The 70,344-nt window shown below is 51.5% G+C and overlaps 2 protein-coding genes across 2 annotated transcripts; one reads left to right on the top strand and one right to left on the bottom strand.

Moving 5' to 3' along the window:
• Positions 1 to 39,889: 39,889 nt before the first annotated feature.
• COX4I1 (cytochrome c oxidase subunit 4I1) lies at positions 39,890 to 46,859 on the bottom strand. The gene is made up of 5 exons (XM_068992439.1): positions 46,742 to 46,859; positions 45,462 to 45,535; positions 41,574 to 41,741; positions 40,872 to 41,003; positions 39,890 to 40,143 (listed from the first exon to the last, which is right to left on the bottom strand). Exons 2-5 carry the CDS (start codon positions 45,532 to 45,534, stop codon positions 40,007 to 40,009), a joined length of 510 nt encoding a protein of 169 aa, XP_068848540.1. The 5' UTR covers position 45,535; positions 46,742 to 46,859; the 3' UTR covers positions 39,890 to 40,006.
• Positions 46,860 to 47,153: 294 nt separating this feature from the next.
• On the top strand, positions 47,154 to 58,290 carry EMC8 (ER membrane protein complex subunit 8). Its single transcript, XM_068992790.1, has 5 exons — positions 47,154 to 47,453; positions 54,149 to 54,225; positions 56,436 to 56,505; positions 57,232 to 57,326; positions 57,828 to 58,290. The coding sequence occupies exons 1-5, from the start codon at positions 47,223 to 47,225 to the stop codon at positions 57,985 to 57,987; spliced, it is 633 nt and encodes a 210-aa protein (XP_068848891.1). The 5' UTR covers positions 47,154 to 47,222; the 3' UTR covers positions 57,988 to 58,290.
• The last annotated feature ends 12,054 nt before the right edge of the window (positions 58,291 to 70,344 follow it).

Genomic DNA, 70,344 nt, shown 5'->3' with positions numbered 1-70,344 from the left:
GAAGACCCCAGTTTGATCCTTGGGTCAGGAAGATCTGCTGGAGAAGGGATAAGCTACCCACTCCAGTATTCTTGGGCTTCCCTGGTGACTCAGCTGGTAGAGAATCCGCCTGTAATGTGGGAGACCTGGGTTCGCTCCCTGGGTTGGGAAGGGAACGGTACCCACTCCATCACTCTGGCCTGGAAAATTCCATGGACTGTATAGTCCATGGGGTCGCAAGGAGTCGGATGTGACCAAGCAACTTTCACTTTCACAGTGAGAGAGCAGGGAGAGGAAGGAGGAGACTGGCTACAGGAGACGAGGGAACTCCGGGGACGATGGGAACGTTTTACCTCGTCACTGCAGGGGTTACACGACTGTGCACATTTGTCAAAACCCATCAAATTGTACACTTAACACTGGTGAGTTGTACTGTACATAAATTACACACTAGCAGAGCTGAACCCCCAAAGCGTCCTGAGTCCATGACCAAGAACAAGTCCAGTACTGCAGTCACCGCAGTGGGGAAGTAAGACTTCAGTTTCGTTCTGCCAGAGGATTCCTCTAAATCTAGGTGAGTGAAAGCAAAACACTGCAGACTTTCAGGCTTTCCCTGACGCCTCCCCCGCACCGGCCCCTCGCCCAGCTGCGTGGCTTCCTGGGCACATGGCCCAAGACTCTTGGTTTCTCTTCTTTTTCGACGGCTTTGACCCCGTGCCCAGAGGGGTTTTGGTTCTCAGCTGCCCTGTCAGCGTGGACTTTCCATGTTGCGTTCCCCGGTCGATGTCCCAGATCGGGAGTCCGGGCCATCTGAAGGTGCTCACCGTCACCCTTGCCCTTCATTTTCTGGGACACTTGGGGACCATTTGTACCAAGGGCAATCCTGAAGAGAAGGTTCTGCAGGAGAGGATAGGTGGTCCTGGGATCCACCTGGAAAGGCATGAGTCAGACAAGGCAGAGAGGTCCGCTAGCCCTCTGGGCCCACCTCCAAGACAGCCTGTACAGGGCTGAGCCTTCAAAGGGAAAGTCCTGGCCATCCTATGTGGCAAGAGTCCCAAGGAGAGGACGCTGGCTTCTAGGATGACCAAGCATGGTCCCTCGAGCAGTGCCGGCCCCGCAGGGAGCAGCCTTGACCTGTCTGGTAGGCCAGCACCCAGATTTCCTTACCCTGGGCGGGGGGGCGTTCCGGCTTGAGGACACCCACCCCTGCCCGTCAGTGAATTCCTAGGAAGGGCTTTCCCTAACCCATCTTCAAGTATCAGAGTAACAGGATTCAAGAGAAACTGATGTGAAAGGAAACTGACTGGTCGGGCACCACTTCCCATCAGCGGGACGACCACAGCAGGAAGTGGGGGAGTCCCTGGGGCCGCCTGAGGCACAGACGTGGCCTCTAAAAGGCGCCCAGAATACACCTGTCAGGAGCCGCCCACCGCACAGGCAGAAACCTGGCCTTCAGCCCTCCTGGCCCCCGGGCTTTCCTCCCACTGCCTGGCTCAGGGGCAAATTCAAGCCAGGCTGGGTTGTAATTCCCAGGCGTGAATGAGAAATAACTTGTGAGCTGGTTAAATGTCATCTATAACTGTGTTCTGGTGTCAGCTGATCTCTCACAACCAGCATGTGAGTTTCCTGAGGATTTACACTTCTGTGCCTCCCACCTGTTGGGCATGGTGGCCGCTCAAGTTTGAAAATGATGGGGATGGTTGAAGTCGGCCCTCAGGGTGACCTTTCCGTGATAAGCTCTCTGTTCAGACAACAGTCCCTAGTAGGGGCATCAGGGCCCGGGGCTCCCCTCTTGCCACGTGTTCATTAGATCAAAGTTAAGAGCTGGGATTTCCCTGATGGTCCAGTGGCTCAGACTCCAAGCTCCCAATGCAGGGGGCCCGGGTTCAATCCCTGGTCAGAGAACTAGATTCCCCATCTCAAAACTAAGATCAAAGATTCCACTTTGCCACAACTAAGACCTGGCAGAGACAAATAAATAAAAATAAAATTTGTTTTTAAAATCACAGAATTAAGGGCGTCCTTGGAGGAAAGTCTACCAGGTCCACCCGGTTCTGAGGTGTGCGTCCTGGCTGTTCCAGGTGTCCGTGAGCGCCACTCCCACCTCCAGACCTGCCCTCTGTCCCAGTGGGAGGTCCTACCTGCTCTGCACACACAGAGTGTCACCCACTTGGCCAACACCAAGCCTGGCTAAACGCCTCCCTTTCTCCACACCTGCGCCCCGCGGCGGGGCACAGCTGGAGGAGAGCGCGCACCCGCCGCCTGCCTCCCTCTGGTCCCGACTTTTGTCCTCAGTGCGCCTTTCTGCTGCTGGACCCATCTCTCTCTCCTGCTCCCCCCAGAAACCATCGCATACTTTCTCCTCAGTCTCCAGCACCCCCTTGATCTGGTTCCTATTTCACTGAGAAAAAAAAATGTAAGCAACCAGAAGAGAAAGAGACAGGAGCCAAGGTCTTCCTTTAATCAGGGTCTTCGTGGAGGGTTTACTTCCCAGAACCCAGTTTCCCAAGTCTGGCACTGCCCACAGCCCCAGGCCACTTAAGGAAGCCGTGGTGCTTAAGGAGGCACCTGTGTGTGCCCTGACACTGGCTGGAAGCCCTGCGGTTACAGTACCGGTTTGGGGTTCATCCTCCCTTATCGCACAAACACATAGCTTGCGAGTGGACAGGAGTGGACCAAAGGAGGAAATTTCAATTCAAAGATCATTCAACCAGCATATTCCTTTCTCAGTCCTGGGAACAAAACTGTGCACAAGACAGAGTTTCTAGAACAGCGGGAGAGACAGCGCTGAAACATACACACACAGAATCACGATGTGTGCAGATCCTGTGAAGGGGAGGGAGTGGGGATGGTGGGGTGCAGCGACGGGACAGAGAAGAGACGTGGTTAAGGGTCTTGAAATGGGGGTGGGGTACCCTGCCTCATCCAAGTGTGTCTAGAGTCAGCACCGGAGATCTTACAAGAAGACCGAGAGTCAGAGTCAGGGAAAGAGATGTGAGGACAGAAACGGAGACAGAAAGGAAGAGAAATTTGAAGCTGTTATGCTGCCGATGTTAAAGAGGAGGACAGGGTCCCCAAGCCAAGGAATGTGGGAGACTCTGGAAGGTGGCAAGGGCAAGCACATGGCCCTCCTCTGGAGCCCTCGGGAGGAGCACAGCCCTGCGACACCGGACTGCTGACTCCAGGACTGTGGGGAAACAAGCCTGCATGCATTTTAAAACTGAGGCAGAAGAGACGTACCACAGTGCAAGGATTCAATATCTGCATATACTGTGGAATGATCACCACAGTAGGTCTAACATCTGTCACCAGATGGAATTACAGAGTTTTCTTCTTGTGATGAGAACCTTTAAGGTCTACTCTCTTAGCAAATTTCAAACATGTGCAGTTTTGTTAACTAGAGTCGCCGTGCCATACGTCATATCCCCAGCACTTAAAGCTGTCTTGTTTTAGGCCACTGAGTTGGTGGTGATTTGTTTTAGCAGTGAGAGGAAACTACATGATCTTAAATGTCACCTGCTAATATCTATTCCTTAAATAATGAAAAAACAAAAAAAAAGCAATTCAGGTAACATGACAAGGCAGCAAGCATCAACGACAGCCAGGTTACTTCAGTCGTGTCTGATTCTGTGGGACAGTACTGACTGCAGCCCTCCAGGTTTCTCCATGGAATTCTCCAAGAAAGAACACTGGAGTGGGTTGCCATGCCCTCTTCCAGGGGGTCTTCCTGACCCAGGGATCAAACCCACGTGTCTTACGTCTCCTGTACTGGCTGGCAGGTTCTTTACCACTAGCACCACCTGGGAAGCCCCAAGGCAACGTGTCAGTCCAATTCAGTCACTTGGTTATGCCTGACTCTTTGCAACCCCATGGACTGCAGCACACCAAGCCTCCCTGTCCATCACCAACTCCCAGAGTTTACCCAAACTCATGTCCATTGAGTTGGTGATGCCATCCAACCATCTAATCCTCTGTCATCTGCTTCTCCTCCCACCCTCAATCTTTCCCAGCATCAGGGTCTTTTCCAATGAGTCAGCTCTTCACATCAGGTGGCCAAAGTATTGGAGTTTCAGCTTCAGCATCAGTCCTTCCATTGAATATTCAGGACTGATTTCCTCTAGGATAGACTGGTTGGATCTCCTTGCAGTCCAAGGGACTCTCAAGAGTCTTCTCCAACACCACAGTTCAGAAGCATCAATTCTTCAGCACTCAGCTTTCTTTATAGTCCAACACTCACATCCATACGTGACCACTGGAAAAATCATAGCCTTGACTAGATGGACCTTTGTTGGCAAAGTAATGTCTCTGCTTTTGAATATGCTGTCTAGGTTGGTCATAACTTTCCTTTCAAGGAGGAAGTGTCTTTTAATTTCATGGCTGCAGTCACCATCTGCACTGATTTTGGAGTCCAAAAAAATAAAGTCTGCCACTGTTTCCACTGTTTCCCCATTTATTTGCCATGAAGTGATGGGATCAGATGCCACGATCTTCGTTTTCTGAATGCTGAGCTTTAAGCCAACTTTTCAGTCTCCTCTTTCACTTTCATTAAGAGGCTCTTTAGTTCTTTGCTTTCTGCCATATCTGTGGTGCCATCTGCATATCTGAGGTTATTAATATTTCTCCTGGCAATCTTGATTCCAGCTTTTGCTTCATCCAGCCCAGCATTTCTCATGATGTACTCTGCATATAAGTTAAATAAGCAGGGTGACAATATACAGCCTTGACGTACTCCTTTTCCTATTTGGAACCAGTCTGTTGTCCCATGTCCAGTTCTAACTGTTGCTTTCTGACCTGCATACAGATTTCTCAAGAGGCAGGTCAGGTGATCTGGTATTCCCATCTCTTTCAGAATTTTCCAGAGTTTATTGTGATCCACACAGTCAAAAGCTTTGGCATAGTCAATAAAGCAGAAACAGATGTTTTCTTGGAACTCTCTTGCTTTTTTGATGATCCAGCAAATGTTGGCAATTTGATCTCTGGTTCCTCTGCCTTTTCTAAAACCAGCTTGAACATCAGGGAGTTCACGGGTCACATATTGCTGAAGTCTGGCTTGGAGAATTTTGAGCATTACTTTACTAACATGTGAGATGAGTGCAATTGTGTGGTAGTTCAAGCTCTCTTTGGCATTGCCTTTCTTTGGGGTTGGAATGAAAACTGACCTTTTCCAGTCCTATGGTCACTGCTGAGTTTTCCAAATTTGCTGGCATATTGAGTGCAGCACTTTCACAGCATCATCTTTTAGGATTTGAAACAGCTCAACTGGAATTCCATCACCTCCACTAGCTTTGTTGGTAGTGATGCTTCCTAAGACCCACTCGACTTCACATTCCAGGATGTCTGGCTCTAGGTGAGTGATCACACCAAGGCAACGAGTACTAGTCATCAAATCAAATATACACCTAGTAAGCACATCGACAGCTGAGAGGCTTTCTAACTCCTGGAAAGAACTCGCAAGAATCATCTTGGGCTGCTGAGAACAGCTTCTCGAACAAAGACTCTCCTGCCCCCAAAGTGAGACACCTTGTGATCATTATGTTCAACAGCCCCTCACAGAAAGATGGGCCTGGGGAACAGTCAGGTGCTCGAGTGTAACAGCTCTGGTTTAGCAGGCATCACCCTTGATGCCTCCTGGAATTGTTACTTCATCACCGATTCTCCCGGCCGCTCACCCTGAGGAGTGCTATGCACTAGGAAGCAAGTCAACTTAACCACGAAAGAGTTTGAGGTCCTATGACCTTCTAACCAGGCCCTGCACAGATCCGAGTCTGTCACACAGCACACTGAGCACATGGCCTGCCTGCAGCACACCAGCTGTGTGCTCCTGCCCCAAAATCCCTTTGAACTGCCCTGAGCCTGTGTCCTCCTTTGCAAATGGCAGAGAGAAGTTTCCACCTCAAAGAGCTGTTGTGGGAGGTTTCCTTGGGGATTCAGTGATTAAGAATCCGCCTTGCAATGCAGGGGACGTCGGTTCTATCCCTGGTCAGGGAACTAAGATCCCACATGCAACAACTAAGCCTCCGCATCACGACTACAAAGTCCATGCACCTCAACTCCAGAGTCTGCACCCTGGAGCCCATGGGCCACAGCTAGAGAGACCATGCGCTGCAACAAAGATCCTCTGTGCTACAAATAGGACCTGACACAGCAAAATAAATAAGTAAATTAAAGAGAGAGAGAGAGAGAGCTGCGTGAAGATGAAATGAGACACGAGAAGCAGCTGACCCCCAGTAGGCAGTGAGGACAGCAGTTGTCATCTGCATCCATACTTTGACACAGAAGAAGCGGAGGAGAGAGAAGGGTGGTCGGAAGTGAAGGACAGAAAGTCAAAGGATTTCAATCATGCCTATAACTTAAATGATTAGGACTTTTTCGTGGGGGTGGGGGGCACACCGCGTGGCTTGTGAGATCTTAGTTCCCCAACCAGAGACTGAACCAGGGCCCTCGGCAGTTAGAGTGGGGCGTCCTAACCACTGGACTGCCAGGGAATTCGGATTAGTCCTTTGAAGCGCAGCCAGGCTGGACGCAAACTCCACGAAGCTCAGAGGTCTGACTGATGGGAAACTGGAGGAAGCCCTCACTTGATTTATAAGGAAAAGGGCGAACACTGAAATGAGTGGCTAACACAAGATGTCAGCGGTGGCTGCACATTCCTCAGGCATAACCTAGGGACCCCAGGCTCCTCATTGTGTGAAAGGGTGGTTTTAAGAGCTGCAGTCCTCTCAGAACCGCTCCCCCAGGTGATTCTGAGATGCACTCGGGTTTGAGAACCACTGCTCCAGGTAAAGTATTTTATTGCTTCCATGAGAGCAGTGCCCCTCAAGATAGGATCCAAGATCTTTCAATTGCTAGTTTCATAAACATGCGTCTGAACTTGTACAATTAACACTGATGAATTACAGGAGGTTGAATGAATTATAGGAGCTCAAATCAGTCAACCCTAAAGGAAATCAGTCCTGAATATTCATTGGAAGGACTGATGCTGAAGCTGAAACTCCAATACTTTGGCCACCTGATGTGAAGAACTGACTCATTGGAAAAGACCCTGATGCTGGGGAAGACTGAGGTCAGGAGGATTAGGGGTTGATAGAGGATAAGATGGTTGCATGGTATCACTGAGTCAATGGACATGAGTTTGAGCAAACTCCGGGTGATGGTGAAGGACAGAAAAGCGTGGAGTGCTGTGGTCCATAGGGTCGCAAAGAGTAGAACACATTTAGCAACTGAACAACAAAGGAGATAGATGTGAAAGAAACTGACATTTGACAGGATTTTCCAAAATAATTATGTGAACAAACAGAAATGGAGCAGCAGTCCGGGTCACTGGGACCTCCCAGTGGTTGGGTCATTCTATTTTTTCCTTGTCCTTCCCTAAACTCTTAACTTCCTCATTGCAGCCCTCATTGAGTTGACCTCTCACTCCAGGCTCATTTCCAGAAGTGTTTAGACTCTCTGCTCTGAAAGTCTCTTTCTCTAAAGGCAGTCTTTCATGATCCCTCAGATCCTTACTTTCCCTGACTGCACAAGGGGATCCACAGAAACCCTAAGCGTCTTCTGTTACCCTGTGACTACCAAATAGCAGCTGCCATTGACAGCGTGAAGCCCCCCTCACCCCACCTAAACTCATGCCTGTTGTGAAATCTAGGGTGTAGAGGGATGTTCAGAAAATAGCTTCTTCCTTCCTGTGGCCAATTTCATGTAGACATGTCAGAATTGCAGGGGGAAAATGAGAGGTTAAAAAAATACACTGGATTTGCTGAAAAAGTTATTTCTTGTAAAAGTTTCTCCCTTCCATTTAGGGATGACTTGAACAAGCAGATTACTCTGTTTCCTTAATCTGCGAAGGTAGAGAAAACCCTGTTTCAGCAAGGGCTCTGTGCCTAAGCCAGACACTGTCTCCAGCTGTACAGTGAAAATAACATTGAGGGTCCATCAAACCAAACCCCAGTGGGTTCTGTTTGAACAATTTTTTCAGTCAGTAAGTTCAGTCACTCAGTCATGTCTGACTCTTTGCGACCCCATGGACTACAGCATGGCAGGCCTCCCTGTCCATCACCAAACTCCCAGAGTTTACCCAAACTCATATCCATTGAGTCAGTGATGCCATTCAACCATCTCATCCTTTGTCATCCCCTTTTCCTCCTGCCCTCAATCCTTCCCAGCATCACGGTCTTTTCAAATGGGTCAGCTCTTCGTATCAGGTGGCCAAAGTATTGGAGTTTCAGCTTCAGCATCAGTCCTTCCAAGGAATATTCAGGGTTGATTTCCCTTAGGATGGACTGGTTGGATCTCCTTGCAGTCCAAGGGACTCTTAAGAGTCTTCTCCAACACCACAGTTCAAAAACATCAATTCTTCAGCGCTCAGCTTTCTTTATAGTCCAACTCTCACATCCATACATGACTACTGGAAAAACCTTGACTGGATGGACCTTTGTTGGCAACGTAATGTCTTGGAGAATTTTGAGCATTACTTTACTAGTGTGTGAGATGAGTGCAATTGTGCGGTAGTTTGAGCATGTTTTGGCATTTGAACATTTCTTATGACCTCAAAAATAAGTTATGGAATGGGGTCCCTGCAGAACCAGGCTGAGATGTGGGTAGATCTTGTATCCAGTCACTCCATTCCTGCCTACAGTCTTTAAAAGGTCCTTTATTTCAGGTCACTAGTGGTAACCCTCTCTCAGTCTTCACCTGAAATATCTTTGTGTCACAATCCCTCTTGAGTGATGGTTTAGATTCTAGCTTGACAGATACTCTTGCTCATCTCTTTGAAGATATTATTCTATTGTGTTCCACTTTATTTAAACATTCCAGGATAACTGGGCATCTATATGGGAAAAAAAGAAATTGGACCCTTACCTCACACCATACACAAAACTCAATTCTATGTGAATTATAGACCTGCATGTGAAGGCAATAATACACAGTCTTTAAAATTAATATTAAAAATCTCTCTGCATGAATCTGGAATAGGTAAGTTTTCCTTAAGACAAAAACAAGTCATTAACCTCAAGGGAAAGATTGATAAATACAACTCTATTGAAATTTAATATAAAAAATGTCATTAAAAATCCACAGATCAGAGAAGATATCTATAATACACGTACCAAACAACTGGTTCTTATCCAGAATATATAAAGCTCTCCTCAAAACCATAAGAAAATTAAACACCATAATTGAAAAACTGGAGGAAACTTTTTACAAGAAAGCAAGAAGGCCAATAAATACATGAAAGTATGCTCAACCTCATTAATAATAAGATAAATACAAACTAAAATAACAACAAGTTACAACTATATACCCTATGACACACAATTCCACATTTAGTATATGCCCAGTAAAAATGCAAACACCAGAATACATGTGAATATATATATACACACACACATATGTGTGTGTCTGTGTGTATGTGTATGTATATATATTAATTTCCAAAGCCTAGGGGGGAAAATGTCCATCAACTTTAGAATGGGAAAAAAACCACATTAGAATGGATAAATAAAGTGTGTATATTTGTGCCAGTGAATAATATACAGCAATGAAGATAAATGGCCTAGGGCTACACACAGCACGGATGAACCTTAACATGGTGTTGAGTAAAAGGAGCCAATCCCACCCCCCACAAAAAGATGCACATGATATGCTTCCATTGATATCAGTTTGGAAATAAACAAAAATGGAACACGTCAGGATGAATACATAAGCAATGGATGCAGAAGGCAAAGTAGGGGTCAGTGACCATGGGGACAGTGGGACCTCTGGGGAAAGAGGGCCTGCTGGGAGGCGCAGCTTCTCGGGAACGCGTCAGTGGCACATTGATATTTTATGCACTTTTCTGTGAAACATAACACAGCAAAAAGGAGACGTTAAGGGCTCCTAAAATAATAGGAACAAAATCCATATCTTCCAAACTAGTGAATTAGAAAACCTGGGAAGAGGGGTGCAGAGAGGAAAATGAAAAGCTCAACAAAACTTAAAGCACAATGTTGGAGACGAGAATAAAACCAAAAGGAGAGTGGACAGCACAACATGCCAGTGAGAGGAGGTTCAAACTTGTGCGTGCTCACTCATGGCCGACTCTTTGAGACCCCGTGTACTGTACCCTGCCAGGCTCCTCTGTCCACGGGGTTCTCCAGGCAAGAATACTGGAATGGGTTGCCATGCCCTTCTCCATGGGATCTTCTTAACCCAGGGATCGAACCCACGTCTCTGGCATTGCAGGCGGATTCTTTACCGCTGCGCCACCTGGGAAGCGAATTAGGGGCATCTGCTCGCTGGGTGACTCCCCCCTCAACGCCCACTGCACACCACTGAGAGGAAACAGAGGTTCCCACACAGAAGCACCGTTACACTCTGTTTTTGTTTAAAGTAAACACACCTTCCTACAGTTACACGTACGCATCTACAAGTTCTAAGGAACCGGTCAGCAAAATGTTCGTTATCTCTGTGTGATGGAACTGTGGGTCGTTTTTTATTTCTATTTCTAATATTTCTGTAATTAGGCTGTGTCCCTTAGATTTTTTTAAGACTTTATTTTTTTAGAGCAGTTGTAGGTTCACAGCAAAATTGAGAGGAAGGCAGAGAGAGTTCCAATATATGCCCATCCCTGTTCCTACACACACAGCCTCCCCCATATCAACATCCCCACCAGAGCGGTCCATTCATCATACCTTGTGGGTCTACACTGACAGGTCATCTCCCAAGTCTACTGCCTACGCTGGGGCTCACTCTTGGCACTGCACACTCTGGCTGGACAGATCTGTAAGGTCATGTAGCCCCCAAGACAGAGTCACACAGAGTATTTTCACTGCTCTAAAACTGTGTTCCGTTTACTCATCCCTCCCTCCCCCTAACTTCTAGCATCCTCAGATCTTTTCATTCTCTCCATCGTTTTGCCTTTTACAGAATGTCACAGAGCTGGAAGCATATAGTATGTAGCTTTTTCAGATGGACTTCCTTTACTTAGTATTAATAATATGCATTTAAGGTTCCACCTAGGGCTTCCCAGGTGGTGCCAGTGGTAAAGAACCCGCCTGCTAATGCAGGAGACATAGAGACAAGGGTTCGATCCCTGGGTCAGGAAGATCCCCTGGAGGAGGGAATGGCAACCCACTCCAGTATTCTTGCCTGGAGAATCCCACAGACACAGGAGCCTGGTGGGCTACAGTTCATAGGATTGCGCAGAGTCGGACACAACTGAAGCGACTTAGCGTGCACACAGGGTTCCTCCGTGTCTTTTCACGTTTTAACAGCTCCTTTCTTTTTAGTACTGATGCTCCTTGGAAGAAAAGCTGTGATAAACCTAGACAGTGTATTAAAAAGCAGAGACACCACTTTGCCAACAAAGGTCTGTATAGTGAGAGGTTTTTCCAGTAGTCATGTACAGATGTGAGAGTTGGACCATAAAGAAGGCTGAGCACCAAAGAATTGATGCTTTCAAACAGGGGTGCTGGAGAAGACTCTGGAGAGTTCCTTGGACTGCAAGAATATCGAATCAGTCAATCATAAAGGAAATCAACCCTGAATATTCATTGGAAGGACTGGTGCTGAAGCTGAAACTCCAATACTCTGGCCACCTGATGCGAAGAGCTGACTCACTGGAAAAGACCCTGATGCTGGGAAAGATTGAAGGCAGGAGGAGAAGGGGGCGACAGAGGATGAGATGGTTGGATGGCAACACCAACTCAATGGATATGAGTTTGAGCAAACTCTAGGAAGTGGAGAAGGACAAGGAAGCCTGGGCGTGCTGCAGTCCCCGGGGTCACAATTCGACACGACTTAGCAACTGAACAATAAGAAGCATTCCATTGTTTGGGCATACCATAGTTTAATCGCTCACCTACTTAAAAGATATCTCAGGGCTTCCAAAATTTGGCACAATTGCTTTTTAAGTAATGGGAGTGACATGGTAGCCGAGCTGAAGCCATGGTATGGAGATCCTCATGGACCAGGCTAAGTTTAGACATCATACATCATACAGGAGCGACTGAAGAATCTGGAGCAGACACTCAATGGGACAGGAGCCAGGCCTGGGGAGGATCCATTCACTGAAGAATTGTGGGGGGGGGGGGGGGGGCGGGGAGGCGGTCAGAGGAAGCGCTGAGCCAGAAGGCGCTGCAATTGGCCCAAAAGAAAGTGGGAGGGCAGGAATGATGCCCAAAGGCCGGGGAGGAGAAGGGGGAGTGAGGCTTTCAATTCTTTGAGGACATTTTGGAGGAAAGAAATAATAGAGCACGGTGAGTTTCAGGCGGCTGGGTGGGACCCCGGAAGAGGGAGTAGTCAGGAATATGACGCCCAGCCTTGGGAACCAGGAGGGGAGCCTTTATTTAAGTCTGTTGGGGTTAACCTCAAGTGCTCCCCGAATGTGTAAGATGACGCCCCAGGAAAGCCAGGTGCAGTTAGAGCATCTCCGAGGCACGGAGAGAGGCCGATGAGGAAGCGCACTGGCCAGAGGGCAACTCGCCCGACAGCTCTGGCGCCTCCCTCTGGCCCGACCGCAATCCTGCGAGGGGGGAAGTGTGAGCCTCCCTGTTCTGCAGATGAGGACAGCTCCTCCCAGAGAGATGAGCCCACATGTCCAAGGCCATGAGCAGCGGAGGATGTGACTACGGTGTGAACTTGCCTCTCCTGTGGGCAAATCCCACTCTGCTCTCCGATAAACCGCTCCCATAGAGACGGTCCTGTCTGTGGGGCTGAGGAGCAGAGAAGGGGGCAAAAGATCCCATAAGTGTGTGGCAGGTGCAGCCTGCACCGTCTGGGGACCTGGCCTCCAGGTATAGTGATGAGTGGACAAAGACGCACAGGTGGCCTCGTAGAAGAGACCTCTGTGTGTGTGAGTGACAGGGGCGTGGGCACCGCACCCCCAGTCCTGGGGGCGGGGGGGCGATTCACACACACTGCTCTTTCCCTCCTCGTTAGAGCTCGCGCTCAGGACTGCTGTCTTTCCTCCCTGTTACAACTGAGGAGTCAGAGGCCCCAAGGGGTTCACAAGTCCCAAGACGTACTACAGCACAGGCTTTGAGCACAGGCTTGGATCCAGGGCACAGGCTTTGGGTGTGGCTCTCTTGCTTCCCAGCCTCAGGCTCCCCATCTGTGAGATCGCAACCTCACAGACAGCTGTTACTCGCTAAAGCGTGTGAGCGAGTAAGATGACTGCGGCTAGGACTTCGTCATTAGCAGTTGCACTGAAGTGATGGCTTGTATTGATCAAGCATTTCCCACATTTCATAGCTCTGAGCTCAGTTGTTTTTTTTTTAAACTCTAGATCAAGCATGCTTTCTGCGATATTATGCCGTTTTGTTGGAAGAAACAGTGTGGAAAGAAAGAAAACGTAGATGCTCGAAAATAAGGTTCTGGCTGAGCAGGAAAGACAGGAAGTCTCCCCTCGTTAGGCCTTCCCGAGACCTTGGCTGGGGGATCGTGTCCTCCTTCTGCTGATACATCCAGAGATCAGTGAGGGTGTTGTTTACTTCCGGTTGTTTTGCGAGTTCTAGGAAATTGGGCCCAGCGTGTCTCACCCATAGAAGGGTTTTGATAAATATTTATGGGAGGAGGGAAGGCAAGGACAGGGAGAGCAAGAGAGCAGCCTGGATGCGAGACCTCTGAAGACCAAGACCTCCTGTGCAGAGTGATTGTCTTGCCAATGTATAAATATGGGAGTTCCGAGATTATACAATTATTTTTTTTCCCCTCAGAACTGACACACTGCCTATGGGAATGAGTTCAGTGTGGATGACCTGGGCAGACAGGCCTCCTTCACGTTGAAAAGCAGCGTCCTGTGCTAAAAATGACCCGAGACGTGGAGAACCTGGCCCGGCTGGGAGAACCAGTCGGTGCCTCCCCATCTGTCAGCAACACGGGCGTTCAAACAGCTGTTCTCGACCCTTGAAGGGTCCTACGGGGCTTTAGTGGGATTTAGCTCCAGGGGCTGCCTTTTTCAGTGAGGTGAGGCCCCTCCCCGTCCTTCCGTCACACTCCGAAATTAAGAAGTGGGAACTTCTGGAAGCCACAGCACAAGGTGAACGTTCACCCTGCTGGACGAGGTCAGGGGCTAAGCACGCGCCCGCTGCACATGCAGAGTCCAGCGCCCTGTGCAAGTGGACAGCTTACACTGCGCTTGACCTTCACACACCCACAGGCTCATAAACAGTGCGAGAGAAGACAGCCGGGAGGGATCCACTCTGCAGGGGGAAGTGGCCGTGTCACTGAAGTAGAGCACGTTAGTCACTAAGCTCGGCCTGGTTTCCTTCCAACAGCTGCCTTTTGCTATATTATTAGATCTGGAAACATTCAAGCAAAGAGAGCAATAAAGGGGGTCAAAACAATGTAACACTCGGGAACAGACAGGCAGAGACCCCGAGAGACAGCGCTTCTGGGACAGGCTTGCATGACACTCACAGGTGAGTCTTACCACACCACTGTCAGAGCCCGAAGGACCTAAAAACTGCAGAGGCTGAAATGCTACAGAGAAATCTACTGACTTCTAAAGGATCTGGAGTCAGGAGTTCTGTTTGTAAAAGCCCAAGTTGAAACGCTGACGTGGATGAAGAATCAATCCCACACTGGCGGGTCTGGGAGATGCAAAGCTGCAACGGTTTTGCCACGTAGGAGAAAACAGCGGTGAAAACTCAGACACGGAGGGCTTCCCTGGCTGCTCAGTGCCAAAAACTCATCTGCCCACGCAGGAGGCACAGTCTCGATCCCTGGTCTGGGAAGATCCCACATGCCGCAGAGCAACTAAGCCCCTATGCCGCAGCTACTGAGGCCCCCAGGCCCCGGAGCCTGGGCTCCACAACAAGAGAAGCCACCGCGATGAGACGCTTGCACACCGCGACTAGAGAGAAGACCCCCACGCACCACAACTAGAGGAAAGCCTGTGCAGCGGTGAAGACCCAGCCCAGCCAGAAACAAACAAACAAAGTTTAAAAAGAAAACACGGAGTCGCGGGGCGTGGGCGCTGGGGGGCGGGAGTGAGGCACAGGCATCTCCCCTCACAAGGACTTTGGGGCCAAAAGCAGAGTGTGGGGTGGGGGGGGAGGTGCTGGGATTCTGAGGAGGGGTCAGGGGGTTCATATATCTATACCCTGAGGGCTGTGTCGTGAGGCCAGGGAACAGCGGAGGGACTCGGGGCAATGTCAGTGTGTTAACACAGAGGCCTGAGACAGGGGTCTCCAGGAAGGACTGCTTCCAAGGTGGACCCTCGGCTGGCGTCTGGGAGCTAGGACCTGGGGAGGCCCTGGGGAGGGGTCCCCCCACCCCCGACCCCCAGGAGTGGCCAGCGGCTCCCTGTCCTAAACCGTGTGTACAGACAGCGGGGCCGGCACTGGGCGCCTGCTGTCCTCCTGCGAGTCCGAGGTGAGGGTGGGTGTCAGGCAGAGGGTGCTCATGGGACCGGCCCCCCAGTAAAAACCCTGGGCGCTGACTCTGACGCGTCCCTGCTGGACAGCACTGCGCACGTGCCGCCTGGGCTCGCTGCTGCGGGAGCTGAGCGCGTCCTGTGCACCTCCACTGGAGAGGACGCCGGAAGCTGGTCCCCGGGACTTCACCACCCACCTCCCGGCCCCTTCGCAGTGGCAAAACCAGTCCCAGAACCCAGCTGGGCATCCTCGGTGTGGATGGTAAAGAAGAGTACCGTGTTCTTAAGCGTCCAGTCACATGGAGGCTGACACGAGGCCGCACACAGACAAACGACACCTGAAGACCCGAAGCGGGACATGAATTATCATGGGAATGGTTAAAAACAATTAAAGAGATAAAATAAGCCATGCTCTGCTTTCAGATGGGACTTCCAAAATCACTGCGTTCTGAACGTAAGGCAGATTGATCATCAAACAAAATAAAACAAAACACTCAGGATGCAATTTTCCTTGTGGGTTGAATTGTCTCCCAAAATAAGACACACGGAACCCCTAACCTCTGGTACCTGTGAGTGCGGCCTCACGCGAAGGTAGGCAGGGTCTCTGCAGGTGTGATCCGGTTAAGATGGGAGTCAGACTGGGCTGGGGGCCCTGGCGCAGTGAGTGGTGCCCTACGAAGAAGAGACACAGCTGGGGGTGGGAGAGAGCGTGGGGGAGGGCCGTGTGAGAAAACCCAGGACATCAGGGGCCACCAGTCAAGAGACTGGCAAGGAAGGAGCCTTTCTGAGAGCCTTGAGGGGTTTGGTGGCAGGGCCCCACCCTCAATTTCAGGCTCTGGCCCCCACCACTGTGAGAGAGCACACCTCTGCTGCTTTAAGCCATCTGGAGATCAGTATTTGGTTATTGCCGCCCCAGAAGCTAACATACCCCCCTGGCTAACTAAGTAGGGTGAGCGAGCGGAAGGCACTTTGTATGGTCCAATGTCAGGGCTAGTTTGACCCGCCCCGGAGGCATTCTATACACACGTGACACGTTTTCGCCCTGTGTGACAGAGAACCCACCAACCTCAGTAACCTGAAAGGCCTGAGTGCCAGCTTTAAAATCAATCTATCGATCAGCCTCTTAGGCTCTGAAGAGGCGGCCTCTAACACTCAGCTTCCCAATCAAAGGCACGCGACTCACATCAGGTCCCAGTCGGCAGCGAAAGGACACCCTTCCCTCACAGAGGGCCTTGGCTCGCTCACCAGGGGCCGAGGGGAGCCCCTCAGGATGCAGGCTTGCTGTCACTGGGAGGATGAACCACATGCCGCCCTGCGCCTTGAAGGGGGCTGATCATGCCTGGGGAAAAATGCTTTCAAATTCTATGTGCGCGAATTGAAAGATAAAAGTCTTCACCTTCAAAGCATTTGTCAAGCTCAAATTAAAAGTTCAAAGTTCAAAGATACACTGGAAAAGGAAATGGCTACTCCAATATTCTTGCCTGGAGAATCCCATGGACAGAGGAGCCTGGCGGGCTACAGTTCATGGGGTCACACAGAGTCGGACACAATTGAGCAACTGAACAACAAATTTAAAGTTCAAAGACACACTTAGCAATCATGATACCACAAAGTAATTTGGTTTTTTTTTTTTTGGCTGCACTGGGTCTTGGTTCCTGCTCGCAGGCTTTCTCTATTTGGGGAGAGTGGGGGCTATCCTCTGTTGGGGTGCACGGGCTTCTCATTGCAGTGGCCTCTCTTGTTGCAGAGTACAGGCTCTAGGGAATGCGGCTCAGTAGTTGCGGTGCATATTCTTAAGCACTGGACAGCCAGGGAAGACCCCACAGAGCGGATTCTAAAATAAGTGGATTCTAAAGTAAGTGGATTTTAAAATAAATCACATCCGTCCCAGGAACACCAAAAGGCCACAACAGGGTCCCTGAGCTGGGGCCAGCTGGACGTGGACATGGACAAGTGGATGGAGGGCTCACACCCCAGCAAATAGTCAACACCGAAGAGGCTGTAAGAAATACTTTCTCTCTGCTCTGCTAAGTCGCTTCAGTCGTGTCCAACTCTGTGCGACCCCATAGACGGCAGCCCACCAGGCTCCCCCATCCCTGGGATTCTCCAGGCAAGAACACTGGAGTGGGTTGCCATTTCCTTCTCTGATGCATGAAAGTGAAAAGTGAAAGTGAAGTCGCTCAGTCGTGTCCGACTCTTCGCGACCCCATGGACTGCAGCCTTCCAGGCTCCTCCATCCATGGGATTTTCAGGCAGGAGTACTGGAGTGGGGTGCCATTGCCTTCTCACATGGCGTCAAAGCCTCTCACAACACACCTGAGAGTCAAAAGCACCTTCCAGAAGGGACCTTCCAGTTTAGAGTCTCTAATTCCCACATTGGAAGGGGTAGGAAATTCCATGCCCGGGGAAACAGCCACTCTCCCGATTATCCAGAGAAGGGGGACAGGCTGGGCCAGTTTGGGGGCTCTGACTTGTGCACTCCTGGCACAGCCCCACTCCCACCCCCACCCCACCCCCACTGATGGCAGGGGAGTGGTTGAGAAAAAGCTTTGTGAAAGGCTGTCCTTGAGCTCTGAGGGTGCAGCGTCTGTGTCTGGGCTGGGAGTGGAGGGTACCCCCTGAGCGGGAAGAGAGAAGGAAAGATAGGCAGGCCCAAGGCTGAGCCCTGTCCTGGCCCCTGTGGAGCAGAGCATGCAGGGGTGGGGGCACGTGTGGGGCCCCCAACAGTCATCCTGGGGGAGAATGAGAACCCTGAGGCTACAAGGGGGCACCCGTGTGAGGCATCAGCCTTCACCTGGGCCCCTGGGCCCCTGTCTCTAGGACCCCTGTGAGGATTCGGGGAGGCTCCTTGAACTCCAAATGCCCGAGTAGAGGCTGCCTGTCCCCGCCCCCTCCTGGGGACCCTGAGGGATCCTGACCAGCCTGTGCCTGTGGGAGGTCATCCCTGCCATGCCCCCTCTGCCCACGTGGGGATGGGCTCCGGGTCTCTGGACTCCACACTACCAGGTGCCGGGAGGTGCACATGCCAGTCTGCGCAGGGGGCTTCCGGAAGTGGATCTCAGGAGAACAGCAAGAGAGCCTTGTCCCTGGGACCCAGGACTGCTTCTTGCTCCCGGCTTGTGGGTAAAAGCAGTGGCCCAGAGTGCATGCTGCAAGGTGCTTTGGGCTTTGAATGCCATGAGTTTGAGCATCCCCTGGTCACCCCGAGTTTTGGAGGTGGGCTGTGTGGCTGTGACTGATCCTTTGCAGGTGGGGGTGGGAAGGTGCAGGAAGTCTCCACTAAAAGGTGTCCCCTCGCCCCAGGCCACCCCTCTCATGGGGACTCATCAGGGATCCCTTCATCCAGCAAATGTGGGGAGTGTGCCCTGTACCTGGGTCGAGGGCTCTGTGTCTGCAGAGAGGAGGGTGGGCCGGGCTAAGGGGACCTGCACCACTGACCCTGTAGGAAAAAGGAGGGGCCGTTCTGGACATGGGGAGAAAGGTGCGGTGTCCCACACAGGGAAAGAAGGAGCCAGGTTGGAGGCGCCAGAAGGTCCTGAGAGGGGCGTCCGGAGGGAAGGCGTCCACCTGCTACCTTCAATCCTGGGGCAATCCCTGTGCTGGTGATTTTATTGCCCGAGTTTATAGAGGGGCTCTGAGGGGTTGGTGCCTTGCCCAGTGACAACAGCACTGGGCTCAGGACAGGTAGCTGGGGACCCCGCTTTCCCCTGAAACCCTGCGGTCCTCTGAGAGCCACTCAGGACCAGACAGGCCACGCCCATGTCTCCATCCAGGCCGAGACGGGCGGTGGCACGCAGAGCCCCCCTCATAGCTGCCGCGCCAGCCGCAGGACAGGGACCACAGCCCCGCGGCCAGGCTTCCAGCTGCGCTGGGCGACACCGGCCCTGGGAACGAGGGCTGATGGGGAACCGAAAGAGCGCAGCCTAGCCCAGCTGGAGCACGGAGTCCAGTTCCCAGGGACCTGGCGAGAGCAAGGTCAAGACCACACTGGTATTTGTGCATTGCTCATTTCTGGAGCACCATCAGCCTTGCCGTGCTGGTGCCCCTACCTGCCCCGTCCTTGGGAACCACCCAGGGCCTGGTCACAGCTAACAGCAGGCCACCCTCATCCCCTGACCCTCCCTGTGGAGCTGGGGCGAGACGGCTCCGAGATGGAGATGGAGGTGCTGAAGGGGCCATCGCCTGAAGAGGGCAGGGCCATGCGGGGCCCATCCGGAGACCCCCACTCGGGGGCAGTCCAGTGACTCCCTCCTCCTTCCCTACCAAGTCTGCAGGCACACCCTGAGTGCCAGGAGCCTGGGCCGCCCAGGAGATCCTCAGCCTGCTCCCACCCAAGGCCCTGAGCACACACCCAGCCTCCCGAGCCCTGCGTCACCTGGGCCCCTGCACCTAAGGTGTGCACTGAATCACACCTTCCCCTCTGTCCTGGGACGCGCATCAGTGCCCACCCTCCACTTCATCAGTGAGGAACCCTCCACCCCCATCTCAGTGGCACACCTGGCTCCAGGCCACTGCTTTCCAAGGTCCCCAGCTCTGGCTGGGCCACCCCTGGCTGCATAGAATGGGGAGGGACAGCACTGGAGCCCCCGAGCAGCTGAAGGATCTCAGTCTGTCCCCACCTGACTCTGGGTTTCATCTGTCCTGGCCTCTCTCCTCTAGCGAGCCACGCAGCTCCCTGCCTGAGAATACAGTTCAGTGGGCTCCGAGTGTCCAGAGCCTGGAAAGGCGGCCACTAACCTCCAGGAGGGACCCCCAGGCCATGTTAAACACCTGCATCCAGCCCCTGGTTTGTTAGTGGTCACCTGGGAGTGGCTGAGCTGTGGGGCTGCAGCCTGAGGCCTCACCCTGGGGAGGGGAGGGGAGGGAAGGCCTGGGAGTCTCTGGTGCAGAGAGCAATGACGCTCACTCACACAAGCACGTGGCATTTCCTTTCCAAAACTGAGGGCTCCTAAGGCCCTGAGGCACTTCCACCTCCAGAAGTTAAGGGTGTCTGAGTTAGGTGGGGTGGACCCACACCAGCTCCAGGACGGCCCCCGGAAGCTGAGGCTCCTTCGGTCATTTCTAACACCTAACAGCATCAACATTTCTTTTAAATTTTGCCTCTTTCTCTGAAAGATGGAATTTTTAAAATTCCCTTATTCGATGCTTTACTTCATGTCGAATTCTCAGAACAGCGTTCACTCCCACTTCTCAAAGTGACCTAGACTCCACAGGCGGACACAGAAGCGCTATTGACTTTGTCACTATTTTACTCTGAGGTTTGGCAAGAAACTCAGCTGACCTCAAAAGGCAGAACCTGTTTTGCATGTGACTTCAAGGTGTAAGTCTCTGACTGTTACTGGGGCAGCTGTCTGCCTGATTGTAATAGCGACCTTTTAAATCATCTGAAATGCTCAGAGTTTCACCGCCATTTGATTCCATTTGATTCTCCCAACAGTTCCAAGCTGGGGGTTATGATCTTCATGACAACTGAGCTGGCTGAGACTCAGTGACCACGGCTTCCACACCCTCTGCAGTCTCCTAGGGGCTGAGCTCACATCATCACATCACGGGCTCTTCCAGCCCACCGTGCCCACTGATGTTTCTAAGGCCCAGGTTTTGACAGCAAAGTGCCATCTGTAGTGGCTTCAAAGCCCTCGATCCACAGAGCTGTGGTTCTCTACTCTTGGTGGCCCACTTCTTATATTGAAGTCTTGCCCTGCTCACAGAAAACCTGAGAAGACTCCAAATTGGTCAACGAAATTGCAACCATGTAAGGAGGCTCCCAGGGCACAGCAGGTCCCCAGAGCTGCCCTGCTGCCCCACGGCTCCCCCACGGCATGCACTGCCCTTACTGGGCTCCCCTGGGAGCCGTGTGTCCTCAGGCGAGGCGTCGTTGCCAGCTTCAAGAGACACCTTTGAAACTTTTCAGACGACTCTTGTTTATGGCTTCCCTGGAGCAGGGGGTAACTCTGGCATCCTCCTGTACACAGTCAAAGGGCAAGTGACCTTCACCCAAGCTGGTCAGGGTTCCGGGCCCACAAAGAGCATGGCTTTCCAACTCCATGCTTGGCGACTCCACGTGAGTCTCGAGCTCGGCCTCGGTGACAGCATTTCCACGGTGATGGGCTGGCACTAAGGAATCAGGGCTCTCCCCCAGGCCAGCTGGTTGCTAATCTACCAGCAGCCATGGAGGAAGGAACCAGACTAAGCCCGGAGCTGCCCCCAGGGCTTCTGTGAGAACCGCACCCCCCTCCTCTGCAGGCAGCACCAGTGCCCATGCGTGCGCAGGAGCGCTGGCTGCTTGGTGTCTGTGGGGCTGCGGCCAGGCCCCCGAGAGAGAGGGCTTCACCCCGCAGTGACTCCCTGGGCTGAGCACTACAATACTTCCCATTCATCTTCTCTGAATGAGAAGAATAACCATGTCCTGCTTCCAGAAGGGGCTTCCACCCCAGGACCCTATCCTGATACCTCTGCCACTGCGGAGGTGGATCTGGAATGCGGACCTCAGGGTGGCTGGGGAGGCCAGGTGGCATTCGTCCCCTTGTCCCATTAATCCTGCTGCTCCGGGGCCTGCCAGCCTCAGAGACGTGGAACAAGTGCAGACTCCAGCTCGCCAGACTCGCTTGGGAAACCAGGAGGCCGCTGTGTTGACCGTCACTGTGACCCCGGTGTGTCGGGGGCCGGAAGGCGCCTGTCAGCGTTACCTGCATAGCTTCTGCCTCTAGACACATCTGCACGGGAAGCCAGGCCGTAAACAGGCAGTGTCTCGGCAGGCTCGGGGCCAGACTGCAGGGGCTTCCTGGAGCAGATGAACTGCAGCCCCGGATAAAAGGTCTGGATCCTCCGTCCTGCGGAGGACAGGCACCTACAGCTAGCAGGCCCCGGGATGCTGCGGGGCAGAACTGATCCAGACTGCACTGGGCACCGCCTGGAAGGACAGTAGCCTCTGGGACCCTCCCTTCTCCAGACACTCACGGCGGTCTGAGTCCCTCTCTCCACTGAGGAAGCTGGTCTTCCTTCTGCTACACCCTCCACAGGGCCATTCGGTCTGCATGGGGTGGAGACCACGCCCGCCTGCCTCTCCGCTCAGTCTGGCCTGGCCCGGTGGATGTGCTGTCGTCTGTGGACATGGGGACAGTGGCAGGTCGCCACCCAGCTCCGTGTGCTGGGCTGCGGGCACAGAGGCGTGAGGCCTGGTCAAGCCCAGGGCTCCTGTGATGGCGCCCGGCACGCGTGGTCACACGGCACGAGGGTTCCAGCTCTGGCCTCACTCCCCTCCCTTGCCAGCTTTCCGCACGCAAATGTAATTCCGATGCTCAGGCCGACGGTTTCCATTTCACAAGCGGGAAATGGAAGCGGGAAAATAAACCGAGTGGAGCGGCTGCTCCACCTGCTCTGTCGGCGAGCACCGTCCATTGGAAGAGCAGCTCTTTCCGACAGGCCCTGAGCTGAGCAGCAGCAGAAGCCAGCCCCGCAGGGCAGACACACTGCAGAGGCGGCTCTGGAGGACGGGGGGCCTGGTGGCCCGGCTCAGCCAGGACCTCGGGCTCAGTGCCGGCCTCCCGGGACACTTGCTGAGCGCAGAGGGCCTCACTCGCTCACCGGCCCGGCTCACCGGCTGGCTCGTTGTGACAGGAGCGCAGCCCGCCAGGCACGGAGCTGGGCGCCTCCACGACACAGACAGCACGTGGTTGAGGGAGGGGGAGGAGAGGAGGGGCGAGCCGAGACCCCTGGTCTAGAGCCCACCTGCGAGCAGCCCCCTGGCTCCGTCTCGGACCTCAGGCCGCCCGCTAGACCTCTGTGCCAGAATCTTCCACCCTCTGTCCTGTCCTCTGCCTGTGCGGCTCGGGAATAGGGTGGAGGTCAGCTAGTGGGGAGCCCTCTGGGAGCCTGAAGGAGGGGGAAGGGCACTGTTGGGCATCTACCTGCTGGGCACACCCCCACTCCCACCACTGGCCGTGTCCCTTCACCACAGGCCCCTGCTCCTCTCACAGAGGCTGAGTCACAGCACTTTCTCCTTCTGGTTCCAGAAACTTCTCCCCCACCACCCCTTCTGGCCTGGGGTTGGGGCAGCTCCTCCTCTGCTACCCGCCTAGGGCCCCAAATCTCCCCTTAAGGGTCTGCTCACAGCCACCCAAATGGCCCCTGCACTCTAATCTGAGGAGGGCTCTGTGCGGGGGACTGGCTAACCCCCACCCCATAAACATGGATAGTCACGTCTGTTTCCAGGGCTGCAGGGAGAATTCAGTCGAGGGTGCCAATAAAAAGCTTGCGTCACCTCGCCCTACAGACCTGGCCACACTGATCCGGCTGGGTCAGCAGTAACTTGCAGCACCAAATGCAAGTGGCAGCAACTGGCAGTCAGACCTGAAGTCCGAAAGCAAGGAGGTCCAGGGCCCCGGTGGTCAGGCCACGGGGAGGCCTGTGCTCACTGCGGACTCACTCCTGCAGACGGGCTGTGCTGAGAGCGGTGGTGGCAAGGGCTCGGCAGCCGGGGCGGCAGGGGAGCTGGAAGGGACACAGCCGGCACCTGGAGACGGGAAGCTGTGGGGGACCCGGGAGCTTCCTCGCCAGTTTCTGTGACCCTTGAGGGGACAAGCACTTGGCTGTAGAGCCCATGGCTCCTGCCAGCAGGACTGGGTGGATGGAAGCTGCAGTGAGGTGGGTTTGGTTCAAAAGAAAGAAGAAATTTCTAGTAAGTGGTGCTTTCTAAAATAGAATGCTTCCCACAGGGAACAAGGTCTCTGCAGTGTAGTTGGGGGAAGTGGAGACAGATAAAGGGACCGTCGATGGAACTGTCATGTCACGGAACAACGAGGCCATGCTCAGACAGAAGGAGGCGGTCATAGGTCCTGCTGCAGGACAAGCCCTGTTGTAGACAGCTCAGTACAAAAGCGGCTTTCAGAAATGCGTCGGTTGGACGTCCCTGGGGGCACAGTGGGCAAGAATCTGGCTGCCAAAGCGGGGGTCACAGTGCTGATCTCAGGTATGGGAAGAGCCCACATGCCGAGGAGCAACTAAGCTCGAAGGCCACACTCCTGAGCCTGTGCGCCTGGAGCCTGTGCCCCATGAGACTAGGTCCCGCTTGTCTCAGCTAGAGAAAACCCACGCAGAGCAACAAAGACCCAGCACAGCCAGCGATAAATACAGAAGGAAAAGAGGTGCATGGGTAATGAGGATGAAAGCAAACATCAATTGTAACAGGGTCTGGCCTTGAATAAACAGGAATCCAGGAATGCACACTGACGTCAGTGGATAAACGCGGACAGCTTTCCATTGTGCACTGTCCCACCCCTAAACACAGAACCCCTGAGAAGAACTTAGCATTGTTTCTGTGATTTTCCAGACAAAATGCATAATTTGCATCTCACTGTGAGGAAACATCAGACAAACCCAAATCGAGAGGCATCTGAGAAAAGACTGGACTGTTCAAACATGTCCAAGCCGTGAACGCCAAGGAGACACTCAGAACAGATCCAGGCAGACAACAGGTCATCCCGTGATCCTGAATGGGGTCCCGCTGCGAGAGCAGGCTGGAGCCCTGGGTCCCAGCTGTCAGGAAACCCCAGTGGGGTCTCAGGGCGAAGGGTACACAGGAATGCTGTGAGATACTCTTATGCGCCTGCAAGTCCAAAACCGTTTCAAAATAGAGTATCAATAAATGTAAAGGAGAAAAAACAAACAAACCATACAGTGATGGTGCTGACTGCCACCCCTCCTGCTCCATGCAAGGTCACAGGAAGGACACGGTGCCCTCTGAGGTAGGTAAGCTCGAGCAGGGCCCAGCCTGGGGGACACAGGGACACACGGAGACACACGATCCACGTCAGCCTGAGACATCCACCCACACAACAACCGAGTCTCCTCAGCGAACGAACGGCCAGACAGAGAAGAGAGGAATACAGGAGACTCACAGGCACAGCAGCCTTTCCTGGATCCTAATTCAAGCAAACCGACTTCAGGGAAACGTTCATGAGAGAACTGGAGCGACGTGGACCCTGCCTGGCTGTCAGATGATACACGCAAATTACTGCTAAGTTGTCTGCATGGAATCATGTTATGACTGTGATGCTTAAAAAAAAAAAAAAAAAAAAGTCCTCATCTTTAAGAGCACTTTGACATATCCGTGGATAAAACACGATGATGTCTGGAGTCTGCTCAGACAATTGTGCAAATGTGCATTGATGGATGGATAGACAGAATGCGGGACAGATGTATGAGAGTGTTTATTATTCAGTCTTGGGAAGGAATGAAGTGCTGACACCTGCTACAACTCCAGTGAATTGTGAAAACATTATGTGCTAAGTGAAAGCCAGACACGAAAGGCCAAACAATTTTATTCCACTTATATGAGGCACCTAGATAGTCAAATTCATAAACACAGAAAGTAGAAAAGAGGTTCCCAGAGCTGGGGGTGGGGGGAACAGGGGAGTTAGTGTTTACTGGAGACAGAGTTTCTGTTCGGGATGATGGAAGATTTCTGGAGATGGTGGTGGTGACGACTGCGGGAAAATGTGAACGTGCTTCGTGACTCTAAACGGAAAATGGCAAACTTTATTATGTATATCCTACCACCTTAAAAAAAAAATACCAGAGGGGTGACGCACAAGCAGGTAATTGCTAAAACCGTGTGACGAGAACCTGGAGACTGCTTTTATGATTCACTCTCTTTTCATGCATGTTTCAAATGCTTCCACACTGAAATGCATTCTTAGACAAAACGATGGTCCAAACACCCAGGGTTGATGAGCACAGCTATGAAAACCGCTGCAGCTTGGAAAAATATTCATGAGATTATGTTGGGTTTGGCTCTCCAATTCTGTCTATACTATGTGTGAATCACATGCCAAAACATGAATTAAGGAAAAAAAGTCTGGAAGGAAACATACCAAATTTACAACAGCCCGTAGTGTTCTGACGGTTGGATCGTGGGTAGATTTTCTTTTCTTCTTCTAAACTTTCTCTAACAGACGTACTTGTATAGGTTTTGGAAATAAGTTACGTATCCCCCAGGGCAGTCACAGGAGAGAGGCTGTTAGCAAGCGATGAGACTTCTCTGGTGGCACCGTGGGTGGGAATCTACCTGCCAGAGCAGGGGCCACGAGTTTGATCCCTGGGCCAGGAAGACTCCACGTGCCGCGGAGCGACTAAGCCCGTGCCCTGCTGAGCCTGTGCTCTGGAGCCCACCGGGCGCAGCTACGGAGCCCACGTGACACAGCTGCGGACGCCTGCGTGCTCCAGAGCCTGTGCTCCACAAGAGGAGCCATCGCGACGAGAAGCCCGGGCACCGCAATCAAGAGCAGTCTCTGCTCGCCACGACCTCAGAAAGCTGGCTCGCAGCAATGGAGACCCAGCACAGCCAGGGAAACGACCCAGCACAGCCGCTGTGTTATGCTCAGTCGTGTCTGGCTCTTCAATGGACTGTGGCCCGCCAGGCTCCTCTGTCCATGGGATTCTCCAGGCAAGAATACTGGAATGGGTCTCCATTTCCTTCTCCAGGGGATCTTTCCAACCCAGGAACTGAACCTGCATCTCCTGCATTGGCAAACAGGTTCCTTACCACTGCGACACCTGGGAAACCCTGAATAAATATTTAGAAAACAACAACACACGAGCTATGAGAAGGCAGCAATCCATCTGGAGAGTTCCGGGCTGCCTGGCCTGAGGATCTGGGGACAGCTGCCAGCCCAGGGCAAGGGGTGGGCAGCCTCTGCTCCTTCCTCTGGGGTGGGAAGAGGGTCTCCCCCAGGGCTGTCCCCTCCCTGGAGTGCAGTGGGTGCAGAACAGTGCAGCCAGGCCTGACCCCAGGCCCCCACACACAAAAGGGCCCCCAAGAGTCGGGCTGGGGGCGCTTCCTGTGCAAACGCCCGGCGGCTGCGGTGTCCAGGGCTGTGGTCGGCTGGCCCCAATCTGGGCTGGCGTTGCTCAACCCGCCCTGCTTTTCCTGTTCCCCTTTCCCGACGGCGCAGCCGGGCTGCAGGTCCGGGGGCTCTGTGGGCTCACCACATGGTGGACGCCCCCCCTGCCCAGGAGCTGTTTCCATGTCTCTGATTGTTTTCCCTCCCTGGATTGCTAAACAGCTTATGAAGAAACCCCCTCTTTTGCTTTTGTATCCTGGGGAAGGAGCCCAGCACTGTTTGCCAAGAGGCTGTGCCGTCCGATCCCACCACAGCCAGGTGGGGCAGCTCCCCCAGAGATGGGTCCAAACCCGCCCCCAGGTTGCACAGTGGTAACAGCAGACACTTACAGGGTGGGGGAGCTGTCCTCCTGACAGCCGTCCCGAGGGGGCCTGCCGTGACCCCGGTGCCTCAAGGAGGGGGCTGCAGCGTCACAGGGAGGTGACACGGTTGACCCAGGTCGGGTGGGAGGGGGTTGACCAGAACCAGGACGCAGCGCTCGCCCTCGCAGGTGCCCCTGCAGCGTCCCGCGTGCCCAAGTGCCCCCAGGGCCCCACGGAGGCTGCAGGTACAGGAGCCTCGGAGGTCCTTTGGAAGAGTGAACACTCACTCCTGAGGTCACCACTTTGGGAAGGAAATTTCAAAGAGCTGGAAAAAACCCCCATGGGGAGAAACATCTGTGCCAAGGAGAGTGTCGCCTCTGGGGGACAACTGAGAAGGGGTCCCGGGGAATGTTCTGTTTCATGCACCACATGACGGGCCCGTGGAGTGCTCGGTGGTATCGTGCATACGGTTTTCTATGTCCAGAATATTTCACCATGATTTTAAAACAAAAAACCAAACAAATAAACCCGACTGACTGCACAGGCCTCTTTGACCCTGAGTTGGTACTCCGAAGAAAATCAGCCAGTGGCTGACAGTCTCAGCGGGAGACGCTGAGCTCCACTGTTTATCCCAAGACACACCCTCAGGATTGGAGCCCCTAGCAGATAGGACGAGAGCAGAGCAAGGCCTTCCCCACCACCAACTATGGAATCATGGTTTTGATGAGGGCCACACACAGCCCCCTCAGGCTGTGAGGGAGGCCCCCTGACCCAGCCTCTGTGAGAGGCCTCCCCGGGGCCATCCGTCCCCCGCTTCACCAGAACCCCCAGGGAGACGACCAACTGTGCTAACACAGCAACCCAGCCTCCGAGGAACCTGTGGTATTTTTCAAGCCCAAGAAAAGAAAAATTCCGGCTGCTCAGACATCTGAAACAAACACTGGCTTTTCTGATTCTGAGACCCACGGGGATCTTTATTACGTAAACTTCTGAAGGATCTGTTCTGTGCAGATGGACAAAAATACATAATTCACTTACAACATAAATAGCTTAGCGTTCCACTGCTCCAGGCCCTGGTTATATATTATCATTTCAAAAAACCTGTGGAGGGTTTTGTGGCCAGTGACCGAGGCTCAGTCACCATGAGCAGAAGTCTGGTCCATGACAGGCTCTGTGTGGAGTAAACGTGGGAGAGCCTGGACACGGGTCCCCCAGGATCTGGCCTCGGGCTCCCTTTTGTGCCAATGGTACTGGGGTGGGGCCGCACGCTGAGGTTTTGTTTTTCAGGATTACTTCAAGATGACACTTCTGTGGGCATAACTGGGAGATACTGTAGATTCGGTTCCAGTCCTCAAAATAAAGTGAGCCTCGAATGCTTCGCTTCTCGGGGCCCATGCAGGTTCTCTTTATACTCTACTGAGCCTGCTCAGAGTGCAGTAGCACTACGGCTAAAAAATCTGCATGCTGTGCTGTGCTTAGTCCCTCAGTCGCATCTGACTCTTTGAGACTCAAAGGACTTCAGTCAGCCAGGCTCCTCAGTCCATGGGATTCTCCAGGCAAGAACACTGGCTGCTGCTGCTAAGTCACTTCAGTCATGTCCGACTCTGTGCGACCCCGTAGACGGCAGCCCACCAGGCTCCCTCGTCCCTGGGATTCTCCAGGCAAGAACACTGGAGTGGGTTGCCATTTCCTTCTCCAATGCATGAAAGTGAAAAGTGAAAGGAAAGTCGCTCAGTCGTGTCCAACTCTTAGTGACCCCATGGACTGGAGCCTACCAGGCTCCTCCGTCCATGGGATTTTCCAGGCAAGAGTACTGGAGTGGGGTGCCATTGCCTTCTCTGAACAACACTGGAGTGAGCTGCTATTCCAGGGGATCTTCCCGACTCAGAGATCAAACCCAGGTCTCCAGCATTGCAGGTGGATTCTTTACCATCTGAGCCACCAGGGAAGCTCAAAAAATGTGCATACTTTAATCTAAAAAAACAAAAACAATGACAACAGTAACTTCTAAGATCACGTATCACAAATAATAAAGTAAAGGTTTGAAATATTGGGAGAATTATCAAAACGTGACACACAGAAACAGAGTGAGCAAATATTTGCTGTCGGAAAGTGGCAACAATAAATGCAGGGTCGCCCCAAACTCTCAACTTGTAAAGAAAAGGGAAAGGCACCGTCTGCGAAGCCCAATAAAGCAAAGCACAATGAGACCAGGTATGCGTGTGCAGGGGGCGGGCGAGGGTCTACACCTCCACAGTTCACCCCTCTGAATATGAGCTTTTCATCTATGGCCCGGGAGGGTGTGGGGACCAGACCTACAGTTAAAATGTCTCATCTGATCTCAGATGCCTAGGGCAGGCTTCCAGGAACTTTTCAGCAATTTTTTCAGATCTGTTTCTTCCCAACTCTTGGTACCTAGAAGACCCATGAAAGGCGTCCACTGAGCCTACGTGCTTGCACACATGCTTGTACATGTCTGTGTGCCTATACGTATTTCTGGGTAGAGAGTTCTTAGCTTTTGTTGGATTCTCAAAGAGGGTGATGAGTCTAAAAGTCTTTGAACCTGTGTGTCAAACTCTTTGTGTTATAAATGGCAAACAACAGCAACAAAAATCCAACTTAAACTGGCTGGAGTAAATAAAGAAGAAAAAGGAATTTATTGGCCCATGCAAGCAAAAGGTCAGGGAGATGCTGGGCTCAAGTAAAGCTGGATCCAGGGGCTCAAATCACACCAGAAAACCCGAGTCTCTCCATTTCTGGCTCCACTTTCCTCCTTGGTCACCTCAGCATCAGGTGGACTTGCTCCAACCAGGCCTCCCAGGGGGCCAGACGCACACCCTCACTGTTCCAGATGCAGCAGGATCCTAGCATCCTGGGGGCCCAGTGCAGCTCATGTTCACTAACAAATCCTTCCAGCAGAGGACTGGGATGCTTATCTAGGATGTGGGTCCTTGGTCTTCCCTGCAGTCCCAGAACAGGGGCTCTGCCAGGTTCATGCAGATACAAAGCTGGTGTTTTCCAGGGTGCCTCGAGGAGGTTTGAGGAAGTGGTGGCCCTAATAGCTGGGAAAGTCCTCTGAGGCAGCCTTGTGACTTGCTTTGCAGGTGACCCCAGCAGGCTCCTGATCAAAGGGAAAACCCCAAGAGTCCCCCTCCAGCCCGGCGTGGTCACAGCATGTACAGAAACGCCTGGGAAGCACCAAACGCCAACGTGGCCACTGGCCAGGAAGCCCCAAACATGGAAATGCTGCCTAAAGCCCCTGCCAGTCACACCTTCCGGATACATGTGGTCACCTCCAGCTTGCACCCTCTGGTATCTGGGCACTGACTATCTCAGCACTCAGCAGAGAAACTAAATCAAAGCCAGCCCTGACAGGGCCAGCCTCTGAGCTGGAGTCCCACCTGACAGCTATGCCCGGAGCCTCAGCCACCACAGAGCAAGGGGAGATGTGTGAGCGCTGCAGTGAGACACGCTGGGGCTTAGCCCCTGAGCCTCCCATCTCTTTTGGTGTCCCCACCTGGAACGGATAACTGCACTTCTTGCCCCAGGACTGCAGCGAGCAGTGACTGAGATGGAACATGAGACAGACGTTAGCGTGATGACAGGACAGTGAAACGCTCACTCAGCAAATGCTACTGAGCATCCAATATGTGCCAGGCACTCTCCCAGAAGCTAGGGTTACAGTGAGGAACAAAGCAGATACAGGTGTTTGGAGCTTGTGAAGGTGAAGGAGACAGTGGTGATGAGGATGGTGGTGACGGTGATGCAGGTGGGTGAAGATGAAGCCAAGACTCCTCCCCAGACCACGAGACCCTCAGGAGCAGGAGCTCAGCTCCCACTTGCCGCCCCCTCAGTGTCTTGCACATAGTAGGTACTCAAGCAATGGGTGTTGTTGACAGACTTACTCTACAAGCCACTCCAGGCAGAGAAGAACCCTTCCAAGATGGCTCAAACCAGGCTCCATGCAAATTTCTTTAAAGTTGTGTGTTTTATCTTTAAAAGGGACTTGAGTCTCTTTCCACTCTGTGGTCCATCCATGTTTGTTTTACTTGTAAACAAGAGCCTTTTTCAAAACTTTCAGTGAAAATGATGCCCCAAGAAAACATGCCCTGTTTACTCCTACGGCTTTTGAGACACTAACACACTCACACAGGCACGCACATACACTCATCTCCCTCAGGCCACCCACACACACAGCAGGTCTTGGAGCCCAGGGCCAGAAGCACGAACCCAAACTGATAAGCCTCTGAGAACACGCACCTCTCCTGGTGGTGCTGAGCCAGAGGAGGAAGGGCAGCTTAGCTCACCACGCTCCAGACAGGAGGCGGGAGCCGGCCACTCTGTGCTAAGACCCAAAGGCTCTGAAAAGGTCACTGGGAGCTTTGTTTTCCCCTTCAAACCTGGTGTTCCCATCATAAAGGCCACATCACCGCCGGACGGACTCTGGAGGACGCCTAGGGTCTAGGACTCAAGGCAAGCAGAAAGCAGCCACTCTGAGTGGCCCGAGTCTTAGAATTTGCTCAGGAGTCCTCCCAACTCCAGCAAGATTAAACCAGTCAATTCTAAAGGAAGTCAATCCTGAATACTCCCTGGAAGGACTGATGCTGAAGCTGAAGCTCCAATACTTTGGCCACCTGATGGGAAGAGCCGACTCATTGGAAAAGATCCTGGTACTGGGAAAGACTGAGGGCAGGAGGAGAAGCGGGCAGCAAAGGATGAGATGGTTGCATGGTATCATCGAATCAATAGACATGAACTTGGGCAAACTCCAGGAGATGGTGAGGGGCAGGGAAGCCTGGAGTGCTATAGTCCATGGGGTCACAAAGAGTCAGACATGACTGGGCGACTCAACAACCACCACCACAACCTCCCAATTCCCGTGACAAACATTCCGACCAGGAAAACAGGCAGAAGGGGGCAGGACACTGCCCTGAGCTGCTGGGCTGGCCAAGACCTAGTCAGAGCCGGCTCCCTGAGTTTCTATTTCCTCGTTTCTGAAGTGAGCCTTCTAGACCATCTCTCAGATGGTTTTCAGTTCTGTTGCACAATATCCATCCTCCATAGATGGAGGTGGAGAGCAGCTCTAGGGCTGTTTGACATCGACACACTGGAATTTATGGAGAGATGAAAATGCTTGTCACCTGATCCCTGAGGGTGGGGTCCTGCCCTTCCCGCCACAGAATTTTAGCATTAACATGGAAACGGCCGAGGAGGACACAGGCAATTCCTCCCCTGCATGAGTCAGGAGGCAAATGTGAGGTGTGCAGTGCTGAGAAGCCTACATGGGCCAATGCAACTTCCTGGGGGCGGGGGGCGGCCAGTGTTACTTGCAGTTTGTAGAAATAACTATTTCTATATTAAATACAGCAGTTGTGGAGTAAAATACAAAATTTCCATGGATTTTCACGATCAAACACAAGATTGTTGAAGGCACGTCACACAAGGGGCAGGACAATTGAGGTCACTGCCCCACAATCCATATTGCACAAAGTTCCCTGCCAACTTTTCAGTAGACAAATATGACAAGGAGGAAAAAAGAATTTTTTTTTAATGAAGAGCCCGCCTGTGGGGTCTCCAGGACCAGCACGGAGCCTGGACGCCACCTGGTGTTCATTTGGGATATGACAGTCAGCATCCTGAAGGGGCTGGATTCAAATACCTGTGGAGCAGGGGAGCTCCACTGAGGGACCCTCCCCAACCCTCCCCCGCCAGCCTGCTTCAGCACCAGGGGCCCCCGTTGTTAACACAGTCATTTGGGTGAGGTGAAGCCTCCCCAGCATGGCCTGAAGAGCAGCATCGGCTTGTTAACCCCACCTCTGCTCTGCTCCCCTTGGAGACCCTGGACCAGAAGCCCTGGGTTAGGCAGAGAGGGTCTTGTTTTCTGGCTTCTCAGGCAACCTGGAAATGAAGGCAGAGGTTTGAATTTGCCATCACCATGGGCAGATTTTAAACCCTGCAGAAGCACCTAGTACTGATATAAGGCCCAGGCCTCAGTGCCTTTACAAAATAGCCCAGGTGACCCTAACACCCAGCCTGAGCCGAGAAACATTGGGATGAAGACTTGCATCACGTGAGTTTTCTGATTTCAGCATCCTGGTACTTACCTGGTGGTCCACTGGTTAAGACTCCACACTTCCAATGAAGGGGTTGCAGGTCCGGTCCCTGGCCAGGGAACTAGATCCCACAAGGCCGAAAAATTAAATTAGTTTTTAAAAAGATTTCAGCATCCTTGGGAGGGACGCCAGCAGTGAACCTGGCTCCTCAATCAAGTGATGAGCACTTCCTGGCATGTCCTTTGGACCAAGAGGTTCAGAGAGGTGTAGGCTGCCTGCATGGACCTGTTCCGTTTGGGGTCATGTATATCCTGCTCCTGTAGGGACTCTGTCGGGACACCCTAAATGTCCTGTTCTCAGCTTTCTTCACTAAAACACAAAAATTCCAGTTAGAGCTATTTTCCGGCACAGTAACTGGTGGGATCAATCAGGTAAATGACCGCACTAAGGAGGCAGAGCTTTGGTGCTCAAACTGGGAAAACCAAGACAGGTTTGCCGCCCTCAACCTCACACTGGCCTCAGACCAGCAGCACCTGGGGCTGGGCCTCACTGTGCGCTCCGGAGAGGTGGTGGGAGTACATCCGATTCTCGAAGGGTCTGTAACCCACAAGGATGACAATCCTGTGTTCTGTGCTTACCCACGCTGCAGCCCTATGGGTGCGCTGGAGTGAATCTGGCAATAGATTAAGGAAGGAATTGAGGTTCCTAACATCCATCCCAAGACCAGGTGCTGCCCGCAGGGCAGGTCTCAGAAGGGAAGGCTCAGGAGGTCAGTGGAGAGCAGTGGACGTCTGAGTTCAGCTGGTTTTGTTGTTGACTTCTGGTTTGGTTCGGGGGAGGGGAGAAGTTAGTTACAGGGCAAAAGATGAGGAAATCGTTCAGAACATTTCTGATTCCACAGGGTTGTTTTTGCTTGAGGCTGACAGATACGGCAGCTGGCCTTCTGAGATGTGGGGGGTGCCTTCACTTGCCCACATACCTGGGGCTCACCTCTCTGACTCCTGCCATCCCTGCCCTGGTCAATTGGATCCCACTCAGCAGTTTCTCTACAATGCCAGTCTGTCTCAGAGGCCAGCCCAGGAGGGTCAGTGTCCACCGAGTGCCCCAGCCCCTGGACCGTTTCTTTTTACTCTTTTCTCTTTTTATCTCTTTTGGCTGCACTGGGTCTTAGTTGCTGCATGTGGGATGTGGAATCTAGTTCCCCGACCAGGGAATGAAGCTGGGCCCCTGCATTGGGAGCAGAGACTTAGCCCCTGGACCACCAGGGCAGGCCGCCCCTGTCCAGATCTTATCAAGGGCCCCCAGCGTTCACTTGCTGTCGGATTGGGTCACCTTCCCAGCCTCATCAGATGGTTCCACCGCACCTCCTTCCTGGTAAAACCCTTGGCTACCCTAGGGTCTCAGTTCTCAGGTCCATCAGCTGTCCCTGCTTCCCTCTGCTTCCTCTGGCACCAGAGCAGATACCGTGCAGGGCTTGTGGCCGTGGTTGATCTGTCCCCACCCATTTGTCCTCTGGGGGACCATGGGGGTGGTTCATAGTAACATCTCACCTAAGGGTTCGATGTGTGCATGCTCAGTTCTCAGTCATGTCTGACTAACTGCAACCCCGTGGACCGTAGACTGTGAGGCTCCTCTGTCCGTGGGATTTCCCAGGCAAGAATACTGGAGTGGGCTGCCATTTCCCTCTCCAGGGGCTCTTCCTGATCCAGGGATCTTGCATCTCCTGTGTTAGCAGGAGGATTCTTTACCACTGTGTCACCGGGTTGGATAGAATTATCAGTAGGGTTTTTGGTTTTCCTCTCTAGTATCTGTTTCTACGATACGGAGGGAATCACAGAAATTCCAAACCCCTGCCACCATAGCCTTCGCCTCCCCGGAACCCGCTCTCCATTGCTGTTAACCATCCAAATAGGCCGTTAAGTTTGTTGCTGTGGTCGACCAGTGTTTGAGGATCTGCCCTCGTGGTCTCCTACCCCTCTGCTCGCCCTTCTTCCTGAATCTCACTCTTTCTGAGTTATTTTTCCCTTCCTGGATTATGTCCTTTATTACTTCTGTCAGTGAAGACCTGTGAGTAACACATGCTCTTCATGTTTGCCTGAGAGTATCTTTCTTTCCCTTGCACTTGGTTAACAGATTGTGCGTGCATGATCCGTCACTTCAGTTGTGTCTGATTCTTCTCGACCCCACGGACTACAGAGCCCACCAGGCTCCTCTGTCCACAGGATTCTCCAGGCAATAATACTGGAATGAACTGCCATTTCCTCCTCCAGGGGCATCTTCCCGACCCAGAGATTGAACCCACATCTGTGTCTCTTGCAGCATCAGCAGGCGAATTCTTTACCCACTGAGCCACGTGAAATACTATGGACCTAACAGAAGCAGAAGATATTAAGAAGAGGTGGCAAGAATACACAGAAGAACTGTACAAAAAAGATCTTCACCACCCAGATAATCATGATGGTGTGATCACTCACCTAGACCCAGACATCCTGGAATGTGAAGTCAAGTGGGCCTTAGGAAGCATCACTACGAACAAAGCTAGTGGAGGTGATGGAATTCCAGTTGAGCTATTTCAAATCTTCAAAGATGATGCTGTGAAAGTGCTGCACTCAATATGCCAGCAAATTTGGAAAACTCAGTAGTGGCCACAGGACTGGAAAAGGTCAGTTTTCATTCCAATCCCAAAAAAAGGCAATGCCAGAGAATGTTCAAACTACCACACAATTGCACTCATCTTACACGCTAGTAAAGTAATGTTCAAAATTCTCCAAGCCAGGCTTCAACAGTACATGAACCATGAAATTCCAAGTGTTCAAGCTGGATTTAGAAAAGGCAGAGGAACCAGAGATCAAATTGCCAACATCCACTGGATCATCGAAAAAGCAAGAATTCCAGAAAAACATCTACTTCTGCTTTATTGACTATGCCAAAGCATTTGACTGTGTGGATCACAACAAACTTTGGAAAATTCTTAAGAGATGGGAATACCAGATCACCTGACCTGCCTCTTCAGAAATCTGTATGCAGGTCAGATTGGACATGGAACAACAGACTGGTTCCAAACTGGGAAAGGAGTACGTCAAAGCTGTATATTGTCACCCTGCTTATTTAACTTATATGCAGAGTACATCATGAGAAATGCTGGACTGGACGAAGCACAGGCTGGAATCAAAATTGCTGGAAGAAATATCAATAACCTCAGATATGCAGATGACACCACCCTTAAGGCAGAAAGTGAAGAACTGAAGAGCCTCTTGATGAAAATGAAGAGGAGAGTGAAAAAGCTGGCTTAAAACTCAACATTCAGAAAACTAAGATCATGGCCTCTGGTCCCATCACTTCATGGCAAATAGATGGGGAAACAGTGGAAACAGTGGCAGACTTTATTTTGGGGGGGCTCCAAAGTCACTGCAGATGGTGACTGCAGCCATGAAATTAAGATGCTTACTCCTTGGAAAAGTTATGACCAACCTAGACACCATATTAAAAAGCAGACACATTACTTTGCCAACAAGGTCTGTCTAGTCAAAACTATGATTTTTCCAGTAGTCATGTATGGATGTAAGTGTTGGACTATAAAGAAAGCTGAGCACTGAAGAACTGATGCTTTTGAACTGTGGTGTTGGTGAAGACTCTTGAGAGTCCCTTGGACTGCAGGGAGCTCCAACCAGTCCATCTTATAGGAAATCAGTCCTGAATATTCATTGAAAGGACTGATGCTGAAGCTGAAACTCCAATACTTTGGCCACCTGACATGAAGAACAGATTCACTGGAAAAGACCCTGACGCTGGGAAAAACTGACAGGAGAAGGGGACGACAGAGGATGAAATGGTTGGATGGCATCACTGACCGAACGGACCTGAGTTTGAGTAAGCTCCAGGAGTTGGTGATGGATAGGGAAGCCTGGCCTGCTGCAGTCCATGGGGTTGCAGTCAGACATGACTGAGTGACTGAACTGCGCTGAACTGAACCACATGGGGTTAAACAGATTAGCTGATTCTATCATTCTCGTTCAAATTACCATCCCACTGCCTTCTGCCTTCCAGGGTTGCATCTGACACATCTGCTGTTACCTGTATCTGACATTTGATGATTTGTACTTGATGATGTTTAAGTTCTACGGGGTAGAAAGCGGCAGCTGGCCACAAGGCGAGCTCCTGAGTGACAGGCAAGACAAAACAGTAGGCGAGCACACAGCACATGCCAAGCAGCAAGGAGCTCCCACGCGTCAGGCGAGGGCGGCAGCCCTGGCAGGGCCTGCACTGCCCCAGGCAGACACGCAGTGCCTGGGCAGGTCGGCGGCCCTCACTCAGCAACCTCCACTCCTGGAGGGACAGCGACCCCTCCGGCCAAGCCAGTGGCTGCTCCGTTAGCCTTCTCAGTGGTTCTTGGAGTCCTGCTCCACCTTCATGTCACACAAGGAGCCACAGCAGTCTCCCTGAACGCCCTGGGAGAGCTGTGCGGGCACAAGCAGTCTCCCTGAACGCCCTGGGAGAGCTGTGCGGGCACAAGCAGTCTCCCTGAACACCCTGGGAGAGCTGTGCAGGCGCACCTGCAAGAGCTCAGCCTGCCCCCTCTCCACACCCTTCCTCTCACAGGCCTCAGTCCCACAGGTTGTCTTCCAGGTCCTGGAATGCAGTGAGCCCTGTCCTCCTTGAGGCCTTTGTCCGCGGTCCTTCAAGTGTGACCGTCTCAAGTGTGGGTGACGGTCATCAAGCCCCAGCTCACACGCTACCTCCTCGGGAAGGCCTCCCACTCCCGACCGCCTCCTCTTCCCACCCTGTCACCCCCTCCCCCAAACCCTCGTGAGTAGTCTCAAGATGTTGGCCATTGTTTCACTTGTCCTCAGTGCTCCTGGGGGCCCCAACGGTGAGCCCTGAGGGTTGTGTTCAAGGGTGGTGGTCACCATCACTCCCCCAGGACATGCAGACCATCTGGAAAGTGGTCAGCAGGCCTCCAGCTTCAAGATGGAGGGGTCGAGCATTCATTCTGCTTCCTCTTGCATCCCTACTAAAATGGCAATAAAGGGATTTTTTTTTGAAGGACAGAGAGGAGACCAGTCACGTCTTGGAGTCTGACACCAAGGTGCAGGTGGTAATCCGCTCAGCAGGTGCAGGAGTGCTTCCTACCTGTTCAGGGGAAGCCCAGGCCCAGGGAGACTGTGTGGAGCCACCAGAGGGGAGAGGCAGAGTCTGGGGGCCAGTCTCTGCACCCCCCATCCCTACTCGGGCAGCACCCTCGGTCCCTAGCCAAGTTCCAACCTGGGAAGGTCCCCTCCCTCTTGGGGTCATTCTGAGGAGACAGCAAGCACCTGGGCAGGGCAGGTGCCCCACCAGGGGCACTCAAGGGTCAGAAGAGCCACATGGTGGGCCAGGTCAGTCCTGTAACAGGAGGCCTCCCCAGAAAGGAGTTGAAAACAGCATCGCCCAGAGGGAGGCCCGAACCACCCAGAGCCCCCTGGTCCTCACAGCCAGACTTGCGCCCTGCCGCTCCAGCACTTCCTCTCCCACCAGAGGGCCTGGGGGAGATGGGGGAAGGGGGTCAGCCGGTCCTCTGAGAACAAGCCAGAAGACACTAGTCGGGGGCTCCAGTTAAACCTGCTCCTCCATGAGCCTACCTATGGCCATCTTTCCATCTCACGCCCCCGTGTGAGCTCTAGGGCCCAATTCCCCTCCAGTTAGAGCTCCTCCCCCACCCGCCCGCCTGCCCCTGCACCAGTGCTGCTGCGAGACCCCTCTGCACCGGCTATCCGGCAGCCCCCATCATGCAGCTTGTGTTCTGGGATCTGTTCTGCACCTCACCCCCTGCAGGGGCCCCAGGGAGGGGGAGGGGAATGGACTTTAGAGTGAGCGGGAGAAGCACAGGACGGCAGGAGGAGCCCCCACGGGGAGCCTGCCTGCCGGGGGGCCGGGGCGGGATGCCTGGCACTGGCGTGTAGCTTCTTAGATAAAAAGGTGGAGAGCAGCCAGGAAATCAGGCAGGAGATGCAGAACCCGGCCTGCCCTTTCCAACCTCGTGGTCACACACTCCAACCAGCACCAACAATCTGAAGGGGACAGTTCCGGGAGAAAAGCGACCACAGGGACATCTACAGGCTACTGTAATGGGATTTTACTCATAAAGACGTCTTGCCAAGGCCTCTATATTTCAGTTTTCACTTGCTAGTCCTCATACACTTTGTTTTTGCCAGTTCACTTACACCCAAAACGTACTGACTACTGACAGACACTTGGGAGAAACCCCCACACGCCCAGTGCTGCTGCACTTCATTCAGTTACCGTCAGAGAGCAACCACGAGGCCTTCACGTAAACTGCGCGTTTATTAGCACTGGTGCTGCAGCACGGCGCTCCCAGTGGACATGCGGAGCTGTATGGCGGCGCCCGGACAGGCGAGGTGCAGACTCGGGAGCCGCGGGGCCTCACTTCTTCCACTCGTTCTTGTCGTAGTCCCACTTGGCCGAGAAGCCCTGGACGGGGGCCACCTTCATGTCGAGCATCCTCTTGGTCTGCTTGGCCACCCACTCCTCTTCAAAGGTGTGCGGGATGGGGCCGTACACTGCAGTCCAAAACAACGGCGTGAGGCGACACTGTCTTGACAAAGTGTTTCTAAGCCTACACGTCACACAGCTGAGTCTTCCCCATAGCACTAGCAACTTGATCAGCACCGTCACTGGCCACTCGACACCCACACAAACATGCTGGTTTTAAACTCTGCACACTGACAACTTGGTACTTCCAAATTACACCCTGGTTTGTAACAGTGAACACAAAAACACAACGCTACAGCAGAATGTCTCCCGTGCGGGACACAGACAGCAGGTACACTGGTGAGCGTGGAGCCCAACCAAAGGCGACTCACGAAGAGCGGACGGTCACAGGCCTGTCACCGACCCACGTCCACACGCAGAACGGGCCAACCTACCCCACAGAACAGAGAACGCAGAACAGCAGCACCAGAACCCGCAGGCAGCCCCGCCGCCGGCCGAGCAGAAACTGCTAGGTCTGAAGACCCAGACCTCCGGTGACTTGAGCTGCAGTCCCTGCAGCCCAAATAGCCCCCAATGGTAAGAGCGTCCTCCTCCTCACTCTAACTTCCACCACTCCTTCTCCTTGACACCTAACTGCCAAGCAGATGAGGTACTGGAAACGTGCTGGGCTGGACAACCAAGCATGGCGGGCCACACCACTTCAGTTCACGCGAGCCAGCCTCCCAAAGCTGGTGAACACTCCAGGATGGAGCCCAGATGGCAATGCCTGTCTGTGTGACGGCCCCGCCCCACTCACCATAGTGCTTCTCCCAGATGAGGAGGAGCGCGGTGAAGCCGATGAAGAACATGGCCGCGCCCACCACCGTCTTCCACTCGTTTGTGCTCCTGTTCATCTCAGCAAAGCTCTCCTTGAACTTGAGGCGGTACACTGAGGACAGAAAGGACCGTGCTGCAGGCAGAGAGGCCCACCTCGAGGTAGAGCTCCCCAACACGGGGTGGGGGGTGCAGTGAAGCATGGCGTGAGGAACACCACAGACTTCAGGCCCCGACACACCCCTCACACTCGGCGGGGCAAGGGGGGGCAGCGGAGAAGGGAAGGAGGAGGTGCACGGAAACCCTGAAATTCCTCATTTAGAGGAAGGCACGGGGTCCGTGTAATGTGCCCTCTTCCTGACGGTATGTCAGCGATCTTCCATCAGTACTTAGCACACCCAGCCCCAGTGAGTGGAGGGGCCGAGGAGCTGCTCACACATGTAAACCATCCTGAGTTCCACTCGGTGGCTCTGCACCCCGGCTCCCGCTCCTCCTGGAAGCTGGAGCCCACGAGTATGGACAGAGGCGCCTGGGAGGGGGTTCAGCCAGCTGGCAGAGCTGAGGCCCTGGACAGCCCCACAGACGCACAGCACCCCCACCCTCCCCAGCACAATGGTCTCTGGGCCCAGCCCAGAACCACAATTCTCGCCCAACACAGGCTGCCTGTGGTGCCTTCAATACCCACGTTCAACTTTCTCATCGATGGAGAGACTGCTCCAGGAAGCCTTCTCCTTCTCCTTCAAGGCCTTCTGGCTGGCAGACAGGTTCTTGACGTGGGCCACGTCGGGCAAGGGGTAGTCACGCCGGTCCACATAACTCGGGAGAGCATAATCTTCACTCTTTACAACACTTCCTAAAAAACACGTTCGACAAGTATTTGAAATTCACGTAGGTTCCGTTACAAACAAGGCGGTACTTCTAAGAACTGAAGCCAGTCCAGATATGTGCACCCTGAAAACCTCAGTCATCCTAGGGGCTGTGGCCCCCATTCCCAACAACTGCAGGACGGTCACGTGACATGGGGAGCAGGCTCGCCCCATGTGGCCCTGAGAGCAGGTGAGGACGGAGGGTAGACGGTAACAGCAGCTCTCTTCATCACAGAAGCCTGCCGGGGCACTGGGAACGGGAGGGCACATCCTGAACTACCAGGGTTCACCCAGAGGTTGGACAGCTACTCAGGCTCCCTGGACTAACCGGAGCCTGGAGTAAATGGAGGCCCTTCCACAAGGAACTCCAACTAATGCGGAAGAACAATATAAAACTCATAAAAGAAACAAGGGTTCAAAGTTCAGAAAGAAAGACATGGAAAGATGGCTACTGTGGCACTGCTTAATACAGCAGAGCAGCAAATAACCTTAGAAATGTGCATCATGGAGCCACTGGCTTGTTCAACAGAGGTTTACAGAGTGCCTACCGTATGGCAAGCACTGTTCTAGCTCAAAATGGGACGAGAGTTGTGTACACACCAAATCACAGAATACCATCGGGGTTATATTTTCTTTTTAAGAATCTGAGTTATGTGTAGATACTCACATGAATATGCCACTAAACACAAGTTAAACCCAAGCTGTCATCAGTGGAAAGCAGGGATGAAATGGAGACTTCTGCCCAAGAAGATAAAAACCTCAGCACCTTCAAATTGGTGTGTACCCAATGTATTACTCTAGTAAAAACGGGAAAAGTTCATATAGCAGGGAAAAAACGAGTATCTTAAACTTTAAGGTTTTCCCTCAGCAAAAAGCTGTTTCATTCTACCCTGTATTTGCAAGGAAATTCTGTGTTTGGCACGAATCTGGAGGTATAAAGTCCTACAAAAATGCTTCACCTCCATTAGCTTAGTCTGAATGATTGAAATCTCCCAAACCATGTTAACAACAGTGAAAGAAAACCTTGGATCTTAAACAAAACAGTAAAAATTCTGCAAACGCTCACCGGTGCCTTGCCGATGACTAGCACACTCATATATTCATACCCAACCTTATCCCAAAGAGACTGAGATGAAAATGGCTGTCATTTTCATTTTAAAAGTTTTCATTTAAAACTTTCCAATTTTAAAACTCTAAGACACTATTAAAATGATGAGTGGACTAAAAAGCACTCAGCTTACACAAGTTATTAAAAATAGATGTTAATTAGGGTGTTGAGAATGTTCTCAAGTTGATTACAGGATGATGGCACAACGCAGAAATGCACTGAAAACTGCTGAAGTGTAGCCTTCAATGCGGCAGGGCGTTATGGGAAATAGATCTTAATAAGACTGTTACCAAGATGCAAATGCTTATAGCCTTGAAGCATCCTGAGCATAAAATTGCATTTTCTAGAACAAGAATGACTAATTCGTGACCTCACCGCTGCCAAGGGCTCTTCAGGACTTTGGCCTGGTTTCCTAGTAAATGGAAGGGTGGGGGAGGACGCCTCCACACAGTCACATAAATGTTAACACACCAAACATTCCTTTCAAAAGGAGAGAAAAGCAAAGATTTTGCATCCCAGTGAAGGTTTTATCATTTCTATCCTCGATCTGGATAGATATGGGGGCCTCCGCAGAGGAAATCCGGTGAATCTGAGCTCCCGTCTCAATCCGACTTGTCGCCACACGAACACCTGAGCTGCCAGGGGGGCTCCCAATGGCTATTCTATGTGGAGAACCACTTCATGTACGACTTATATGACCACAACTCTAGAATGAAAGGACAAGACTCGTCTGAGAGACAGCAGCTTCCTCCACCCGCCTACCGTGTGCTCGAGAGGCGGCAATGAGTAAGCCCGGCAGGTCCCTGCTTCCAAAACCTCACGCTCAAAGAGGCAAACACCCCTCAAACTACCCGCAAACCCACAGCCTCTAAGGAAGCACACAGGGTGAGACAGGACCTATTTTCCTGTAAAATGACACCTGCACAGAGGGCGACGACTCGAAGGAAGCATCATCTACACCTCTGGAGCTGAGGCAGGAGGAGCCGGCCTGGCGCATCCGAGAAACACACACCAGTGGGGCAGGGAGCGAGCCACTGGGGAGGGCTGGTCTGGGCTGCTCTCTGCCTTTGTGAGTCTGCTGTGAGGAGGCCAGTGAGGCCGGGCGCTGATGTTACTCCAGGCATGAGGAGCCAGCGGAGGGCTTCAAGAAGGGACCAACTAGATCGGACTTCCTCTGGCAAAAGCAATACCTAAGAATAAGCCCTGGTCAGTGCCCCTGAAGGAGACACAAGTTGCCTTCTCACAGAAGATCAGCACGACCAAAGGGACAGGAAGGGACCTTGAGGGGTGATGGAAGTGTTGCATGTCCTGACTGAAGTCAGTCACACAACTGAATGAGTTTATCAAAATCCATAGAATGTAACACCTAGAAAAGATAAACGTTCCTTTCTGTCAATTATACTTCAAACTAAACTAAACAAACAAAGAGCTAAGGAAACACATTAGCAAAACCAAAATGGAAACAAAAGGTAATCTTTGACCTGAGTGACTTTCTAGACTTTTAGTGAAGGAGTGTTTCTTTCTGTATGTATTAACAACTAAATTTTTTATTATCTACTCATTTAAATAACATTTCAATAATGCTTTTACTAAAATTATCTGTTTTAGAGTCTGTTATCCTGAGCAATATAAAGGACATACAGGAATGTAACACCAAAGTATCACCAATTAAAGGACACAACATCAAGGGAAAAAAATCACACATAGAGCAGCTCAGACAAAAGCTCCTGAGTCCCTGGATACGTGAGTCTTGCTCTTCACTGCGTCGCCCATCACGCAAGCCTTGCGCTTGACTCCCCAGGAACACAATCTGCCACAGTGGCTCGCATTGCCTCCTCCTGCTTGCTTTCCCTCTGCCTGGAATGCCATTCCCCTCCTGAGTGTGAGAGAACCCACAACCCCTTCAGCAGAGCAAGGCCTCTCCTCCAGAAGCCCCTCCCCGTACCTCAGGCCGGGCTAAATGCTTTTCCTGGGAGCCTATCTCTCACTGAAACACTGCCTACATGCATCTTTCCTCTCCAGACTGCTGGGACTCTCGAGTAATTCCACGTCTCATATTCCTTTATTCTAAGTGTCTAACACTGACAGCTACAAAGAAGATGCTTGATAAAAGCAAAACTCAACTTGCTATGTGCCAGGCTCTGAACTAGGTTCTTTAAGTACATTTCAGGTGAGAGAACAGGTTCCTAAACTTGAGCAGCAAGTATAAGGCAGAAATGAGATTAAACCCAGTCCAAGTTCCTTCCCTTCTGCTGTCCCAATAATTTAAACAACATTCAAGGTAAGTGGCTAGACGGTGGGGGTGGGGGTCGGTGTGGGGTATGGGACGGTAAAGTCGGGTATAGTGTGGATCTCTTAAAAGGTGTGGAACTTGAACCTGAAAACATGGGAAGGGAAGGAAAGAGGAGAAAATATCAGTATAAGCGAAGAGTCAAACTAGAAGTCATTAAAACTCTTTAATCTAGAGCTAGGCACCATTAAACTGTATGTATCTCCCTTCAAATTCCTCAACAAAACGTGATCAGGATCAAAGCTCTCCACATTTGAAACTAGCACAGGGCCTTACCAGCAGCAGAGCAAAAAGAAAGATTACACTTACCATGGGCCCGAACACACACCGAGGTGGAAATTGCACGCCTGCCAATCAGGGTAAATACTCTGGTCGCCAACATTCTGAAAAATAAACATACCTTCACTATGAACAAATATAAGCGCCTATTAGGAATGATTCTTTCTGCCCCAGTGCATTCTGCAAATCAATGCAATTCCTTTTTTTCCTTCTTCTCCCCAGTATAAGTGACTGGTTCTTCATTACTGATTGTAAACTTTTAAAATAACCTAGGATGAGGGTTTTTTTTTTTTTTTTTCCTCAGCAGACAACATGTTTCAATGGAGCTTCCTTCTAAACCAACTGCCATATACATACACTTAGGGCAACTGGTAGAAAACTGGTTTGTTTAAGGGGTTTTGCTTTTTTTTTTTTTAACCTTTGTTTTTTAAAAAATCAGCTTTCTTAAAAAGCAAAGAGAGAAAAAAAATAAGGAGACTGGAAAAGCTAGAATGTGCTGCCAGTAATGGGCTCCACCGTCTAGAGGGAAAAGGTAAACAGTTTAAAGTAACTAAGACACACGCACCGCATTCATTACTTGGTTACAGACCAATATGTGCCCCGGCTTAGAAGGGGAAATGAAGGGGAATGGATGCAAAGGCGGCCTGATTCACTCTCAATCCCTGCAGGACAACGAATGACCGGGATGACACACCTCTCACGTCGGCCTTTTCAGGGTCAGGCCCAGCTCCCCTATTTGCCCCTCCCTTAAAACTGGACCTTTCAGGGGGCTGCTGACGATGGAAAAGATCCCGAACGCATTCAGAAAGCAGCCCACTAGAGGCAGAATAAACAGAAGCATGACGTCAGGGCCGAACTCGCCTCCGTTTCCCGTGTCTTCTCCCCGGCCTGGCCAGCGCCTGAGCGAGTGCCGAGCGTCTACCAGGCGGGGAAGCGGGGCGCCTCCCTCGGAGCCCCGTTACACCCTGGGCGGTGGTGCAGCACCGTCGGGAGGGGCGGCCGGGAGCCCGCGAGGCGACCTGCCCTCAGGCCCCCGCCCTCGGCCAGCGGACACTCCAAGGTCAGAGCCGCAACCAGCTCGCGGCTGCGGAAGGACAGGTGGACACCGGCCGGATGCTTCCAGGCGTCATACAAGCAGCGACCAGGCGGCTCCCGAGCCCGGAGCCCCCAAGGGCCGGCCTCAATGTCACCGGGACAGGAGGCCCAGTCAATTCCCTGTGGGTGCCCAGCCGCGGGCACGCAGGCCCGAGGGTTCCCGGGGCTCGACCCTCCTCAGCCTCGCGGCGCGGACCGGCCACCGCCCGCCTCACCTGCTGCCACCGACCAGCCGCTGCCCACCGTGCCCGCCGCGACCGCCCTCTACGGCTCGGCTGCCCGCGACCGGAAGAGAGCGAGGCCGAGCCGCGGAGCACCACGGGATGGAGGAGGACTCCACCCCGTGCCCGACCGCGCGAGAGGTCACAGGACCGGAAGTAGGTCGAGCAGCGAACGTCGTAAAACGCCGGACTAGGCGGCTTTCCGGCTGCTACTGGACGTCCGCTTTCCGGCGGCGCCCGGCGAAAAGCGCGAGTGGAGTCTTAAGGTGGCCGCGTCGGCCTCCCCCGGGTGGTTAGCCGGCATCTGAGGAGCGGAGCTTGAGCGGGGCTGGGCCCGTGAGGGGCCATCGCCAGCCGCGGGGCCGCGCCAGGGAGCCGCCGCCTCGCCCTGCTTCTCCCCTGAGGCGCCGCGCGGCCAGGCAGCGGATCCAGGCCTCGGCCGGCGCCGCGCCTCCGGGGCCCTCCCGGGCTCAGCATGCCCGGGGTGAAGCTGACCACCCAGGCCTACTGCAAGATGGTGCTGCACGGCGCGAAGTACCCGCACTGCGCCGTCAACGGACTGCTCGTGGCCGAGAAGCAGAAGCCGCGCAAAGAGCACCTGCCCCTGGGCGGCCCGGGAGCCCACCACACCCTCTTCGTGGACTGTATCCCCCTCTTCCACGGCACCCTGGCCCTCGCCCCCATGCTGGAGGTGGCCCTCACCCTGGTAAGCGCGGGAAGGGGCTTGCCTCAGTTAGCGGGACAGGAGACGGGTTGACAGTCAGCTTCCGAGCCGTCCCGGCTAGAAGGTCAGGGTGGTCCAGCCGGAGTCTGGGGACCCAGCACCGCCGAGTTCGCCGTGACCGTGAACGGACGACCCGCGAGGGCGCGTTAGTCTTTGTCCGCACGCACTTAGCAAACGCCCCGCAGATGGCAGGCACCTCGTCGTTGCAGCGGCGAAGGTGCGACCTTAATCGTCCCGGGTGTTTTTAGAACGCTTTAGGCGACGGAAAAGGCACCGATTTTCTCACACCAGTAGCCCTTACAGAGACAAGCCGCTGTTAACCGAGCGTCTGTATTTGGAATTTTGAGTCGCGAGGAGTTTGGACGTTGCCGTCGGGCTCGCGCGCCCCGTCGCGGGGCCGGATCCGTGTCTGCCGTAGGTGTGAAGGCGCGGTTCTAACCGTTACTGCCCCAGGACACCCAGGGTGGACCTACGGTTAGAAAGGCGGCGTCGAGCGCTCCGTGAACAAGAGCTTGTATGTCTTCCTTAGTGACATCTGGAATGCACCCGTGATTTTAAAAGCTAAAGACTGTGTGGAATTTGAAAGCCAGAGCAGACTTGCCTTCCAGCCCGCACACTTCTGTGGGTCTGCTCACGATTGATCTATTTGCAGTACAGTGGGAAAAGGTGCGGCATAGGAACAGACCGACTGGTTATTGAATTCTAGGCCGTAGTTGTTGAGGTATGGTGACCGGTGAAGGGAAAAAGACCACCTGTAAATTGGAGTTAAAACCTTAGGGAGGAGTAGGCTCAGACCTGCCTGGATTGAGGTAGTTTTCCGAATATGTATGAACTGTGATACTAAAAGAGAATTAGTTGATTCATGCAAAGAGTAGTTAAGTTTGAGAAAAGTAGTAGAAATCCTTTTTCTCTACATCCCAACAAGTGAAATGAATCCATTTTGTAAATACCTAATTATGATACCCATGTAAATTCTTGATAAGCAGGACATGTCTTTAGACTAGTGGTGCTTGCCTAAGCTTAGTGGGCTCATCTTTGAGTACCTGTTAAACTGAGTCATTGTGTGAATTTTTCCCTATCATCGTGGGGCAGAACATAGATAGAAGGTAGATGATGTGTATAGAATCAACCATTTTAGCTCCTGAAGAAATGTGCTGTTGGTATCAGTGTGTTCCCGGGGTATGCGTGTGTCTGTTTTAATGCAACTCTTTTCAGCTCCCTGTCTTGATTATTCTATCAACATAACTGTGTGGTGATTGGATATGTGAAGTGCAGTCACTCGCAGGGAACTCAACTGACCAGTAGTGTTAATGCAGGGTTATCCAGCTCTCCAGTAGAGCCAAGCCTGTGGCTAGAGGGAAGGATATTGCTATGGATCAAATACAGTACGTGTGTAGCGGTTGAACTTGTACCAGGTAGACAAGTACAGTACTGAAGAATAAGTGCCATATGAGGGGGTCAAGCAGAAAGTGGGGAGGGGTCCGCTGACCCAGGCTGGCAGAGTCAGGGAGGGCAGGCTGCCCAGAGAAAGGGACATGCAAGTAGTCACCCAAGGGGCAAGGCTGGAGGAGGGGGACAGAGGGACCAGGTGAAAACCGAGGTGGGGGCTACTTTTAGAGATGAGCTAGAAGGCAGAGTATAAAGCGACCAAACAGAGAGAGAGGTGAGCAGTGGACAGATTCATCGTAGAAATCATTCAGGGACACTGCTCACTCTGCACCACTGCACCTAGACTCCGGGCGCACCTTCCAGCGTGTCCCCAAATGTGCCCTTCAGGGTTGGAGTCTGCTGTCCAACAGAAGTACGTGCAAACTAGGTTTTCTGCACTTAGCTTCTTTTCAGACAGTAGAAACTGTCTGAATGTCTGTCCTGCCAAGCAGTATGGTGGTTTGTGCTCACTTTTCTTATATTGATCAAAACTTTGAATCATAGACTCAGCATTTGACAAGTAGGAGAACAATGTCAATTGAGTACAAATTAAATAACTTTCAAAATAAAGTTACAAAGAAAAAATTGCCATTTGAAACCATCTACAAGTTTTTGTGTTACTGTTAAGATATTTAAGTTTATATCATTCAGATTTTGTCTTAGCAGCTTTATAACCTGAAGGCAATGAAAAATCTCAGCCATAGTTTATCAGCTGTAGAAAATGTTCTAATAAAGCATCTAAATCCATAAAACTATAAATGAGGCCTAATTCTGATGGCTTGTTTCTATTCAGGGAGTTTTGTATTGGGTTATTTTTGATAAGTGGGAAAGACTGATTTGATATGCTGTCCATCAAAGGGTAGCATCAAATTCCTTTGTAAGGCTTTTCATTATAATTTTCCATTAAAAAAAAAATCCTTGCATTTCTGGGTGCTTTCTATTTTTTTTTTAAGTACTTAGGCCTGTTATCTTAATTTATCCTTACAACCCTTTGACGTAAGTAGTGATGGAATTATTTCTAATAGCAAAAATCCATAAAATGTCAGTAGGGAAATTAGCATAAAGCTGCTGTTTGCCTAAGCCCTCTTTGTCCTCCCCACTCCCCACACACACACCCCTCACTGTGGTTTCCTAGTGCTGGGAGCCGCTTGTTGGTACCTTCTGCTCTGATGACTTCCTCGTTTGACTTGGGCCTGGAATTCCTTCTGCTGCCCCCATGTGTGCTTTCCCTGTGCTCATCTGCACAGGCTACCACCCCTCTGGCTCTCAGCTCAGCCCCCTACTTCCTCCTGGGAGGGGGAGCTGGCTGCTCTGGGCTCTCCTTTCAGTTCTTCCCGTGACCTTTGCTCTCTGTTCCCAGGCCCCTTATCTCCAGCGCTCTTCCTCCAAAGCCGGCTCCTCCTCGTGGAAGAATCAGCTGCTGATTTGAGGATCTTTTTCTTCTCCATGAAACTAGGCAGCCCCTCTAGTTTTAGACTCCACGGCCTGGGTGTTGCTGCAGACAGGGAGGCTCCCAGACACCTAGCTTGTAAGTGACCAGCCTGGGAGCAGCAGCCTCCTTGGGATGACTTACTTAGCAGCTCCCTGCCTTGCCTGCTTTGTGGCTATCGTCACGGAAGTGCATGCAGTGCCTCGCTCACGCAGACGCTAGCAAGTCTGCCGAGAGGAGCTGCTTCCTTTGTCCAGCCCAGCTGGGAATGGATGAGTGGGCCCGGAGCCTGTAGTAGTTCTGCATGTCTGCGGGGGAGGAGGCCTGAAAGACGTGAACAGAGGGTGGCGGCTTGTGCCAAGGTGATAGTGTCCTTCTTTCCGTCTGAAAAGCAAGGGAAACTGCATAATTGAATGCAGGATTTGGACCTTGTATCAAAGTCACTTGCCAGGTATCAGAGTGCCATCGTGAACGTTTTCATTTTGATTGTTCACAAGATGCATCACAGGACACCAAAGCAGCAGAAACGAATTCACTGAGAACAGAGTTCAGACAGCTTCTCAGCTCTTTTGCTTTGTCCTGCCCCACTTGGAGGGTGCGAGTTGCCTACTGTATAATCTGCCACTTAAATCCACTTGGGCTTTTTGTTAACAAGCTGTTTGGGCTGACTGCAGGATTCTGAAACCCCTCAGGAGCCACCTGCCCCATCCCTACTCGGCCGACTGTCCATACTGCTTGCCTCCAACACACCAGCTCTTCTATGCTCCGTCACTCACTGATGATGTCTGGTTCCACTGAAGCTTGTGTTCGCTACTTCTGTGGACTCTGATGGCTGGTTCTACAGCCATCAGCTCGTGGCCACTGGTGTCTCTCTGGACAGTGGACAGGCTGTGCATGCCCATCACAGGCATCCAGACTTCACTTGGTGGTTCTTATTTGAATCATTGAAAGGTTTCAAAAGCCAAGCCCAGGCTTTTGTGACCTGGTTCACTTTGGGAGCAGCCTCTTCAAAGAGTTCTACTAGGAGTTCCCTGAGGTCCAGTAGTTAGGACTTGATGCTTTCCCTGCCGGGGCCTCAGGTTCAATCCCTGGCCAGGGAAGTAAGATTCTGCAAGCCATGTGATGCAGCTAGAAAAACAAACAAAAAGCAAAGAGTTCTACTAGAAGTTTAAGGTCATGACATTATTTTTCTGCTAGAATTTGGTTAGGCCTTTAGAGCGTTTTGTACAGGAATTCACCCCTCTTTAGGTAAAGTGTCAGTTGAGGTATGCGTTTGTTTGGCACAAGAATCCACCATCCTGTCAGATGCCTTCTCTGCTGTCTGAGTGCAGGTACAGGGTGACCCTGTGTGTTTCTTGGGGACTGAATCCCAAACCATTCCCTTCAGCCCAGGAGCAAGACTGGGGAGCAGCTTAGACTGCTCGCTGAAGACTGCTGTGGGAGCGCCCGATGGCCTGGTGTTAGGGCTTGGTGCTCTCGCCGCTATGGCCTGAGTTCAGTGTCTGGTCAGGGAGCTGATACCCTGCACTCGTGGTGCAGCCTGCTGCAGGACAGCAGCAGTGGGAAATAATTGTCTTGCCCTTGCATCAAAGGTAGCTGTGGTAGACCGAAAAAAATGCCCCCCCAGATGTCCACCTCCAAGTCCTTGGACCCTTCCATGGAACGAGAGACTGCAGATAAGATTGAGTTAAGGATCTTGAAACGCGATGATTATCCTGGATTATCTGATGGACGCAGTATAATCACAAGGGTCCGCATAAGAGGCAGCAGAGCAGGAATCAGAGAAAAGAGTTCTGACCACAGAAGCAGGGGTCAGAGTGAGGCAGCCACCACCCGAGGAATGGGTGACCTCTCCATGTTGGAAAAGGCAGGGAGCAGATTCTCCCCTCGAGTCTCCGCCAAGAGTCAGCCCCACGGACTCGTTTTCGGCTTCTGACCTGTGAGACAGATCTGTGCTCTGTTAGGCCACTAAGTGTTCGTACCAGACTCAGGACACTGTAGTTGTGACTCTGGATGTAAGAGCAGCCCACACCGCGGAGCCAGGCGAGGGGCGCAGAGCTGGGCAGAGGTGAGGATCACCTACGTGAGGACGCCCTCAAGAGACCAGTTTGATCAGAAACAAAGGCTGAGACGGCAACACCAAAGGGCGGGCCAGCGGGTGGGTGTGAGTTCAGGAAATGGGACCAAGTGCCAGATTTTAGAACTAGGCTATGCCCTTGGATACCATGTGGAGGTAAATTTAGAAAGAAATGAAAGAATTTTGCTGCTGTAAGCAGCAGTAGAGTTTCCAAGACTCATTCTTTTAAGAGGTGATAGAAATAAAATATAAGTAGTTGTGGAATAATTTGCCTCAAAGTTAGAGTGAAAGAGCCATTATAAATATTTTGGAGACATAGCCCTCATCTCTTGGGTGGATGACCCAAACCTCTAATTGGTTCATTGAGCCTTGGTTTTGACCCAGTATGGTAATTTGTGAGCTCTTAGGAGGCCAGAATTACTATTCTAATCCTCATGTGAGCCAGGGAACCTTGGACTGTGACCATTTTGTAATGTCTGCTTTTAGTCATAAAGGAGACTGCTGGAGTCCCAAACCAGAATTTGAAAAAAAGAACAAATAGAGCTATGTTTAAAAAGGGAAAAGAAAGAAAAGAAACCCTTTTAACCAGTTGATTCACTTTGAAAAAAAATTGAGGATCAATTGTATCTCTTCTTTTGCAAGCTGAGAATAGAATTTCCTGCAGTGTATTATTAAAATTCCATTACAGCAAAACAGGACGACCTTTTGTTGTTTTTAATAATCGCATTAGACCTGCAGGATGCTAAATCTGATGAGAGAAGAGTGGCATTGTAAAACAAAAACTTTCAAAACCTGCGGCCATGCTCCCGTTTAAAAGCATGCCATAGGGAAGTGTGTGAGTGCAGGCACACGTGCTCCCCTATACCCCACATCCCAGCACGAGGAGTTTCCATAGTGTGTCACAAGGAATACTGAAATAACAGTGTTGAAGGGCTTGCCTTTGAAAGAGGCTCGGATTCCCATGCTCCCTCTGTTTTCTGGCTGCGCAAGCTTAGACCCTCTCTGAGCTCTTTAGTTTGCTATCTGTGAAGGATTGATTTTAATGATCTGAAGGCTTGTTCAAGCCCCAGAGGGCCTCAGTGCTTCATTTTGTCAGAGAAAGTGGATAACACTGGTTCCCCCTCACCCATGGCACTGCACCCATTTATTATGTGTCTGCGCTGGAGCCTTCTGCTGGGGCTAGGGGAGGAGGACATTCCTAGTGTCCAGCCTCACACCCCACCCCACCCCCCGGCCATTGCAGACTCCTCCTTTGTGGGAAGACACCCCACCTCCGAGAGAGGGGGAGCCTACGCTCTTTGCTTTCTCTGACCTCCTGTGGACTGTGGAAAAGCTAATTGCGGTGGCCTTCCTTCCCCTGAACACCCATACACCCATTTGGTGTGGGTTTGTTTTTTTGGTGGCCATACCACCACCATAATTTGGTGGGATCTCAGTTCTCCAACCAAGGACTGAATCTGGGCCACAGCAGTGAAAGTCCAGAATCCTAGAAATCCCATGGACAGAAGAGCCTGGTGGGCTACAGTCCATGGGGGTCGCAAAACTAGGACACAACTTAGCAACCAAACAACAAAGGCCCCCAGGAAACTCCCCAGTTTCATTCTCATAGGCAGGAGGATACAGGAGTTCTGTTTGTCTTGTCCCAGCGTTTGGTTGAGGGAAGGAGGTTCCTCTGTTTATTGAGACTTGATATTTAAGGGAAAACCATTCACCTTTTCTTCCCAAATTTTGTTCTCTTTTCAGATTGATTCGTGGTGCAAAGATAATAGCTACGTGATTGCTGGTTATTATCAAGCTAATGAACGAGTAAAGGATGCCAGGTATATCCATGCAAAACCCCTTGAAACCCCTCAGTGGGCTCTGGGTGCAGAATCTGTCAGAACAGAGTCCCTCCATGCTTGTAGATAGTACCCCAGGGGTACTGGGGCGCAGTCTGTGGGAACAGTGCCCCTCTGTGCTGTTGATAGTATTCCAGGAGGACTAGGGTACAGGTCATTCCAAACACCAGTCATTCTAAACACTCATATGAACTTTGGGATTCTGTCCTGTGTTGTCTTTGTTTTGCTAAACGGGAATTCTTAAAACGAAAGCAACAGTCAAGGGCCTCCTGTTCAGTCCCCCCTCAGCTGTGCCTTGCTTCCCATTCCCAAACTGGGATTGATGTAAGGCAGAGCACCAGGCAAGAACTCTACTCTTCTTTGGAGTAAAAAAAAAAAAAGGCAACTTTTATGTTTGGTGTTCTTTGCGTCTGCTGCTTTGACAAAAGTATGGTGTTTGCTGCTTCTCCCATATAATAGGTCTCATTTTCTTTTATCCAGCTAGTTGCCCCCACGGTGGTTCTCACTAATGAGCAAAGCTGAGATCTTTGCTTTGTTTCTACGTCAATGTCCTAGCAGAAAAACTGATGACATCCTGACGTTAGGGTAATTTGAGGTGGGCTTAATAAGCTGGTTGTCTCCAGAGGTGTGAACCGTATGTCAGAGAAAGGAGGGTGGTGCAATTACCCAGAGCTGGTGACAAAAGCTGGCACCTGCCCTGCCTGAGGAAGGAAGATGGGTCGGGTCAGGAAGTCGTATCCCCCTTCCCACCCTCCCACCCCCGCCCCGAGAAGAACAGTGTCCTTTGGTCAAGGGATGTGGCCAGCAGCCAGCCTGACATGATCTCACGGAGAGAGTCCCAGAGGAGTCGGCACCCTGAGCAGCCAGAGGCATGAGCTGGGTCACCCTGAAGCTGTCCTCATGTGTCCAGGCAGAGCTGACGGGCTCCAGTGTCCAGGCAGTCAGGGGGTGCAGTGAAGGGCCCCAGACCAAATGCCTCCCGGAGTCATGTCCACTCGCCCAGCGTAGGCAAGTGGTGGGACTCAGTAGCATTTGGGGAAATAATGCAGTAAACCAATGGAGCACTTCCAGAGATTTGAACTGTTTTATCCTAGAGGACTGGGCCCAGTCGGGACTGAGGGCGACAGGGTCCCCAGCACAGCGTGGGCTCAGAGCGGCTTCTGTGCCAGCCTCTCTGTGGACGACATGCAGAGCTGTTCTCTGATTCCTGATTCTTCAGCTTTTCCCGAGACATCTCTGACTGGCCCCTGCATCCATGCATGCCTCTGGTTTCTCCTCAGTGCGTTTCTTACCAGCCCCTCCTTTGAGTCCTCCTGCCTCCCTGTGTTGATGAGCTGGAGCCTGTTCACGGCGGGCATCAGTCTTGGTCCTTCTACGCGAAGGAAGCCGCCAGAGTGTGAATCCCCTGCCCCAGGCCAAGCCCTGTGCTGAGCTGAGCCTCGGACTCCTGGCCCTTGCCCTCAAGTTGCTGCACTGAACTTGAAAGACACTGGAACCCAGGCCTGTGGTGCAGGCCCCGGAGCCCATGCTGTGCGGGTGGTGCAGGGGCTGTGGCAGCAGGAGGCGCTCCACCCATGGCCGCGACCGAGGAGCCTTGGGAGGGTGCAGACAGATGAGCCGGCGGCTGCGGGACCCCAGCCCTCGAGACCCCTGTGCAGCGCTGCCTTCACTCTAAGGGCTTTCCAGGCTGACCTGGGGGATGAGAATCCCTGGGGCCCTTTCTCTATTACAATGTTTTTTGTTTCATTTTTCTTAATATGATGCTGCAGATAATTACACACCTCTGTAAATTTTCAATTTTAAAGGTTAAAATAGAAGACTTGGCTAAATTTATTTTTATAAACATTAAGCCTGCTTTTTTCACCTCAATCACAACGAAAGGGTCATAACTATATAGTGTGTTTCTTTCTGGTTCAGTCCTTGCTTCAGAAAGTTGAGACTGACTGCACAGAGGGAAAGAAGCACAAAAAGACAAGGGCCCCTGCTCTGCCCTGAGCTCCACACGGTCCTCAACAAGTCACTGCAGCGGGATCACAGTCCCCAAAAGCTACTTAAACGGGTGTGACCCCACGCGGGGGGTAGCTCACTGGTGCTGTTGGTCTTTGTGTCGTTGCTGTTTACTCTGCCACAGGCAGACAGTGTTGCCCAGTGTCAGCTGAAACTTGGTAACCTCGCTGGTTCTTCTCTCGCAGTCCAAACCAGGTAGCAGAAAAGGTGGCCTCCAGAATCGCCGAGGGCTTCAGTGACACGGCTCTCATCATGGTGAGTCACTGTCGCTCGCTCCAGAGTCCTATGTGTGGGGACAGCTGCTGAGCAGCCTCTTGCTGACGGGAGCTTTGTCTGTGAGCGGTTTCCTTTCTGCAGGTACTTACTTCATCAGGCTGTGGCCGCCTCCGGCCATCTTCTCCCAACTGCAGGCTTCAAGTTGCTGAGTCAGGGCCGCTGTAGTCATGGCACACGGTGTCCAGAGGTGGGGGTCTTTCAGCTCCAGTGAATCTCAAAGTGGGATCCCCATGCTGACAGTATCAGTACCACCCGGGAATCTATTGGAAATGCAGGTTCTGGGGGCCTAGGAATCTATGTCTCCATAAGCTTCCAGATGATTCCAGTGTACACTCAAGTCTGAGATGCATTGAATTAGGTTAACCAGCACAGCTGAGGGAGCAGGGAGGGACAGAGCTCATGTCAGGAGCCCTGTTCCTCTCAGTTCAGATGGAATTCTAACAGGGAAGGCAGCGTAACGTTTGGAAGCTTCGAGTTTGGGAGGAAGCAGGCAAGTACTCAGTGTTTCTCTCCCGTGATGCGGGGTGAGCCTGAGCTGTATTGGTGTGCACTCTAAGGCGGGGTTTCTGCCATAGTGGGCAGTGTTGAGCCCGTCCCTGACCATCCCTGTGGAGTCCTCCCCGTGGGAGAGCCCCAGGGAGGGACCTGTAGGCTGCTGCAGAGGTCCTGGCTCTGTTCACGAGTGCACCCTTTGTCTCGTTGCAGGTAGACAACACTAAATTCACGATGGACTGTGTGGTCCCCACGATCCATGTGTATGAACACCACGAAAACAAATGGCGCTGCAGAGACCCGCACTAGTGAGTGCCTGTTCCCAGGGGGTGGCCCGTGTGCCGCGTGTGCTGGGGCCAATCCTGGCATGCTGCTCCCACGGGAAAGCTGACCCCCGGCTTCTGGGTTTTTAAGCTACATGTTCTCTAGAGAAGTGTGCACACCTCATACAGAAGTCACGGGTGTTCCTCAGCCCCCGGAGGACAGGCCTGTAGGGTTTCCAAGCAGTGGAGACAGCCTGTCACTCACGGATCTCCCCTCGCAATCCCAGGCCACCTTTCCCTAAGCCAGGCTTGTGTGGTTTATTTGCAATCAGTCATCTACCTCCAGCTTTTTCAGAATTTCATTTGAAGGTTATCTCTTCCATGTTTCATATCCTTTATATGCATCTTCATGTGTTTAAATGTGTTTGCTAGAGTTCACCCTTGGCTTACTTTATACTACTCTGCACGCGGCTGGTTTCCTGTTTACTCTATTGAAAAGTCACGCATTTTGAGTAAGAGGCTGACTTCTCCTGTCTCACCTCATAGTGATTACTGTGAAGACTGGCCAGAGGCCCAGAGGATCTCGGCATCGCTCCTGGACAGCCGGTCCTACGAAACACTCGTGGATTTTGATAACCACCTGGATGACATTCGGAATGACTGGACAAATCCAGAGATCAATAAAGCTGTTCTGCACTTGTGTTAGGGAGGGGTTTCAGTGACTGGTCTCTGGGCATTTCCACTACACTGAAGAAGAAAAGTTATTTTTAAATGTAAATAAAATATCACAGCTGGTGTGGAAAGCTGACAGTTTTCAGAAGTGGCGTGTGCCTTGAGAGAGGGCAGAATGTCCATCAGTCACCTGTCTAATGCAGAGTCTCTAGACCAGGTACAGACCGTCCCATTCGACCACCCTGTGGAGCCTTCCCAGTTGTACGTGGCTATAATTCTTCAAATCAAAGCTATTTCTGCTTGTCCAAGATTGTTCCTATTAAACAATTTTAACTAACCTTTTATAATCTGGAGAGAATACTTTTTAAGGCATATGAACTGTCTTTAAAAAAAAAAAAAAGCCCAGATCTTATACCCAAAAGAGAGTGTTTGTGAGTTTTCATCCTGTTTGAGTTAACATAGTCCAGCCTGGGGATCAGGCCTGCGCCTGGTGTGCCGGTGCCAAGCTGTGTCTGAGAGCCGTATGCTGGTGTCCACAGCCGGGAGGCTCCCCTAGCTGCCGCGCCTCTTCACATGGGAATAATGCTGCTGGTGCCTGGGAAACCTTCGTCGTCAAAGGGTAAAAACAAACACGTTGGGAAGGCAGCTTGAGTGGGAGCAGTGTGTGATGCTCCTCAACCAGACAGATGGGAAACCCACAGAACTGAAGAAAAAGGGGGACCGGTGTGCTAAGGTTGTCTTAAACAGGCAAGAGTCAGTCCTGACTCCTGATCGGCTTGCATGATTACCCAAATGGCTCTAATATTTCTTCACAGCAATTATTTCTTTTCGTATATGAAGCCACACAAGCTGAACAAAACATAGGCTCCTGGAGTTTTACAGCGCCCAGTCTGTAATCGTTAACGCTTGAAACAGTTAAGCTTTTTAACCCCATTGTAGGAAATTGATGGGGAAAGGACTCCATTGCGTTTATTCTTTTTCATATGAATTATCCCGTGCAGAGTGCAGAGACCTGTACCTTTGCCGCTGTTGTTTTTTGGATCATGTGAAGGAAGCCTGTGACAATTGGGTTATCTGCTGAAAAGGCTTACGATGCAGCATTTCCCTGTTTTATCAAGCAGGAAACCTTCCAGCATTGCTTACAATAGATGTGCTTCCTTTGGTCCACCAGATTCTCTCCCTGCCTTCAAATCCCGCTCGCCCTCGGCTCTATAAGGCGACCATGTGTTGCACGGGGAACGCAAACGCAGGGCTGGCGTGCCGACGCACTACCCCTTCTCTTCGCCTCAGCAGCTGCGGCCAGCACGGCTGGAGTGCAGCGGGCAGTCTTGTCCAGATGGGTCTGGGTTTTATTTTGAAAAGGAGAAGAGTCAGTCTCTAGCATTTGCCACAGAAAAGGCTGTCTTTTCGTGAAATTAGAATGAGCATGTGCTGCCTCCAGGTCAAGGTCAAAGGTAACTGGCAGAGCTATTTGAATCCAAAGGCATGGCCAAGTCTAGTTTGGAAGCATTGCACAGATGGTCTTATTGTCCCTCATTTTTACCTCTCTCTGCAATTCTTGTTCTTGGTTCCACCAGCTTCCCAGGAATGTGTTCTGTTCTCCAGTTCGAATTTCAGCCTAGACCCAGGTGCCCTCTCTATAGCAGAGTCAGGCTCATGTTTTCAAAAGAAAACATCATAAATACTCCAAAGAGAAGAATGTATCTGTGAAGAAACAAAAATTTGCAAAGTGCAGACGATTGCTTCTGGATTCTTGTGAAAACAGCGAAGCCCCCAGGCCTTGGGCCGGGCTCCTCCCTCCCCCATCTTCTCTCCAGGCCTGGCTGTGTGGCCTCTGGGCCTCCAGTCTCCCGGCCCTTAGAACAGTCATCGTTTTTACCCACCCAGGATGAGAGTGAGAGCCCATCAGATGGCCACTGAAATGGAGTCGTACTGTGATTTCCCTAGAAAAGATGTAGAGAAGCAACACAAATCATATTGTACATTGAAGAGAGTCTTGTCAGTGAGAACGTTCCTAAGTGAGTCCTGCTTCAGTCTGAAGGGGCTGGGGGGGAAGGGGTGGGAAATGTGTAGAGACATCCCCTTAGAACCAGCCATGTGCTTAAAATTCTGGTGGACTTTTTTCTCTGTTCCATACATCCATCCATCATGAAGCGAATGGGACAAATGAATTAATGGTTTGCCTAAAAATACCATCCAAGTCTAGTAGTTGCTTTTAAGAATTGAATGTGAAAAGGTAGGCTGTGACTTCCTAAATGACAAAAAGCAAAGTGCACACTAAGGAAAAATTGACTTAAGCTTTCCAGGGATCTGGTATTTTTAAGCTTCCTCAGTGTGAAAAGTTCTGTATAGTTAGCTTTGACTCTGGCTTATTTTTCTGATTGATGTGCTTGCAAAAGTGTTGTTCCCTCTTAGAGTAATTTTCAGCTTTTCTGACTTACCGTCTTTGTTTTGCCTTCAAAAGAAAAATATTGGCTTCCCAAACTGCCCCTTTTTAGTATTATATTTTATCTTAACAAAGTAGCTACTTTATGACATCCTGGTAAGTGAAAGGAAGAAAAAGAGCCATGAGCATTAATCTCCATACCCTGCAGACATTTTTAGCAATTTTAATGAAGAGAACTGAATTTAAAAATAGACTTTCGTTTTACTAATTGACATTTCTTTAGCCTTTCCATCAACTCAGTGCCTCTTAAGCACTGGATTCTTTCCTTCAGTTCAGTAGAAAGCCTGGCGGCAAAGACTGGTTTGTGTTCCCCCTGCCAGCTTTCAGACAAAGTGAAGGTCTCTTGGTCATGTCCAACTTTGTGACCCCATGGACTATAGCCCACCAGGCTCCTCTGTTCATGGAACTCTCCAGGCAAGAATACTGGAGTGGGTAGCCATTCCTTTCTTCAGGGGATCTTCCCGACCCAGGAATCAAACCGGGGTCTCCTGCATTGCAAGCCGATTCTTTACCAGCTGAGCCACCAGGGACGCCTTTAGCTGTCAGATAGGTGGTGTGTGAATCTGACTGCGTTCCCATACACCTCAGAATCTGGGGGATAACAGATATTTGTATTCTCGTAATGTTGACTTGTTGTTACTACTTACAGTGTTTAAGATCTTGAATAGGATGCAAAATCTGATCAAGTTTTGCATTTCTCTGAAATGAATCCCCATTCTTCTAGGAGCCTTTTTTTCCCCCTTAAAGATTAACTTCTTGGGATCGAGTCCAGCTTTAGAACTGCCAAAAACTGTGTTCTCCTTGGCCTCCTGCTTTCACAGTAGTGTGTCAGGTGCCAGCGTGGAGGAAACCTTTGGCTTGAACTTGCGTTGCCATATAAAGCAGAATAGCATCCTGTATTTAGTGCTGTCTGAAAAAGTTCCAGATCCCATCAGGAAGGCCATGGCAAATAATCCCATTTCAGAATACAGGCACACGTTGGAGACCTGGTGGGTTTGGATTCAGATCACTGAAATACAGCAGTAAAGTGAGTCACGTGAATGCTTTGGTTTCCTGGCACACGCAACAGTTCACTTACACTGTACTGTAGTCTGTTAGGTGTGCAAGAGCGTTGTATCTGAGAAAGCAATATACGTACCTTCATTTTAAAGTAATTCTTAGCTCAAACATGCTAACCATCATCTGGGCCTTCAGAGAGTCATCATCTTTGCTCAGTGTTGGTGACTGCTGATTGATCAGGGTGGTGGCTGCTGAAGGCTGGGGTTCTTGTGGCAATTTCTTAAAATGAGACAGCAGTGAAGTTTGCTGTGTGGATTGACTTGTGAACAGTTTCTTTGTAGCATGCACTGCTGTCTGATAGCATTTGACCCACAATAGAACTTCTTTCAAAAATTGGAGTCATTTGTCTCAGACCTGCTTTATCGACTAAGTTGATGTCGTAGTCTAAACCCTTTGTTGTCATTTCAGCAGTCTTAACATCTTTATAGGAGTAGATTCCATCTCACGAAACCACTTCCGTGTCCTTCCATAAGGAGCAGCTCCTCCTTCATTCAAGTTTGATCATGAAGTTGCAGCAATTCAGCCACATCTTCAGGCTCCACTCCTAGTTCCGGATCTCTTGCTGTTCTCCCCACATCTGCAGTTACTTCCTCTGCTGAACCCTTGAACTCTTCTGGGTCATTCATGAGGGCTGGAATCACCTTCCAGACTCCTGTGTATGTTGATATTTTGAGCTTTTCCCAAGAATCACAGATGCTTTTAATGGCATCTAGAATGGTGACTCCTTTCCAGAAGGTTTCAATCCACTTTACCCAGATCCATCAGAGGAATCACTCACTACCTATGGCAGTTGGAGCCTTACTTTCTTGAAGAAGACTTAAAAAGTCAAAATGACACTTGGATCCATGGGCTACAGAATGGCTGCTGTGTTGCTGCTGCTGCTAAGTCGCTTCAGTCGTGTCCGACTGTGTTACCCCATAGACGAGAGCCCACCAGGCTCCGCCATCCCTGGGATTCTCCAGGCAAAAACACTGGAGTGGGTTGCCATTTCCTTCTCCAATGGATGAAAGTGAAAAGTGAAAGTGAAGTCACTCAGTCGTGTCTGACTCTTCGCGGACCCCATGGACTGCAGCCTACCAGGCTCCTCCATCCATGGGATTTTCTAGGCAAGAGTACTGGAGTGGGGTGCCATTGCCTTCTCCAGGATGCTGTGTTAGCAGGTGTGAAAACCATTAATCTCATTGTCCATCTGCATCAGAGCTGTTGGGTGACCAGGTGCATTGTCATTGAGCAGCAGTCTTTTGAAAAGAATCTTTCTGAGCCTCAGGTTACAACAGTGGGATTAAAAATACTCAGTAAACTGTGTCAACAGATGTGCTGTCATCCAGGCTTTGTTCTGTTTATAGCGCACAGGCGGAGTAGACTTAGCATCATTCTTCAGAGCCTGGGATTTTCGAAATGAGCACTGGCTTCAACTTAAAATCACTGTAATATTAGGTATTAGCCCCTAACAAGAGGGTTAGTTTGTCCTTCGAAGCTTTGAAACCGGTCATTGACTTCTGAATCCTAAAGGAGATCAACCCTGAATATTCACTGGAAGAACTGATGCTGAAGCTGAGGCTCCAGAACTTTGGCCACCTGATGCAAAGAACTGATTCATTGGAAAAGACCCTGATGCTGGAAAAGATTGAGGGCAGGAGGAGAAGAGGGGGCAGCAGAGGATGAGATGGTTAGATTATATCACCAACTCAATGGGCATGAATTTGAGCAAACTCCAGGAAGCAGTGAAGGACAGAGGAGCCTGGCATGCTGCAGTCTATGGGGTCGCAAACAACTGGACATGACTTAGCAACTGAACAACAGCAACAACAAATCAACTTCTCTCTAGTTATGAAAGTCCTAGATGGCATCTCCTCCTATTAGAAAGCTTCATCACCTACATTGAGCATCTGTTGTTCACTGCAGCTGCCTTCATACGTGATCTGAGCTGGAATTCTGGAGAACTCACTGCAGCTTCTCCATCAGCACTTGTTGCTTCAGCTGTCACTTTCGTGCTCTGGAGGCAGCTTCTTTCCTTCAGCCTCATGAACCATCTCTGCTGCTTGACACTTCAACAGTTTCCGCACCTCTCAGCCTTCGCAGAATTGGGGAGAGTAGGGGCCTTGCTCTGCGTTAGGCTTTGGCTTCACAGAATGTGGCTGGCCTGATCTTCTACCCAGACTGCTCACACTTTCTCCGTATCAGCAGTGAGGCTGTTTCGTCTTCTCATCAATGTGTGTCCTGAAGCAGTGCTTTCAATTTCATGCAGGAACTTTTCCTTTGCATTCACAGCTCGGGTAACTTAAATACAGCAGGCCTCTGGATCTGCTTTCGGCGTCTCTTTCTAAGCCTGATCATATCCAGGTTTTGATTTAAAATGAGACGTGAGACTCTTCCTTTCTCTTGAACACGTAGAGCCTGTTGCAAGGTTATTAATTTCAATATTACATCTCAGGGAATACAGGGGCCCAAGGAAAGGGAGAGACAGGTCAGTGGAACAGTAAGAACACAGTTTATCCATTAAGTTCGCTGTCATAGGGCTGTGGTTTGTGGTGCCTCGAAACAATTAACGATAGTAAGATCACTGATCACAGATTACCGTAACAAATATAACAACAGTAGAAAAGTTTGAAATATTGTGAAACTTACCAACATGTAACACAAAGTGAGCAAATGCTATTTGGAAAAGGGTGTCGAGAGACTTGCTCAACACGGGTGCCAGAGACCTGCAATCTTTTGGAAAATACAGTGTCTGCAGAACGTGATGAAAGGGGATCTGCCTGTGCTCGTGAAGCTCTCTGGCCAAGGCTTCTGCCCAGCACAGCCACAGGGGTTGGGGAGTCTGCCCCAGCTGCAAGGCAGGACATGCAGGCGAGCTTGCCAAGACTCCTGGGTGCACCCTGCGCGCTGAGGGTCTCGTGACACGTGTAGAGTGGACCTGGCTGTCACCCACCAGCTTCCCTTCTCTGCTACGCTGACCTCACTTCTGAAGAGGTGGTCATTCCTCAGATGTTGTAAAAAACTAACCTTCCTGTTGCCTCAGGTCTTCCGGCGGCAGCAGTGTGGGTGGGTCCAGAGGGCCGCTCTCTAGCTCTGCGGTCGTGGGCATGTCACCTCTTGTGTCTCATCAGAAAAAGGAGAGTGATGGCGCCTCTTGCAGGGACGTTGTGAAGACAGAGGGGCTGGCACGTGTGCTCTCAGCAGAATGGGTTTGGGCTGCAGTCCTGGAGCCTGCTGTTTCCTGGGCTGACCCCCAGGGCAAAGAACCACGTGTGTGCGTGTGGTTGTGTCTCCTGCTTTGGGATGTGGGTTCTTTACCACTGGTGCCACCTAGGAAGCAGAGGACTACTTAGTCCTTTGCTAAGAAAGATCTGTTAATTAATAAGTGCTTATTCATAGTAGACACTCAGCATTTATTGAATGAATGAGTGAATAAAAGCATTTGTTCTCAGAAATGACAGCAGCTTACATCTCTTTGACCCTTTGTTTACGTTCTTGTTTCCAGCCCTGGATGCAGCAGGGTGACGTGGTCTGCAGTTTACGGGCGGGGAACCAAGGCCTGGACCAGAAGTGACTGCCTGAGGCCTCCCGCGGCTGGGTCACGGGGTGTGGGCCTGTCCTGGAGATGAGGAGCAGAGAAGCCCTGTTCCTCCTCTTCCTGCCATGCTGCCCAGCCTCACTCCCGCTCCCGCCCCAGACTTAATGCATTTTCCTTCTTACTACAGTGACAGTGTGCGTTCACAGTAGAAAATCAAAAAAGACTAGAAGAGACTCCCATTCTACTATCCCCCTGTTCACAAAGACAGGTGGAAAGCTGTGACACCGTCAGGGTCCCTTGAGACCTTTGGTGTCCTGGATACTGAGATGCAAAGGAGTGGGAAACACGGAAGGCCTACATTTGAGGGGTAAAAGGCATAATTATAAGTAAAACATTAGAAAATTTATGGAGATTCCCAGGCTCAAGCCCTGAGAGTTCAAATTCACTGAGATTCTGGACCCAAAAGTCAGTGTTTAGCTGGTGATTCAGGTCATACTTTTAAAAGAGCCCTAGTCTCTGACCAAAACCCATACATTATTATGAAGAATTTGAGACCTTCAGAACTGAAGTGACCACCCCAGTACACACACACAGCCAGTGCCAGAACACTTGGACCACCAGGCCAACACCGGGAAGTTGGTAATTCTGCAGGTCAGCAGCTCCAGCATCTTGATTCCATAGGATTCGCCCTGGCAGGACTCAGGTCTCCTAGGTGAACTCTGTCTCAGCAAGAAGCTCTTTGATTTTTTTTCTTTTTAAAAATACTTTGTGCCCAGAGTGCATGTGTGTGCTGTAAACATCTGAGCAATGGGAAGCAAGCAGGCTGATGCCTAGCTCATAGCCTCTGAGCCATCTCACAGCCCTGGACTGAGGGCGGCAGGGCAAGAATGACATCCCACAATTTCTCTGCTTCCCAAAGTGTCATACACCTGGGAGGACCTGTCGATTATTTTTAAGTTGTACCTTGAACCCGTCAGTACTTCCCACTCTCAGGAGGTGGCTCCGTAGCAAGAGCCCTCCATGCAGCTGCCTCCTATGTCCCCAGGGCCCTGACCTAGTCCCCATGTGTGTAGGGCCTGCCTCCAGAGACCTGTTGTAAAGTCAGACAGAGGTATGAACTGAAAAAAGCAGAGTCATCTGAAATCTCCCCATCTGCTGAATATTCTTTCCTCCAAGTGTTGGGATTCCTTATTTTTAGATTCTGAAGTCTTATATTTAAATTTGCTGAAAGAAATGTGATTGATATTTTCTGGATTATGAAATCATTTCCAGAACCATTAAGTTCACCCTTTTATAATCACATCCGATGTTCTCTGTGCTCCCATTTCAGACACACTTGGCAAGAGGTTTTTGGGTTTTGTTATTTTTTAATAAAACTTATTGAAGACTAACATATAGACCAAAAAGCAGACAAATCACAAATATGTAACTCAGTGATTTTTCACCAAGTGGTCAAGGTGGGCAGGTTCAGGTTCTTGTAACCACCACCAAGCTCCAGCACCCAGGAGCCCCTCATGCCTAAACCCAGGGTAACTCTGCCCCTGGTTTTTGGACTTCATATGATTGAAGGTGTGCAGTATGTGTCCTAGCTGTCTGTGGGATTCGTTCACGTGTGCAGCAATGTTTCATGCATTTTGCTTGCTGTGTGTCATTTCACTGTATCATCGAACCCCAGTCTCTCCATTTTTCTGTTGATGGATATTTGGGGTTCTTCCAGATTCAGGCTGACAGCAGATCTTGCTGCAGTAAGTGTCCTTGTATGTGCCCTTGCGTGCACATGTGTACATGTTTCAGGATCGTGTGTCGAAGTTTGGATGTGCATGTTCAGCTTCTTAGGGGGCGTTGCTAGTGGAACGCCTGCCCTCACTTCCGCTGTGTCTTTAACAGCTCTGTGTTGTCGGTCCTCTCAGTGGTAGGTATTTGATGGTGTGTAGGGGCTTCCTTGGCGGTTCAGACAGTGAAGAAGCTGCCTGCAATACAGGAGACACGGGTTTGATCCCTAGGTCCTGAAGATCCCCTGGAGAAGGCAATGCTACCCACTTCGGTATCTTGCCTGGAAAATTAAATGGAGAGAGGAGCCTGGTGGGCTACAGTCCACTGTGTCACAATGAGTTGGACACAACTGAGCAACTAACACTTTTCACTTTCAGCGGTATATCATGGATTATTGAAAAGCAAAATATTTTGAATATGAAAAGCAAAATAATAAGATAGACGGAGGATATACACATGTCCTCAGGCAGAGATTTTTAAACAGGACACATAAAGAAGTGATCAGTTATATTAAAATCAGGAACTTCTGTTCAATAAGAAAAAAACCACAGCTGTGAAAAGATCACAGCACCAGAGAAGATGTTTATAATATGACCACCCAACAAAGACTTTGGTATATCTATCCAAATATATTTTAAAAACTAGACGAAAACAAAAATTTAGGCCAATTTTTGAAAAATGACAACCCAACTGATCAGGTGTTTCCCCAAAGAAGATATCCAAGTGGCCAGTAAATGTTGAAAACATGCGCAACTAATGTCATCAAAGGAGAAACAAATTGAAAACAGGAGAGTGTGCTCAAGGGAGGAAAATGTGAAGAAGCAGAATCCCTTCCCAGCCTCGCCTAGCTCACTGTCCCCGCCCTCCCAGAATGGTCTCACGTGATGTGACGGCATCCGGCACCCAAAGCAGCAGCTGGGCTGGGGTATTCTTGCGACTCAGCTCTCATACTCGGCCTCTGCGTGCAGGGAGCAGCAGTGCTTGATCTGAGGAGCTCAGCTGTGCCTCTCTCCCCGCCCGCTTAGGACGTGACCCTCAACGAGACTTCTAAGGAAGATGACCATCTATCGACTGTCCTGTCACCTGCTGCCTCTAAGGCTCTGGCTTCCCACTTCGTCCAGCCCCGCAGCTCAGAGCTAGTCCTTCCAGAATCGCATTGTTCTGTTAATCACCCCTAATGTCTGGAATTTACTCAGCAGGCCTCTGAGGAGCTCAAAGCCATTTGCTGATCCTGCTGGTAAAATGGCTGTCCCTCGGCAGCCAAGCTCTCTGCTAAATTACTTCTAGGGAAGGAAGCCGTTCTCAAAACTCTAGGAGACTCGGGGTGCCTTGACAAGCAGGCCCTGTCCCCGCCGGAGCCCCAGGAGGAAAGCACAGGTCCTCCGGGCATTACGAGATCATCCAGGAGGGACAGCGGTCTCCGTAATTATGGGAATGGTTACCCAGGTGGGCTGACAAACCTGCAGACACAGCCTCACGCCAGGGAGCACTCACATGTGAGGAGAGGGAAACTGAGGCAGGCCAGGACCTGGCGAGGGGAGCAGGCTGGCAGCAGAGAAGAGGGAAGTGCATTTTGGTTGAGGAACTGGAGGAGCAAAGCAGATGGGGAGAAACCTGGGATGCAGAGGAACTGAAGTCTTTCTCCATTTTTGGCAAGGGGTCCCCCGGTGTTCTTCCCAATATGTCTACCAAGCCTTTGAGCCCAGCCCTGTGTGGGCACGGCCTCAGACACCCTGTGGACCCTGCTGCTTCGCTGGGCCTACAGGAAGATGGGGGCTGGGTGCTCAGAGCTGCCTCTGCACCTGGCAGCCTCTAACCCAGCTGACCCCTGGTCCTTCCCTCACGCAGCCCTCTGGACGCTGTGTGGGGAGCAGAAGGCAGCGGCCTGCGGGCCCTGGCCACAGGCCCTTCAGTGCAGGTGCACAGACACGGGTGCTTAGTTCCCAGGGAGGGCAGCCCCTCTGGGGACATGCGGGAGGTGGGAGACAGAGCAGGGCGGGGTAGCCAGGACACGGTGGCAGGGGTTGACCAGCCCCCCGGAGTGTGAGCAGGTCAGGACAGCTGTCCCTGGCCAATACCACCCCGTGGCTCGGCTATTCCCTACAATTCCCTCCCCCATCCTTGTGGGTCCAGAGATTGGGTGGTGATCAGAGACTGGCAGTAGGTGCGGGAACCCTCAGCCTGGAGGCCTGGGTGACAGCTGATTTATCTCGTCCTTTCCATTCATGCCTCTCATGTACCTGAGTATCCAGACCAGGCTGTGAGCCCCCTGTCCAGTATCAAGAAGGTGTGGGTGCTGTCTGTACAGGCTCCACAGGGAGCCGTGTTCAGAAAGAGGAGGAATAGGGCCTCCCTGGTGGCTCGCTGGTGCAGAATCTGCCTGCCAGTGGGGGAGTATGGTTGGATCCCTGGGCTAGGAAGATCCCACATGTTGCAGAGCAGCAAAGCCTGGGCACCACAACCACTGAGCCTGTGCTCTAGAGCCTGGGAACCACAACTACAGGGCCCACGTGCTGGAACTGCTGAAGCCCACACGCCCCAGAGCCTGTGCTCGGCAACAGGAGAAGCCACGGCAGTGAGAAGCCCGGGCACCGCAACTAGAGAAAGACCCACACAGCAGCAAAGACCCTGCACAGCCAAAACTAAATAAACAAAGTTTTTAAAAAAAGAGGAAGAATATTCCAGTGAATCGTGGAAAGGGAGGTGTTCCTCTGTGCACACAGGTCAGTCTCCTCTGTACCAGTGAGCAAGGGACCCCTGTGATCAGTGGGAACGGGGATGCGAGTGCCCACGCTCACCCACTGCCCACCCTGCCTAGTTCTCCTGTGAAAGGCCTCTGACGATGCTAGCTTCCTGAGCCACCTGGGAGCACCTGTCAGACCCCCAGAAACAGACACTGCCGGGAGAGACCTGGAGCCACGCATCTCTGACCTGCTCCTCTAGCAGAGCCTGTCTCTCGGTGTGCTTGGGCTGGAGACTGACAGTCACTGACTAAGCCTGCGTGTGTGCGTGCTCAGTCGCGCTATTGCTGCTGCTGCTAAGTCACTTCAGTCGTGTCTGACTCTGTGCGACCCCATAGACGGCAGCCCACCAGGCTCCCCTGTCCCTGGGTCCAGGCAAGAACACTGGAGTGGGTTGCCATTTCCTTCTCCAATGCAGGAAAGTGAAAGTGAAGTTGCTCAGTCGTATCCAACTCTTAGCGACCCCATGGACTGCAGCCTACCAGGCTCCTCCGTCCATGGGATTTTCCAGGCAAGAGTACTGGAGTGGGGTGCCATTGCCTTCTCCAGCTCAGTCGCTCAGTCGTGTACAATTCTTTGCAGCCCCGTGGACTATAGCCCACCAGGCTCCTCTGTCCGTGGGATTCTCCAGGCAAGAATACTGGAGTGGAATGGGTTGCCGTTCCCTTCTGCAGGGGATCTTCCCAACCCAGGGATCGAACCCAGGTCTCCTGCCTGGCAGGCAGATTCTTTACCATCTGAGTCACCTGGCCTGGAGCCGAATAAATCTTGTTATTTATTGTCTCCTCTCCACGGGGACCTGTTGGCTAGGACCAGACTTCTCAGCACCCCCAGTCCAGCTGTGACTCCTGTTTG

This window comes from Capricornis sumatraensis, chromosome 20 (assembly GCF_032405125.1).
Source record: "Capricornis sumatraensis isolate serow.1 chromosome 20, serow.2, whole genome shotgun sequence".
In the NCBI taxonomy this organism is placed as follows: domain Eukaryota; kingdom Metazoa; phylum Chordata; class Mammalia; order Artiodactyla; family Bovidae; genus Capricornis; species Capricornis sumatraensis.
This window is presented reverse-complemented; position numbering and strand designations above follow the sequence as displayed.

Coding starts and splice junctions, on each gene's coding strand:
- COX4I1 (XM_068992439.1), bottom strand. CDS start 45,534: ATGTTGGCGACCAGAGTATTTACCCTGATTGGCAGGCGTGCAATTTCC. Junction 41,004..41,573: donor CATCGATGAGAAAGTTGAAC/GTGGGTATTGAA, acceptor TTCTGTCCTCAG/TGTACCGCCTCAAGTTCAAG. Junction 40,144..40,871: donor CATCTGGGAGAAGCACTATG/GTGAGTGGGGCG, acceptor TTTGGACTGCAG/TGTACGGCCCCATCCCGCAC.
- EMC8 (XM_068992790.1), top strand. CDS start 47,223: ATGCCCGGGGTGAAGCTGACCACCCAGGCCTACTGCAAGATGGTGCTG. Junction 47,454..54,148: donor TGGAGGTGGCCCTCACCCTG/GTAAGCGCGGGA, acceptor TTCTCTTTTCAG/ATTGATTCGTGGTGCAAAGA. Junction 54,226..56,435: donor GAACGAGTAAAGGATGCCAG/GTATATCCATGC, acceptor CTTCTCTCGCAG/TCCAAACCAGGTAGCAGAAA.